The 53,272-nt window shown below is 38.1% G+C and overlaps 1 long non-coding RNA gene across 2 annotated transcripts; it reads right to left on the bottom strand.

Annotated features, from left to right (window-relative positions):
- Window positions 1-5,489: 5,489 nt before the first annotated feature.
- On the bottom strand, window positions 5,490-49,090 carry LOC139356543 (uncharacterized). 2 transcript variants are annotated; one of them, XR_011608545.1, is made up of 3 exons: window positions 48,970-49,090; window positions 47,276-47,419; window positions 5,490-5,586 (listed from the first exon to the last, which is right to left on the bottom strand). It is a non-coding gene; the product is annotated as an uncharacterized lncRNA (long non-coding RNA). The 2 variants fall into 2 exon arrangements; XR_011608544.1 differs by lacking the exon at window positions 5,490-5,586 and adding an exon at window positions 43,578-43,694.
- Window positions 49,091-53,272: the final 4,182 nt, after the last annotated feature.

Below are 53,272 nucleotides of genomic sequence, written 5' to 3'. Positions count from 1 at the left end.
AATATTTTGATGGAGACTCACTGTCTTCATTTCTAGTATGGGTCCTCTGGTTGAAGCTCTGCATTGTCTTTCTTGCATCAACCACAACCACAATTCATTGTCTGTGAGTTCTGGTTTTGCTTTTGTAAGTGGAGCAATAACCCAAAGACATGGGTAAAGCAGTCTGAGTGCTGATACCTTCTATGTTTTTATGATTCTTTAAAAATATTTTGTGTTTGTCTCACTCACACCTAATCTGATAGCATGTTTCTTAGTGACTTATCTTTATAAAATCTTTTTAGCATTCCAGGTGGTTTTCAAAGAAGCCACATTTTTGCATTCATATATCATTGACTTATATAACATCTCATGAAACTATGTCATTATGTAATTATAACGTTGAATTTAAGAGGCACTAACAGTGTTGGAAACAAACATAACTGACTCTTGGCAAGCATCCAACTCAACTGGTGGGAGTAGAACTGAGTGAGCAGACCAGAGAGCAGTCTCTGCCAGGGGCTTTCTCTCATCTTTGGGCTTCAACAGAAACGCTTTGCAGAGAAAGGGAAGCATGTGGATAGGTAATCTGGCAAGTTGGCTGAGTGGAAATGGGTTACGAGAGTTCTACTGTACTTTTAAGATCCTTATTAAATGCTTTATAGAACAATTTGAGTGCTACTTGCTATGATTTCAGTTAAGGTATGAAATATTTTGCAGAAATGCAAAATCTTTTACTTTGAGTTTCTGGAAAATTTTACGTTTTACATCATTGGCACTCTAACAGTACTCCTGCCCTAATCTTGGCAATTTCAATATCTGGATTGGATATTGGAAGGTGAACTTTCCACTACATTGACTTCTCACTTTCTTCATCTCCCCTCCTCCACCTCTCTTGTCCTCCACCCTTCAGATAGTTCTTCAGTCTCAAAGTCTATACCCCATCTTTGTGGTTGTTGATACCTGCAATCTCTCCATAAGCTCTGTTTCAAACAACTGCTTCCTGCCATCGCCACCCTGACTGTGAAGCTTCCTTCAGTAATCACAACTCTAAAAGTGCTTCCATCCAGTCTTTCACTTCCCCTCACTCCCCTCCTGTACACATTTCCCTTCCTCTCCAGCTTCAATTCCATGGTCATTCATTATTATTCCCTTGCGTGTGCTCTCAGCTTCCCTCATGTACCCTTTTTATAAGTTTTGTTTGGGAGAATCCTAACCTGTGTAAATCTAATTATCCCTCTACTCTATGGCTACACCCATGAGACAATGTGATTGTGGATAAACACAGAACTATGTGATTGGTCTCGCTTTAAATTTGTGATCACTCACCTGACTTTAGGTAGTGCATTTACTGTTCTATTCTCCTATCTGATTATTTCACACTTTCTCCTTTCTTATGGAATGCTCAGATCTCCTCCCTCATTCTCTCTTAGCTGACCTTGCTTCCTGTTCCACTTGGAAAGTATAAGCAACCAAAAGATACTTTCTTTATGCTCTTACTCAACACTGCTTGCCTCCCAGCATGAGTTTCAATATACTCTGCCTTCTCTCCGGTTTATCAATTAGTCCCCTCTCTTCTTCATCAGGTTTTCTTCTCTGCTGGATCATTCTCATCAGCAAATAAAAAAAGCCCTTCTCAATGCTATTAAAAAATCAAAAACTCCTTTTTAAACCTAATTTTTCTCTCTAGCTACTTTCCCATTTCTCCATTTCTCTATATAGCAAAACTTAATAAAGTCACCAGAACTTCACACTGCAGGATCCAATGGTGCTATTTCAGTCTTCATCCTACTTGACCTACCAGTATGTAATTTGGTCCGGTGGACCACTAATACGGTTTGGCTCTGTGTCTCCACACAAGTCTCACCTTGGATTATAATAATCCCCATGTGTTGTGGGAAGGACCCAGTGGGAGGTAATTGAATCATGGGGACAGGTTTTCCTATGCTGTTCTTGTGATAGTGAATAATTCCTACAAGATCTGATGGTTTTATAAAGGGAGTTCCCCTGCCCATGCCCTCTTGCCTGCCACCATGTAAGATGTCCCTTTGCTCTTCCTTCACCTTCTGCCATGATTGTGAAGCCTCCGCAGTCATGTGGAACTGTGAGTCCAGTAAACCTCTTTTCTTTATAAATTACCCAGTCTTGGGAATGCCTTTATTAGCAGCATGAGAGGGACTAATACAGTCACCTGTTCTGCACATGATACTATTCACTAAACTTCCAGGTGCCATTCCTTTTTGGACCTTCTCCAGTACCTTTGTCTGCTCCTGCTCAGTCTCTTTTGCTAGTTCTTTCTCATTTTCCTAACATCTTGACACTGAAGTGTCTCAAGATTTAGATTTCATCTATTCTTTATCTACATTCACTTCCTAGAAGATCTTAACTAGTCTCATGGCTTTAAATACCATCTAAACTCTTATGATACTTACATTTATTCATCCTATACCTCTTTCTTGGTATACGCAATTCCTATTCAATCTCCCCTTTAACATCTCAAGTTTAATATTTCCAAGACTAAAATCCTGTTTTCTCCCCCAAAACTTGGTCTTCCTGCAGAATTCCTTATTTTAGTAAATATAACTTTATCCTCTAAGTTGCTCAGTGTATCAGCTAGCTATTGAATCATAACAAACCACTCCAACCCTCAAAAACTTAAAACAACAATCATTAATTATTACTCACGTGTCTGAGGTTGATTTAAATTTGGCTGATCTGGGTTTGGCCAGGTACCTCTGCTTCAAGCTTCAGAGGCCAAGGCAGTTCTACTTCCCACTGCAGGTCTGTCGGTCACTTGAGCAGCTCTCTTTTACCTGTTTCTTATCTTCCTAGAACATGAAAGCTGGTTAGGGTATATTCTTTTCATGCTGATAGAACAACTGTAAGAGGGCCAGAAATAATGTGCAAGACCTTTTAAGTCCTAGGCTCAGAATGAGCAGGCAGTCACTTTTATACACATGTCATTCGCCAAAGTTAAATTTGTGTTTGAATCCATAGTTAAGAAATGGAAAACCAGATGCTGCTCACAATGAGGCCACAGGGAGGGCATGGATGCTGGGAAACATGAAGAATCATATGGCTGATTACACTCAGCCAGAATCCTTGGTGTCGTAGTAAATTCCTCTTTCTCACATTCCTCTCCACTCCCCCTACATCCATTCAGTAAATCATATGGACTTTACCTTCAAAATATATCCAACTCCTGATCACTTGTCACTACCTTCACTGCTTCCACTCAGGTCCCAGTCACCATCAGGTCTTATTTGGATAACCATAATAGTCTTCTATCCAGTTTCCCTGCTGCTATCTCTTTTTCTTGATCATATTTCTTAACAAGGTAACCAAAGTGGTCCTGTTAAAATGTCAGATCATGTCATTCTTTTTGAACTCTTCCAGAAGCTTTCTAACCTAGGAAAAAAGCCAAAATTCTTACTATGGCCTAAAAGAATGTACCCTGATCTTAATCCTATTCCCTTACCTCTATGATATCATTGTTACTTTCTTCTGTCTCGTGTTGCTGCAGGCTTATTGCACCTCTTGATGTTTTTTGAAAATGTCAACCATACCCTTGGGTCAGGCAGGATCTTTGAACTTGCTGTTCCTTCTACCTGAAATGCTTTTGCTGCAGGCAGCAACATGTCTTATTCTCTTACTTTCTTAGGTTTTTGCAAAAATTCTATCTTTTCAGTGAGGCCTTAATTATTCAATTTGCTTCTTTTCACTCATCCCAAATCTTGCCATCCCCAGCACTCCCCATTATCCTTTCCTACATTGTTTCTCTATAGTATTTATCACCATCTAACATACATATGTTTTACTTTTTTGTTCATTTTTATTTTTGTTTACTTGAGTATAAACTCTCTTCTTACACCTTTTTTCTGAGTTTTCCCCCCCATCTTGTTCACTACTGTATCTCCATTGTTTCAAAGAATGCTTGGCATGTGGTAGTCCCCTAATAAATATTTTTTGAATAAAAGAATGATTGAATGAATTTTACTGTTTTATCAGTATTTAGTTTATAATGGACAGAAAGATTATTCATTTGCTTATTTGTGAATAATTACCAGTAAATATCTTAGGGATGTTTAACTTTTGACATATTATTATTTATAGTTTTCTGCAGTCAGCTATGGATTTAGGAATTATTTTGCTAGAATATTTTTATCATTTACATGTTGATACATTATTGTTACAATGGTAGACAATATATTCATTGGAATTATTTCTTTTTACCTGAACTTCATTTTTATTTTTTCTTCTTCTTGTTTAATCCGTATTACTTACTCTGAACAGCACAGAATCTATGTCATTTATCCCTTTTGTAAAATGACTGTTTTTGGAATTTCAGCAAAAATTACCTCAGTTGTAGAAATAGATAAGTTTAATTCTCCTTTAGATTTTGAGATGAATAAGATTGAGAATAGGTCAGATTTTTTATCTGTTATTTTTTCAGCTTTAAACATTTATTTTCAAGCTAGTTTATTTTTCTAAGCCCCCCCAACTTTTTTCCTCCACTGAGGGCAAAGTAAATTTCTTTACCTTGCAGAAATGTGCCAGGAGCATCCTGCAAAATCATTGAGGAAGCTTATCCATTGTCATTAATTTTGAAAGATTCATGGAGCTCTGAAAATACATAAAAACTCTATGTTAGGAAGCTGGTTATTATTATTCACTTTTCTTTCCTTTCATATGCAAGGGGTAGGTGGGCATATTGCCTCAGTTTTAATAATAGTGAGACATGATCAGAGATCATGATATTGTCAAGCTCAAATGGGAGGGAGTGACTGCTCATCCAAGAAAATGGAGGCTGGTCTGCAGTCAGAATTATGTGTGCGTGGATGAAATGAATTGGCTTAGGTCTCCTAGTATATATCAATAAGTTTACTTTCCTTTGCATATTTTACAAAGTTCCTTTCATTTCTTTTACTTTATGAAAGGTGATTGAAGTAGAGGTTTAAAAGAACTAAATATATTGCTGCAATTCTCTACAACTATTATGCTTCCTTCCGTATGTCAGGCTGAAGACAATTATCAATAAAATGTACAGAATTATTATTTAGCACCGACACACCACTTCTCATGCACATTTGTAAACGCACAGGAGATGTGTTGGGTTAGGTTTTTCAAGTCTTTATAAATAGCTCTTTTGATTTTTGATTGTTTTCATTCAAATTTAAATGTTTTAAAATTCGTTTTTAATCTTCAATTTGTATAGGAAACAAAATCCTCATTATCCTGCTTCTTCATGTTCCACATCCTAAAGGAGGATTTTTCTCTTTTTTTGGGAGGGGGGAGCACTGCGCAATCTTGTGTTTCTTTTTTTCCTCCAAAATCATCAAATGAAAATTTATCTTTATATAAAAAATGGAACTTAATTGATGTCATTTTTAATGGCTGGCATATATTAAGAAAAATACTTTACATCTGGTATTTAATCTCATTCCTAAAATAAAAGCAATAGAGCAGTGGGTCTGTGAGAATGAATAGTGACTTTAGTATTTTCTTACTGAAACCTTTTCAGTTTGTCAATATGATCTTCTCACGTTTTCTTTGGGGCCCAGTGATCCTTTGTCCCCACGTCTCTTCCAGAAAATAAATAGGAGACTCCACCTTAAAGAAACAAATAGGAAGGAAAATGAATGGACATATCACCATGTACATACTTTGCAGATACTTCCAAAGTTAATTTCTCCCCAAGGAAGGGCAGTAAGCAGTCATTCACTTTGGAAGGTCAAAGTCTTATTTTTAGTCATTTAAAATGGGAATGTTAATAAGAACACAATTAGAGTAAACAGTCTACAGCCCATGTGAGAATCATCAAAGTTATGAACAAGAGGAGGCATTTAAGTGATAAACATAATTGCTGAAATCGGGTTGTAGAGATAAAAGGAGATTAGACTGAGAATATGCTGTGGGGGATTTTAATCAGATCTTTTCTTTTTTACAACATTCTACCTCCCACTCCCTTCCAGCCAAGTATTGGGCAAACTATGGTCATCCTCTTAGGCTAGAGGACAGGGCGTGTAAATCTTCATAGACAAGATAGTGAACATCCACTTTCCCTTTCCACTTCCTACCTATGACAACCTATTGACCCAGCCACTCCTGGTGGGTTACAATCCTTGCTGTAGCCACAACCACATGACTAGGAGGGAGAACCATTTTCCTCCACAGGAGGGTATATAGGGCGTGAAGTGCTGTTAAGACTTTCTCTACCTTAGGGGAAAGCTGAAAAAGGGGGTTGGTTGGACCTCAGCACACCTTTTTAAAATGTAAAAGCATTACGATAGGCACTATTGTAGAAAGAGGTTTTAAGTTTCTGCTTTTAGAGATTGTCACTGAAAACATTCAGTTAATCAACAGCTATTCACTGAGGCTTATTTTGTTTTCATGTTCAGAGTTTTCACATCTGCTGTCATATGACTATACCAGGACATTGAGGGCACAAGGAAGTTCTTTTTCTGCATCATTTAGACTTCACTTGTTTGAAGGCGAGAGGCCCCACCCAGTCTGTAGAGCCAGGAGACAGCTGGCTGGTAAAGAATGTGGCCTCTGTAGTCACATTGCCTGGCTTTGAGTCCCGGTTCTTTTACTTGCAAGCTGTGGGACTTTAGTAATTTGAATCTCTCTGTGCCTCAGTTTCCTCATCTGTAATATGGGGGAAATAATAATGCCTCCCTCATCGGGTTGAGGTAAAGTTCTTAGAACAGTGTCTGACACATTGTAGCTCATGAGCTGCGAGTGGAGGAGGCTGAGACTAAGAATGATTCTACTTTTTATTTAATGTGAGATGTGACTGAACCATGTAAAATTAAAGTGACTCATTAAAAAGTGCTACAGCAGCCGTGAATTTTATTCCACCCCAACACTTAGGTGTAAGATATTTCTTTTACTGGCATACCTCAATTTTTGCACTTCACTTTTTTACACTTCTCAGATATCGTGTTTTGCTTTTTTTTTTTTTTTTTTTTTTTAACAAATTGAAGCTTTGTGGCATCCTTGTGTTGAATAAGTCTATAGGCACTATTTTTCCAACAACGTGAGTTTGCTTTTTGTCTCTATGTCACATTTTAGTAATTCTTGCAGCATTTCAAGTGTTTGTATTGTTATTGTATCTGTTATAATGATTTGTGACCCACACTCTTTCATGTTACTATTGTATTTGTTTTAGGATGCCATGAACTGCACCCATATAAGTTGGTGAACTTAATCCATCAATGTTGTATATGTTCTGAGTGCTTTATCGACTGACCATATCCACATCTTCTTCTCTTCAGACCTCTGTGTTTCCTGAGATACAACAATATTGAAATCGGGCCAGTTAATGACTCTATAATGGCCTATATGTGTTCAAGTGAAAGGAAGAGCCACATATCTCTCACTTTAGATTAAAAGCTAGATATGATTAAACTTACTGAGGAAGGCGTGTCAAAAGCTGAGACAGGCTGAAAGCTAGTCTTCTTATGCCATCAGTTAAACAAGTTATGAATGTAAAGGAATAGTTCTTAAAGGAAATTGATAGTGCTACTGCAGTGAACATACAAATGAGAAGAGAGCGAAACAGTCTTATTGCTGGTATGGAGAAAGTTTTAGTGGTCTGAATGGAAGATCAAATCAGCCACAGCATACCCGCAGGTCTAAACTTAACCCAGAGCAAGGTCCTAACTTTGTTCAATCTTTTGAAGGGAGAGTGGGGTGAGGATGCTACACAAAAGTTGAAAACTAGGAGAGGTTGGTATATGATGTTTGAGAAGAGAAGTTGTAACATGAAAGTGGAAGATGAAGATTCAAGTGCTGATACAGAAGCTACAGCAAATTATCCAGAATATCTAATTAAGATCATTGATGACAGTGGCTATACTAAATAACAGATTTTCCATGTAGACAAAATGGCCTTCTATCAGAGGATGAAGCCATACAGGATTATTATAACAAGAGAGGGGAAGAAGGCAATGCCTAGCTTCAAAACTTCAAAGGACAGGCTGAATCTTTTTAGGGGATAATGCAGTCGGTGACTTTAAGTTGAAGCAAATGCTTATTGATTATTTAAAAAATTCTAGTACCTTTAAAAATTATGCTATATCTACTCTGCCTATGCTCTAGAAATAGAACTACAAAACCTGGATAAAAGTCCATCTGTTTATAGTACGATTTACTGAATATTTTAAGGCTATTATTGAGATCTACTGCTCAGAAAAAGAGACTCCTTTCAAAATACTACTGCTCATTGACAATGTACCTGGTTGCCCATGAGCTCTGAGGGAGGTGTACAAGGGAGTAATGTTTTCGGGCCTGCTAATGCAACATACATTCTGCAACCCACGGATCAAGAAGTAATTTTGACTTTTAGGTCTTATTATTTAAGACATACATTTCATAAGGCTATAATTGCCATATATTGTGATTTATCTGATAGATCTGGGCAAAGTAAACGGAAAAACTTCTGGAAAGGATTTAATATTCTAGATGTCATTAAGAACATTTGTGATTTATGGGAAGAGGTCAAAATATCAACATTAAGAGAAGTATGGAAGAAGTTGATTGCAGCCCTCATGGATGACTTTTTAGGGGTTCAAGACTCTGGTGGAGGAAATAACTGCAAATGTGGTGGAAACAGCAAGAGAATTAGAATTAGAAGTGGAGCCTGAAGATTGGATTGAATTGGTGCCATCTCATGATAAAACGTTAATAAATGAGGAGCTGCTTCTTATGGATGAGAAAGAAAATGGTTTCTTAAGACAGAATCTATTTCTGGTCACAGTGCTGTGAACATTGTTGGAAATAACAACAAAGGATTTAGAATATTTTATAAACTTAGTTGGCAAAGCAGCAGCAGGATTTGAAAGGATTGGCTTAAATTTTGAAAGAAGTTTTACTATGAATAAAATGCTATCAAACTGTAATGTATGCTACAGAGAAATCTTTCCTGAAAGAAAAAGTCAATCAGTGTGGCAAGTTTCATTGTTGTCTGAATCTAAGAAATTGCCACAGCCACCTGAATCTTCAGCAACCACCACAATGATCAGTCATCAGCTATCAATAGGTAGGCAAGACAATCCACCAGCGAAAAGATTACAGTGCGCTGAAGGCTCATGATTTTTTTAGCAACAAAGTATTTTTAATTAATGTGTGTACTTACTAGACTACAGTATAGTGTGAATATAACTTAAGTATGTACTGGAAAACCAAAAAACATTCATGCGACTTGTTTTATTGCAATATTTACTTTATTAGGTGATCTGGAAAAGAACCCACAGTATCTTCAAGGTATGTGTATACTTCTCTAAATTAATCTGACCCAAGCCTTCATCTCATTGTATTGACTAAAAGTTCAATTTCAATAATTATTGGAGTTTTTTTCCATTTCTGGATTGGGCAAAAGTGCTATTTAGGGTAGATGGGTGGAAGGCAGATCTTGATGTTTTTGGTTCAAATGGATTTCTGCCCAAACTCACATCAGCCCTTGAGGGGAAGAGGATCTTCTACTTTTGTTTCAAGCTTCAGCCTGTGTCTTCATGAGGCTGGGTGCCCAGGCACTTAGTGTCCAGTCTCCCTGCATACACAATGCAGTTGTTCCTTTCAGATGTCTGCCATCTCCTCCTTTTGTAGAACCTCCTTGTAGAACCCACAGATCTCAGTCCCCATTGTAGTCTTGGGAGAAGCTTTCCCTTGACATATTCACCTTCTTTTCTTTTCTTCTTACCCCAAAGACCTAGCATAACTCCCCAGATGAGTTTAGGATTTTAGGAAGAAAGAATACAGAAAAATGCATAATCTTTAGGTAAATTCTTTGGCCATACAACATGAACTCCTCTAAGAAGAAAACCTGAAGACCTGGTTACCATCTTGGAGCCAGGAAACAAAATGATAGGAAAAATAAGACACATATGAATCTATGACTATCTTCATTCAACATTGGTTTCAGAATGTAGAACACGGGAGTTTTCTCTGAAGTTTGTGTTGATACGTCTTTCACACTTTTAAGAGTCATCTTAAATCCAGTCATGTTAAATGGCAGTCTACACAGTTTTAGCAATTTCTGGCCTATCTTAGAATCCATATATGTTCTTTCATTGGCACATGCAGTATGGTTCTTCCCACAACAGACATCTCAAATGATGGAGATGCAATGCACATCAGCACAGATCCTGAGGGGCCCAAACACACAGAGATAATACTATGTTAATTATATTTGGTCTGGATTTTAGAATAGATTTTTTGATTCATAGACTTGAAATAAGCCAATAACCTTTACTTCTGTAAAAACACTATGGATTTTTAAAAGTACAGTGAAGTAGGCTTTGGTCGTTCATGACTTTGAAATCTCTGCCTGACCTTGAAGGAATTACTGAGAGTCTGCCAATTTTCTATTGCAGGCTTATTGGTCTCTTTCTCTTCTCTTTTATTTTCTATTTATTATTATTTATTTCTCTTTTTCTCCTATGCTCTTCCTTATTACTTATTCTTTCTGTTTCTCCTGCCTCTTTTCCCTAATTTTTTTTTTTTTAAATCATAGAATAGTCATTTTATAGCCCCATCAAGAACATTCAGGACTAAAATGACAATTTCTATGTTAAGGTATTTTCTTTTTTTTTAAACTGAAGAGCTTCTTCATTTTCCCTTTAAGAGAATATAGATATGTTAATACTTTTATCTATCTCTATATATATATAAATGGTGGTTTATGCAAATGGTGTTTGTTATTCTTTTTTTTTCCTACCTCAAGGAACTAAACTATAATTTAGGGAAGCAACATAATCTCAGCAGTAAATATCATTCCTAGAGTTCACATCAGAAAAAAATCAGGTCAATTTTCTCTACACTAGTTCTTATGTTTCTAAACTGATATTCCCTTGGATCTTTTTAAGACCAACTGGTAGTATTGAGGTCAGGACTTTAATTGTGAAAATCCAGAGATTTTTGTTTTCATTAAGAAGCTGTATAAAAAAGATGTCCCATCCTGTTTCCATTTCTGCAGCAGCATTTTCCTAAAAGTGGTTAGTGTCAGTTATCATTGCTCCATATCTTGCTCTCTCTCCTGCCCTCTCTCCTTCTCTTTCTCTCTCTTTGTGGGTATATGTGCAAAGATCAGACTCCAAAATCAAAAGAATAAAGTTCTCCAAGTAGTTCAAGTCAATTCAAAAACTGCAAAGAGGATAAAAATAGTTCCTAGCCTCTAGAACAATGTTCAGCAAACTATGTTTGGGCCAAATATGGCTCGCTGCATGTAAATATAGTTTTATTGGAACATAGCCATGTTTGTTTCCATATTGTCTATGGCTGCTTTTGTACTTCAATGACAGGGGTCAATAGTTGCTACAGAAATGGTATTGCCTGAGAAACCTAAAATATTTCCTCTCTGGCTCATTATAGAAACCATTTACTTACTCTTGCTATGGAAGCTTACATTTAGTGTGGGAGTGCCGTGGAGAGTAATGGGCAAGGAGACATAGATGCCTGTTTGCTCAACTTTACTATATGTTGTGCTGGGTGAGGAGGCAAAGTCATTTGTGTTTCCACTGTATCCTGTATATACTTCTTTTAAAGCACTTGCCATTAGGCAATTGCTGTTATTATTTCTAAATAACTGTCTCCCCTAGTACTTAACTGTGTTTCTTTTAAAAACGCTTATTGAGGGCCTCCTTTGTGCCAGGTATGGAAGATATGGTAATAAACAATAACAGCAAAATATTGACTCTCTTTCTTGGGATTTCCAGTCAAGCCCAAGTGTTGCAAGTCCAAATGTTTTCAGGGAACAGGTTGGTAACGTAAATGAGTGAAGCAGCCCAGGTATAGGTCACTTTCTTTGACTATTAAGTGTGTAGAAACAACTTTCACTTCCACAGAGTTTGTGCTATTTCTTGGTTTTATTGAAAAATGAGTTTCTCTTAGATTATCCTTCACTTTTCCAATTATGATAGAGACACCTTTGAGATATATTTCTCTTCTACGAGAAAATAACAATGTGTGATGGCTAAGGGGGGCTGACACTTGGCTTTCATGTCAGGAAAACGATAAGGAATGTTGGGGACTATTACACACTGGAGACCACTCATTTCTTCCAAGGGAACACCAGCTACTCAAGTCCAGAGTATTATTGTCATATAGGAATGGTAAATCCTTCTTCTTCCTCCCCTTCCTCCTCTTCCTCCAGCTTTTCATTTTCTGCTTGTCCTTTTTCTTCTCCATCTCCTTCTTCTTTTGAGGGGAGAGAGAGAAGCTGAAGAGCTAATCTGAATTTTAAGTGAACTTCTGATTTTTAAATGTTGACTGAATTTATAAAATACTGTGCAGGCCAAACTCAGTATATGTGCTGGTCAGATTTTGTTCACCGTCCATCACTTTGTGTTCCCTGTGTGAGAATGATGTAAGGTCCTTGGGAACAAATACCTTGGTGTAAAAATGACAATATTCTCAGTAATTCTTTAATTGTGTGTTATTAGTTATATTAGTCCGTTCTCATGCTGCTAATAAAGACATATCCGAGACTGGGTAATTTATAAAGGAAAGATGTTTAATGGACTCACAGTTCCACATGGCTGGGGAGGCCTCACAGTCACAGTGGAAGGTGAAGGAAGAGCGAAGTGATATCTTATGTGGCATCAGACAAGAGGGTATGTGCAGGGGAATTCCCTTTATAAAACCATCAGATCTCATGAGACTTATTCACCATCACAAGAACAGCACTGGTAAAACCCATACCCATGATTCAATTACCTCACACCGGTCTCTCCCACCACACGTGGGGATTACTATAACTCAAGGTGATACTTAGGTGGGGACACAGATCCAAACCATATCTTTTCACCCCTGGCCCCTCCCAAATCTCATGTCCTCACATTTTGAAGCCAATCATGCTTTCCCAATTATATTAGTAAATTTGCACACTGCTGATAAAGACATACCTGAGAGCAGGTAATTTATAAAGAAAAAGATTTAATGGACTCACACTTCCACATGGCTAGGGAGGCCTCACAATCATGGGAGAAGGCAAAAGACATGTCTTACATGGCAACAGACAAGAGGAAAAATGAGAGCTTGTGTAGGAAACTCCCCTTTGTAAAACCATCAGATTTCATGAGACTTATTCACTATCATGAGAACATCAGTGGAAAGACCCCCTGCTCCCATGATTCAATTACCTCCCACTGGGTCCCCCCCATGACACATGGGAAATGTGGGATCTACAATTCAAGATGAGATTTGGGTGGGGACACAGTCAAACCATATTATTCTGCCCCTTGTCCCTCCCAAATCTCATGTTCTTACATTTCAAAACTAATAATGCCTTCCCAATAGTCTCTCAAAGTCTTAACTCATTTCAGTATTAACTCAAAAGTCCACAGTCCAAAAAGTCTCATCTGAGACAAGGCAAGTCCCTTCCACCTTCGAGCCTGCAAAATCAAAAGCAGGTTAGTTACTATCTAGATACAGTGGGGGTCCAGGAATTGGGTAAATACACCTTTTCCAAGTGGGAGAAATTGACCAAAATGAAGGGACTACAGGCCCCATGCAAGTCTGAAATCTGGCAGGGCAGCCAAATCTTAAAGCTCCAAGATGAACTCCTTTGATTGCGTGACTCATGTCCAGGTCACACTGATGCAACAGGTGGGCTCTCATGGCCTTGGGCAGCTCTGCCGTTGTGGCTTTTCAGGGTACAGCTCCCCTCCTGGCTGCTTTCATAGGCTGGTATTGAGTGTTTGTGGCTTTTCCAGGTGCACTGTCTAAGCTGTTGGTGGATCTACCTTTCTGAGGTCTGGAGAATTGTGGCCCTCTTCTCACAGCTCCACCAGGCAATGCCCCAGTGAGTACTCTGTGTGTGGGCTCCAACCGCACTTTTCCCTTCTGCACTGGCCTAGCAGAGGTTCTCCCTGAAAGCCCCATCACTGCAGCAGACGTCTGCTTGGTCATCCAGGTGTTTCCATACAGTCTCTGAAATCTAGACAGAGGTTCCCAAACCTCAATTATTGACTTCTGTGCACCTGCAAGTTCAACATGCTGCCATGACTGCCAAGGCTTAGGCTTACACTTTCTGAAGCCATGGCCTGAGCTGTACCTTGGCCCCTTTTAGCCATGGCTGGAGCAGCTGGGATGCAGGGCACCAAGTCCCTGTGCTGCACAGAGCAGGGAGTCCCTGGGCCCGGCCCATGAAACCATTTTTTCCTCCTAGACCTCCAGGCCTGTGATGGGGGGAGCTGCAACAAAGGCCTCTGACATGCCCTGGAGACATTTTCTCCATTGTCTTGATGATTAACATTTGGCTCCTCATGACTTGTGCAAATTTCTGCAGCTCACTTGAATTTCTGTTCAGAAAATGGATTTTTCTTTTCTATAGCATTGTCAGGCTGCAAATTTTCCAGACTTTTATGCTCTGCTTTTCTTTTAAACATAAGCTCCAATTCCAAACCCATATCTTTGTGAATACGTAAAACTGAATGATTTTAACAGCACCCAAGTCACCTCTTGAACACTTTACTACTTAGAAATTTCTTTCACCAGATGCCCTAAATCATCTCTCTCAAGTTCAAAGTTCCACAAATCTCTAGGGCAGGAACAAAACGCCTCCAATCTCTTTGCTAAAACATAACACTAGTCACATTTGCTCCAGTTCCCAACAAATTCCTCATCTCCATCTGAGACCACCTCAACCTGGATCTCATTGTCCATATCACTATCAGCATTTTGGTCAAAACCATTCAATAAGTCTCTAGCAAGTTCCAAACTTCCCCACATTTTCCTGTCTTCTGAGCCTGCCAAACTGTTTCAACCTCTGCCTCTTACCCAGTTCCAAAGTCGCTTCCACATTTTCAGGTATCTTTACAGCAACACCTCACCCTACTGGTACCAATTCACTGTATTAGTCCATTCTCATGCTGCTAATAAAGACACACCTGAGACTGGGTAATTTATAAAGGAAAGAGGTTTAATGGACTCACAGTTCCACATGGCTGGGGAGGCCTCACAATCATGGTGGAAGGTGAAGGAAGAGCAAAGTGACATCTTACTTGGCAGCAGGCAAGAGAGCATGTGCAGGGGAACTCCCTTTATAAAACCATCAGATTTCATGAGACTTATTCACTGTCATGAGAACAGCATGGGAAAAATATGCCCCCATGATTCAATTACCTCCCACTGGGTCCCTCCCACCACACTTGGGGATTATTATAATTCAAGGTGACATTTGGGTGGGAACACAGAGCCAAACCATATCATTAGTATTTCTATTTTACAAATAAAACTGATGTTCAGATAGAAGTAACTGGTCTGAAGTCCTGAAAAATGTCTCCCTCTTTCTCCAAGAAAACACTGCCAAAAACAAAGGACATTTGTAATCATTTAAAGAGGCGATCTATGTGAAAATTATTTTGTAAACTATAAAGCATTGTGTTTCATGTGAAATATATGTGAAAGTTATTTTGTTAACTGTAAAGCCTTGTGCTTATATTGGTACATATTGATGCTTATATTGGCATATAAAGTGGTAAAAGAGAGATTCCACATGATTTATAAGAGTGAGGGAGAGAGGGATTTATTTGCTGTCAGAGACTTTGATGTGGACTTTCACAGAAGGCTGGGACTTTGAACATGTGGAAAAAGAGCATGTCCCAGGCAGAAGGAACTGCCTGAACAAAGGCCAGAGCACTTTCCTAAAAGATTTCTGGGAAGTCCATTGAAGCAAAGGCGTTTGAGAAATGCTGGTTTAGAAATAAGTAGCTCTAACTTCCCTTAGGGAACTGAGCATAATTGTGTGATGGAAACACAGTTGTGCCTACTGAACACATGTTTGGAGAGTTGGAAAATTGCTACATTGCAGAGGGCCTGAAGGGTGAGTCTGGAGAATCTGAACTTTATTCTGTAGGAAACAGGCATTAGTAGGGGTTTTAGGTAAGCAAGAGATATCTTTATACTTGAGTTTAAGGGGAAAATACACTCCTTTAACAGGCATAGGCATGATGGATAGCTTTGGGGAATTGACCAGAGGCTGGGAAACAGGTTTGTTCAACTAGGAAGACAGCCAACAAGTGCAAATGAAGGGTAGGATTGGGAAACGTTTTCCATAGTCATTCTCTTATCTTTGGTAAAGGTGGATTTTAATAAGGAGATATTTAGATCTGGCCTATAGATTCATCCCAGAGAACTTAAAGAACTTTTATATCACTAAATTTGATCCTTCTGTCACCAGCAGTTTAGAGACATGAAAGCACTGGAGAAAATGACATACATTCATTTTTTATTTAGAAAAATTTAAGTATGTGATGAAAAATCCATTTGGTGGTACCTGATGTTCTGATGTTCATGAAATATGGTGCACTGGGTTTACACGCTGGATCTGCAATAAGGATATGTTCTTCTAGGCTGTTGGTAGGAAGCTTCTAATACCTCCCCTCTCTTTTTTCAGTGGTAGTGTTTAGACTTTGCTCCGTTTACTTGCTTCAGAATATTATCTAGTTTAGCAACTCCTACCAACTTGTTCTGTTGTCATTATTTCTAGAGTTCTTGGGCAGATTTTTTTTTTCTTTTCCCTTGTAGAGTTCTTTATCTAACATAATAACTCAAATGCTTCTGTCAAAGGCTAGTTTTCCAGGCCTATTGGAGACAGACTACTTGGACAAGAAACAGTCAAGAGACTTTATCATCTGTTTCTCCTATGTCTAAGTCAGTATTCTGTATCCACAGATGTTTTAATAGTATAGGTGTCTGATATCTCTTTGTAAGTCTCTAATTTCTACTTTGGCTTGTAAATCGACATCTCAAGAGAAAACTAGAGAAAAAAATCTGAGTAGATGGAGTTTATGCAGATTGATTCAGATTAGCATTATTCATTAACCTCGGCAGTTTGTGCTGGTTAGTAATCGCCAACACACTACACTTTAGAAGATTACTTAGGTGGTGTAAATGTCCCTTTAAAGACGTTCTTGCTATTTCATTTAAAAGGCAATGAATTAGCACTGGACATCTGCCATCTATAATTTCTATCTAGTAGAAGTGCTCTCTTCTATAAAACATATTAGATTTTAGTGCTCAGAAAATTTCACCATCAAATAATATTTTGTTTCTCTAATGGGAAAAATAATTGAAGACCAGAATAATGTCAGGAGTGATAATAAAATTTACATAGGATTTTTTAACACAAATTGTTTACAGTTTATTTTTAAAGTACCAAGTAAATACATATTTAGATCAGGAAATATATATTGCTGATGTGACATTATTTTAAAACAGACTCAATTTTTATGGTCTAGAGGGTGATAGCTCAAATTCTGGAGACAGACAGACCTGGGTTCCATCTTAGTTCAGTCTCCTGTTAGGCATGACATAGATAAATTACTTAACCTCTATGAGCTTCAATTTCCTCAGTGCAAAATGAGGATAATAACAGCTACTTTATAGAGTGGTTTTGAGGATTAAGTAGACAGTGCTTAGAAAGCACTTAGCAGAGTACATAATACAGGGTAGGCCCTTCTTAAATGGTAGCTATAATTATTATTGAATCAGATTCTTCCAAAAATTAATCTATTCCTTGATTTTAATTTTGACATATAATTTTGAAATACATTCTTTCAGACATTTCTTTGTAGAGTTTGAAATAAGAATGAATGGTTTTAGAATGTATGATCTGCCATTTACTTAACTGTGTGACCATGGACAAATCATTCATTCATTCATCTACTCATGCATTTATTCAACGTAATTTGGTGCCATTATATGTTAAGTTTTAGGCATTGGAACTAAAGAGGTGAAGAAGAAAGACAAGTTCTTTATCCTTATAACTCTGACGTTCTAATATCACATGTTGACAACCAAAACTGGAATGAAATGATAATAAAAAATAAAATAATTTAAAATAGTATTATAAGGGGTGTAAAAGTAGACTATTATTTTGGAAGGTAATTGGGAGGGGCAGATAGATAGGGTGGCCAGGTCTGAGAAGATGTATTTCATTTAGGACTTAAATCACAAAACAATTGAACATGCAAGGACCTGTGAGAAGAACATTCCAGATAGAGAGAACTGTACGTGCCAAAGCCTTGAGAGGGTAATAGCCTTGGTGGGGAGGGACAGGAAGAGGCCTCGTGCAGCTGGAATGCAGTGTGTGAAGGGGAAATGGTGGGTGATGAGAACAAAAAGGCAGATAGGGCCAGATGAGGAAGGCATTGTATATTATGGTAAAGAGTTTGGATCTAATTTTAAGATGAATAGGAAGCCATTGGAGAATTTTAAATCAGGAGGAAGGCATGTTCTGATTTCCATTGTTTAACCTTTTCCTGGATTCTGTTTCTTATGTATAAAATGTAGACAATAATGGTAGTTACCTGATAGGATGTTGGAGCATTAAATGAGATATTGTGGGTAAAGCACTGTCATATATAACCACAAAATAAATGTTAGTTATTTTTTTAAAAATGTATTATGACAGCTGCTATGGAATGAATTGGGTGCCTCCAAAATTCCCAAGTTGAAGTCCTGACTTGCAGAGTGAATGTATTTGGAAATAGGACCTGCAGGAAGTAATTAAGGCTAAGTGAGGTCATAGGGGTAGGGCCCTAATCCGATAAGTCTGGTGCCTTATGAGAAGAGGAAGAGCCACCAGAGCTGTCTTTCTACCATGTGAGGACACAGTGAGGCTTGTTGGTGTTGATTACATGGGTATGTTTGATTTGTGATAATCCATTAAGCTATGCAGTTATGTTTTGTGCACTTTTTTGTATATATGTTTTACCACAACAAAAATGCAAATTCAGGAAATGAAAAAATTAGATTAAAAATAGACTACAACGTAGATTAAATACAAAGCTTTAAGATAGTTTATCTCAAATGTATAAGGAGCATGAATTCCTTGCAGAACTAAGAAGCAGTATTATATCCTTGTGTTCATGTCAGTGACCATGCCCATGGCAGGCCTAGGTTTGGGCTGATCATCCAGGATCTATAAGTAGGATTGGCCTCAGCTGGGCAGGAGAGAACGGGGCCGGGCTTTCACATAGTGAGCACTGTGAGGTAAGCCGGCAGGGGGCTAGCTGGTATCTGGGAGGCCTGGCAGTGGTCTGTAGGCAGATGTCCTGGCTAGTGGGTTAGGGCTCTCAAACTGGCAGCAGGCAGGCAGTGAGTGTCCAAGCCGGCAGGTGGTCAGTGCGGGGAGTCCTTATAGCACGTAGTTCTGATCATGCCATGATAATAGGGTTCAGGGACCGGCCTTCATATCATGAGAGAGTTAGAGGAAAAAGATTGAATTAAAATCTCAGAGGAAGAGAGTACAAGGGAGAAAATAAGGCAGCGACTTAGTTCTTGAAAGTGGGGTACAATGTGGAGGTTTGGTCATAAGAGTCTCAAAGCCTGAAGCTATTTTGAGCCTACAGGTGGGAGTTAAGTGTTTGCAGCTGTACAGCTTGTGGGCTAGGAGAAGGAACCAGGCTGCTATACAATTTATAGTACCTAGGAAAAAATAATAGAAACATAAAATGTTAGTACCAGAAGGGACCTTAAAGCTCATCTAACTCAATTCCTAATATTATTGAATATATACCACCTGTATGAAATGCCATTGATTGCTTTTAATAAGCTAATCTGTCTGATCCTGCTAACCACCCAGTGAATGAAATAGTTACTAATTTTCTTACAGATGGATCAGAGAAGTTAAGTAACTTCCTCTGTGTCACACAGCACAGTCAATATGTTTGCTGAAATCTGTACTGTTTTAAAGCCCTGTGCTGATTGTACTTCACTGCATACCAAGTTAAGGCACAGTGGGGTCTATAATTAAGCCTTTTTGACTTCTAGGTTTATTCCATATACAACACAACAGAAAGGGCTAATTGTACTTACGTGTATTGACTGAAAAGGAGAGGATCTAAGATTTCAATCTCTTCTATCTCACTTGAGTTAAAAACATGGATTAACTGATTATTTACACTGCAAGCACTGGGTTCCTGTGTCTGAAGGTTGTTGAAAATCTGATTTGTGCCTGAAATGGCCTCAAACACAGAGAAATGGTTGAATGGATCAAATTGTATTATAGGGTTCCAGTTGAATTTTTCTATGTACAGCCTTAGTTTAGGGAAACCAGAGCGTGCTAAAGTAAAAAAAAAAAAAAAAAAGAAAGAAAGAAAAATAGGAGAAAAAAAAAAACAACCCCAAATACGAAACTTCTAGCCAACTATTCTGAAACTCTTTCTGGTGAGAGGTGAGCTGATGGAGTGGAGAGAGGCTAATGACACCCTTGCAGGCTACTCTCAGAGACCTATTAGCCCTGCGGCAGAAGTGGGGAAGACAACGGAGGCACTCCACAGGGATAGAAGAGGAGAAATTTCCAAAGCCACCTGAAAAGCTAAATAATTATAGAGAGTCACCTGAAATTTAGCCAGAAACACAGCATGGACAAGTCACTTAACACCTTTATTCATCCTGCCGGAACTGCAGATAAAAGCTTTTTATCTATTTACCTTATAGAGACATAAGAATACATGTAATTTTTGTTGTAAGATTCTTCCAATTATTTCACAAAGAATACTATCTAAAGACAATGTGTTGTTATTACCATTTCTTTTTGCTTTGTGTCTAGGGAGATTTTGAAAGATGCTATAAATGAGTCAGATGGGTGTCATGGATAACATTTCCATCCCCCAGGAGTTGAAATCTGTGGATGGCAAGCTATTTTTATCCTCAGCATCTAAATGTAGAAATGCAAATAAACACATATCAATATGTACATAATATATAGAGAAGATGCCATTGTCATAGTTATATTGTGTTAATCATCTACATGTTAGTCAAGTGAGTCTTCTTGTTCTCTCTATATATCTTGCTATATGCGTTGCTCCTTTTTTCCTTCCTGCTGGTGCTCATTCTGCATTCCTTGTCAGAAATGTCTACATTTATTGAGATGTTATTTCACTTTCAAGTCCCTTTTCTAATCTTAACTTTTCATTGATCTTGTCAGCTTTCCCTGATCTTTTATTCTTGAGTTATTGTTGTAGTTATCTGAATATAACTATTCATTATTTTCTAGTTGTTCCATATATCCTATTTGGCACAATTTTCAGCCTCTATAGGAACTTTTATTTTATTTTTTATTTTATTTATTTATTTTTATTTTAAAAAACCACATGATAACAAAACTCAGTAATATGTCCTACTATTTTTTTTTTCCCTAATAGGTCATTTTTTGTTCCATAGGTTTTTGGGGAACAGTTGGTATTTGGTTACATGAGTAAATTCTTTTATTATTATTATTATTATACCTTAAGTTCTAGGGTACATGTGATCAATGTGCAGGTTTGTTACATATGTATACATGTGCCATGTTGGTGTGCTGCACCCATTAACTCGTCATTTACTTTACATTAGGTATTCCTCCTAACGCTATCCCTCCCTGCTACCCCCACCCCATGACAGGCCCCAGTGTGTCTGTTCCCCACCCTGTGTCCAAGTGTTTTCATTGTTCAGTTACCACCTATGGGTGAGAACATGTGGTGTTTGGTTTTCTGTCCCTGTGATAGTTTGCTCAGAATGATGGTTTCCAGCTTCATCCATGTCCTACAAAGGACATGAACTTATCCTTTTTTATGGCTCCATAGTATTCCATGGTGTGTATGTGCCACATTTTCTTAATCCAGTCTATCATTAATGGACGTTTGGGTTGGTTCCAAGTCTTTGCTATTGTGAATAGTGCCGCAATGAACATACGTGTGCATGTGACTTTATAGTAGCATGATTTATAATCCTTTGGGTATATGCCCAGTAATGGGATTGCTGGGTCAAATGGTATTTCTAGTTCTAGATCCTTGAGGAATCGCCACACTGTCTTCCACAATGGTTGAACTAGTTTACAGTCCCACCAACAGTGTAAGAGTGTTCTATTTCTCCACATCCTCTCCAGCACCTGTTGTTTCCTGACTTTTTAATGATCACAATTCTAACTGGTGTGAGATGGTATCTCATTGTGGTTTTGATTTGCATTTCTCTGATGGCCAGTGATGATGAGCATTTTTTCATGTGTCTGTTGGCTGCATAAATGTCTTCTTTTGAGAAGTGTGTTCATATCCTTCACCCACTTTTTGACGGGGTTGTTTGATTTTTTTCTTGTAAATTTGTTTAAGTACTTTGTAGATTCTGGATATTAGCCCTTTGTCAGATGGGTAGATTGCAAAAATTTTCTCTCATTCTGTAGGTTGCCCGAGGAACTTTATTTTATACATTTTATACACTGATTTTGGTATACCATTTTGCCATGCACAGTTCCAGGCACATAAAAGTGCTTCACAAATGGTCATTTGTTTCTCCCCCCTCACTGAAGGTCTACTCCTTTTCCTTCCTTCCTTCCTTCCTTCCTTCCTTCCTTCCTTCCTTCCTTCCTTCCTTCCTTCCTTCCTTCCTTCCTTCCTTCCTTCCTTCTTTCCTTCCTTGCATTAATTTTCCAAGATGAAACATGAAAATTTTTTTCATTCAGAATTTTTCTATGTGTTGACAAATATTCAAATGCTCTTAAACATCTGGAAATTTGAAAGTGTCTGTTTGGTATAATATTGAAAAATATGCAGACACTCCATTTCAATCCAGTGTTGGGACTAGTATGATAACCTAACAAAATGCCCCAGAGGTAAGAAACATGTGGTTCTCTCAGTCTAGATTTCATTTTATAAAGTAAAGTAGGCCAGGGGCTGTGGCTCACACCTGTAATCCCAATACTTTGGGAGGCCAAGGCAGGAGGATTGCTTGAGTTCAGGAGTTCAAGACCAGCTTTGGAAACGTAGTAAGACTTTAAAAAAATATTTAAAAGTAGAAAAGAAATTAGCCAGGTGTGATGGTGTGCACCTGTAGTCCCAGCTACTTGGGAGGCTGAGGCAGGAGGATAGCTTGAGCCTAGAGATCAAGATGGCAGTGAGCTATGATTGTGCCATTGCACTCCAGTCTGGGTGACAGAGTGAGACATTGTCTCAAAAATAAATAAATAAATAAATAAATAAATTAATTAATTTAAAGATAAGCAAATAAAGTAAATATACTTATATATGGAAAAGTATTAATGACTATGGCATGAAAAATAGATTGTGCACACTTGATAAAGAATTGTCGGCCAGGTGCGGTGGCTCATGCCTGTAATCCCAGCACTTTGGGAGGCCAAGGCAGGTGGATCATTTGAGGTCAGGAGTTTGAGACCAGGCTGGCCAACATGGTGAAACCCCATCTCTACTAAAAATACAAAAATTAGCTGGGCATGGTGGTACATGCCTGTAAGGCCAGCTACTCGGGAGGTGCACCACTGCACTCCAGCATGGGTGACAGAGTGAGACTCTGTCTCAAAAAAAAAAAAAAATTATTGATGGGGAGGCAATGAGGAGATGTTGAGATGTTGGTTAAAGGTTATAAAGTTTTGCTTTAGATAAGATAAATAAGTTCTGAAAATGTATTGTACAGCATGGTGACTATAGTTAATGTACTGTCTACTTGAAAATTCCTAAGAGAGTAGATCTGAAATGTTCTCACTATAAAAAAGATAAATATATGAAATGATAGATATGTTAATTTGATTTAATTATTTCACAATGTACACATATCAAAACATTCATTGTATACCACAAATATATAGAGTTTTATATTTTTTCAATTATACCTTGGGAAAGCGGGGAGTAAAAAGAACTATTGAAAAATAGACTAGGGTCTGGAGCCAATATGGGGTGGTAGGAACTGTAGTTATTTATCACCACATGATAACATAGGGACGGTGTAGGCAGATTTTTCAAAATTTTAAGAAAATTCAGAAATTTCCATTTTTAATGTTCAATTTTTCAAATATTGGTAATCAATTAACAATCTTTTAAGTTGCATTGGTAGGGCAAATGAAACATGTCTGTGGGCCAAATTCTGTTTATAGGCCCCAGTCTTTCAGGTAAGATATTGGTGAAAAATTTAGATTTTCATATACATGCAGTGGGAAATAATTGAATAGTCTTAGCAGAAGTGATGTGATCTAATTTATATGTCCCAAAGAACCTCCTTGCCACAGGGTGGAAAGTGGTTTCTTAGGAGAGCAAGAGTGGAAGCAAGGAAAACAATGAGAAGGTAATTGCCATGGGCGTATTGAGATGATGGGCTTTGGAATATGGAGGTGACAATGAAAGTAGAAGAAGTGGAGTTACATTTTAGAGTTAAAAGGAAAGGACAGAATCAAGGACGTCACACAAATTTCAGGCCAAAGCAATTGCATAGGTGGTGGTGCCATCTACTGAGATGGTGATAAGAGAAAAGTAGTAAGTTTCAGATAGGATTTTGGGCAAGTTCTTTCTTGAATCTCTTACTTTGAATGTTTAATTCACTAATATTTTCTTTTAAAATTGGTGGTATTTCTGTTTTGACCCCATAAAGATTGTGATTGTGATTTTTATTTTTTGGTGACTTGTCCCCCAAGAGTCTGTTATATTTTTTATTTCCTTTTCAACCCGACTTTGTTTAGTAGAATATTTTTAGACATATAGGAGGTCCTGGCTTTGTTATTGACTTCTTTTAATTGCACTGTGATTAGAAAATGGAGTTTATTAAAATTCTGCCTTTATAAACTTGTTGAGATATTCTTGGTTTCCAGTATTACATTTGTTCTTTTGGGAAAAATATCGATTTATTCACTTTACCAAGGCTTCAATATTTTAGAAGGCCTATCAGAATTTCATACTCAGATCAACTTCAAGAAACAAGAATTATCATTCTGTTTAGAATAATTTGCCAGTTATTGGAAATATCTAATACAAAATCAATCTTACGAGCAGGTAATGCCATACCATTTTTTCACATATATTTTCAGGTTAACACGGTGAAAATTTGCTGTAGAGTATTTACTTTAGATCAGACTTGGCCAAAAGGCAATTTCATTTTGGACTTTGTCCAAGGGAATTTGACTGCTTCCAAGGCATTGAAACAACTGAAGGCTACAGTGTTACAGAGTCTCCAGGACACTTTCTCCTACATGTTCCCAGCCCTTGCACAACCTGCTGTTCCAGGGGCTGGTGCTCTCTCCATCGCAGATGCTCCCGTCTCAAGTGTATACTTCCTTTGATTCCCTCAGATGCTCTCATCGCCTCTTTCTTTCACAAACCCTCATTTCTGTGAGTTCTTTGAGAACATCGATGAAGAGCTGAATCTTATGCACATACATTTCTTGGTACTTCCCTCTCTAGTTCAATATTGTGCAGCTGCTCAGCAATGGAGTGATCATCTGATTACTGCCACTTTTTCCTGGCTTTTTCAGCCTCCTTTCTCTTCTTTTTAGTAATCGGTCAAGCAGAGCAAACTCTTGCCAAACTCCTATTTTTCGTTATATTCCATTGATTTATTTGTCAGTTTATTTTTTCAGTTTTATTTTCTCCTTTTGTTCCTATAAGGTGTTTATTTCACAAGCATAGGTAATTTTTAAAATGCCTTGTAATACAATATTCAACTGTAAATCTGTTTATTTTGTACTATTTTGGACTTCAAAGTACACATTTTTATATTCTCTTTGTGAATAGCTGAACTTCATTTTTAGTAGAAAGAAAATAATGAAAAGAGTCTAATGAAGTACCTTTATAGCCAAAAGCTCATGTAGGAAGAGATTCTCTCTGATGCAGGTTCTGAAATACCACTGAGGGAAAGGTTATACCAAGGGTGAGGTAAGGTAAAGAATTCAATTCAAATTCTTTCCCGATTGTTAGCTAGTATTTTTAGTGTACATTGAAAATAAAGTAGTCTACCAGTTACTAAGTAGGCTTGAATATGTTATTTTAGGAAAAAAATTATACGGGATTTAAGTGCAAGCTCAGGAAGAGAGAGGCCTAGGCTAGCTTTCTCATCTTCTCTGGTCCTCATTTAGTTGCAGTTGCTTCTGAAAGAAGCAATCAGCAGTGGTTTATGATGCTCAGACATTTCTATGATGTGCACTCACTGAAAATCATTGATATTTCTGCTTTAACTAGATTTAGCTACTTTGGGTTGAAAGCTCTATGCTGCCTGAAATCCCATTTTACTAAACCCGCCAGTGAGTAAAACCACTGATTCCTTCAGGAAAATTCCATTGCACAGTTAGAGGAAGCTGTTAATTACAGCTACAATCAGTACAAAAACTCTACCTTAAAGGTGCAGAAATTCTGCCTGCTCCAACTGGTCTTTGTATCCAGCCCATGTGGCGCCATTCAAGTGGCATCATGTGGCTTAGACTCTTTTGATGTGTTTCCTGGGAACCTATGATTATTGTGTCCCTGCAAAAGGCTTTGAGAGCAAGGCCACAGATCTTTCAGGCATCTCTTCTCTTTTCCATTTCTGGGATTCCAGACCTCCCCATTCTGCATCCATCCTCCCTATCCCTAGCTTTAGCAAACAGCTAATCCTTAAAAAATAAGTCTAAACCAGCCCCACACTTGATTATTTGTAGAACTGGCCCCTTTGCATGGAAAATGTTACCTTGGGAACTAGGGCAAACTGTAGGCTTATGGATTATAAAGATTTTTTTTTTTGCCTTAATGAAAATTTAATTTGTTGTGAATGGTTCATCATAACATATGCCAAGAAGAGTGTGCCAGAAATAACAATCTGAAGGAACACACGGGATCTAATGCTTCCATACTTCTCCAAGAGTAAAAGAGATCATTGAAACAACACATGTCAGATGCTATTACTGTCATATTGTTGAGGCCATCTGTTAAAAACCAAGATCAGGACCTGCTGCGTTCATTGAATTTGGAGTTCTAGAAAGGACAATGTCACATAAAATTAAGTTGATTTTGTTAAGAGGAGTATATCTGAGGGATTAATTTTTTTCCTGAATGATTCGTCCTTGTTATTTGTGTAAACGTCCATATAAACACAGCAGCTTTTAAAAAAGAGCACTCAAATTTGCATCACTATGCTAATTATTCAGTTTTTGAAACACTAAATAGCAATAATAGTTTGTATATCTAGATAGCTATTTGGATGCATGCATGTAAAGATGCAGAATGTGGATATACACCTGATAAAGCTGGCACTTAGAATGCTTAAGGGCTTTCAGAACAAATCAAGAATGACTGTAAAAGAATATGTGATAATTTATAGGAAAAAATGTGCTATCTCCTTTGATATTCTTATGAAGCCAGAAAGGAGAATTTAAGAGTGGTTTTTAATGAGGGGTTTGCTCACTTTTCAGCCATTCTTGCTTTTATATTGAAATATCAAGCTGCTTTTATTAAACAATAACTACATGGGCTTCTCAGTCTCCTAGAATGTTTCTTTGGGCAGTATTTCAAGTGTCCCTGCTAACATCCCATTTGTCTCTATTCTGTGCTTTTTCACATTCTCTCCCAATACACTCTCTCTTCACACAAATAACAAAAGAGTATAGCTTCTCTTTCTAATTCTGTTTCTTAACTCTGATCAGTCTCTGTGGCTGGCATTCTTTAGTAAAATCATATTTACTGGGTGCATTGGTTCTTAACCAGTGGCTGAATGCATTAGGCAAGTCATGGGCAATCTTTTGATTTTAGTTTCCTCATCTATAAAATGTTTGGAGTAAATATAAAGGTCACTAATATTATTTCTTCCTCTATAAGTCTAGGATTCTAGGGAAAGCAAAGTTGTGCCTATGTCTATAAAGCAATATGAGATGCTATATTTGATATTTATCCTACCAGATAATATAAAGTTAATGATATGTATAACAAAATTGGCAAGAAAATCTAAGACTTAGAAGAATCATATTTGATATAAATCTTTACCCACTGAAGACAAAGACATACTTTCCAAATATTTCTCTAATTTTTCTATAGATGTCTATATTTCCACTGAGAGTTTCTTCATCTTATTCCTTGTTTCACCACAAATTCATCTCTATCTGTCCTTCCTTCCTTCCTTCCTTCCTTCCTTCCTTCCTTCCTTCCTTCCTTCCTTCCTTCCTTCCTTCCTTCCTTCCATCCATGCTTGCATTTATGAAGTTTCTTTTAAGGTCATTAATGACTTTGATGGATGCAGCTGATTTTTCACTTATTTTCTGTGTGTAAAGGTCAAGGCTGTTTTCATGTTATCATAAGTCTAGGGAATTGTTTCCAGTTTTCCCATGCATAACAATTGGATGGGCAGGGAAAGGAGGTGGAGTGGGGACCAAACCGAAATGGATACAGACCCAGATGGTTAGAACTATAGGGCAACACTAAAGCAGTAGTGGTGGTTGTGGGTGGAGACAGGAGGCTCACTTTAAGGGTTTGAGGTGGGATTTTATTGCTGAAATCCTGTTATTTATCACTCTCTTTCCTGGAACTTCCAAAATAGGGAGAACAGATACTGAGAACTAATTTTAAGTAGAAAATAACATCTGAGTAGTTGCCTGATGGGCCTGTCTAATAAATGCTGGCGCATAAGACTTATTCCTGGAAGCCCAAGAGCCAGTTCCCATTCATTCCTTCTCACCTAATTGTTGACCTTCATGGCAGACCCAGTCTGACTCACTCAGCCATAAGTTATGAATTAGGATTTCTAATTTAACTGCAGTGATGCTGTTCACTTGTGAAATGAATCCAGCATTTGCCTTGGTCTCTGACTAGTGTCCTGTAGCATCCATTCCCTAGTTGAGTTCTGGGGAATTATGTATATGTGTGTGTGTGCGTGCGTGTGTGTGTGTGTGTGTGTGTGTGTGGCAGGGTGGGGGTGGGGGGGGCGCTGGGTAGGGGGAGTGAAGAATGGAAATGAGCTAGTAAGGGAGTGGACAGTGGTGGAAGCATAGACAGGAGACATCCCTGTAGCAGAGCAGAAATACAAAGAGAGGGACAGAAATGCTCCCTGACGCCAGCACAGCTTATATAAAGAGTAAACATACCAAATATGGTCAGTTGTTCACCTTCTTTGCTCTACTACTATTCTTGGGGAACTTCCTGCTTACCATTCCAGATTGTTTTAAGAATTTTGCTTAATGAGATTGTACTTATTTACATTTGGGGATCAAAATACTTTCATCTTCCAATAAGGAGGGATTTGCTTATCAGGTTGATTGGAATTTCCTCTGAATTTATTTAAGTAAGCTACTGATTCATTATGACTCTTCGTAGATTGAGAGAGGGTCTCTAACCCCTGGGAAACTTTTAACTGGATTTTAATCTACATTTGATTAAATTAAACAAACCTTATTGTCTACCATATGAAAATCTCTGTAGGGTATGCAGAATTGTTTCTTGTTCTTGAGAATCTTGCAGTTTGGTTAAAAATGTTAATACTGTACATATGGATTCTAAGAACACATGTCAACATTTCTAAAATTGGGATTCTTACAAGTGGTGGCATGACATAGTTTAATTGACAGCTTTAAAATTTTCTTAATAGTATATAAAATCATGTGTCTTAAAGCTAATGTCTTCAGATTCAAAGAGATATGGTTGCACCAGTAATTTGGGCAACTCTCCCTGCCTGCCATTTTCCTTGCTAAGCATATGCTGTCAGTGATTGAGGGTTAGGAAGTACAGATCTGTAGTTCTATAGCTCAGTGCCGGTTTACACATGTCTCTCATTGTGTATCTCACCAGCTGAAAGTGATTTCTAGGATGTAAAGATATATAATTGTCTTAGAACATGCTCTCTAAATGCAAACCAATTACCTCACTTGGCATTTAGTAAATGAAACAGAAATCTCTTCCAATACTGGAACACTGGGTATTCTAGAATTACTAAAATATAATAGACTTTAACTTGGTACTTTTCTAAGAGATTTTGAAAACTAAATCTGATTGTACATATTTTCCATCCATAAATCATAACTAAAAGACAGTGTAAGATATGTTTTCACTTTATATTTGTTTTCACTTTACAGAACTAGTCAGGATATGGCATTTTTGATGTTGGTGGGAAGACTGTATGATGTCCAAGTCATTTCCATGCATTTGTACACTTGGAAAACATATCAAATGCCTATTATGTTAATGCCTACCCAGTCTGGAAGAGTATAACTGAAGGGACCAAGAGATATCATTATGATTTTTGCCTTCAAGGACTTTGTAATATAATACAGCAAAGTATATACAAATACTTAAATGAGCAAATAATTGTTGATATTATTAAATGAGTTAATATTTTAAAATGCATTTAGAACAACGTCTGAAACACTGTAAGTGCTACATGGAAGCGTTTGTTAACAAAAAGAAAGATACAAACAAAGGAAGGACAAACTGTAGTATAGTACAGTATGTGGTAAGCAACCTAAGAATGGTGCCAAAAATGCTATGGAAATTCAAATAGAGTGACATACTCCAGCTAAGGGAATTTTTGAGCCAAGTCTGTTAAGAACAGTAGGATTCCAGTGGAGAGATACAAGATAAGGCACTTCTGATCCAAAGAGCATCAGAAGAAAAGTCCATATAAATTAGCTTACTATATCACATTGGAGCTTGTTTGCTACAGGAGAAAGCAAAGGGCAAGATAAAGCCTGAAAACACAGAAGAAAAATGGGATCAATAATAGAACATGACTTGGAGAAGAGGTAAGAGGTGATAGAATCCAGAATATGGGCCTAGGGATTAATCTTAGACAAGAGAAGTACAGAAGTCCTTTGGGACAGAAAGAAAGGAAGGAGGAATAGTACAGATGCAAATGAATTAACTTTGGGGGTCAGGAACTTGGAACTAGAGGGAATTTGTATCTGATGGCTCTATTTTCTCTTTGAAATAAAGGGGAGATAAGGTTTTCTGGTGATATGGAATGGGATAGTGTGTGTAGTGGCGGTAGTGGGTGGGTGAGAATTGATTAGAGTGATGAAGGCTTGAAACAACTGCTCAGGGAACAGGAGAGAAAACCAAGCAAAGACAATATGAAAAAAAATATTGCTCAGCAATACTGGAGGCACATTTGATTGTAGAAACCATAGCTGGTAGCAATCTGGGCAGTTGTGTGATTCCCCAAGCACCGTTTACCAGCTGAGGTGTAGGAGAACAGTAGCAGTAGGACTGCAGGATCTCTACAAGGTTGAGTTGTCTAGGAAGCTGCAGCTCAATGGAGAAAAAAGTGAAGTCAAGAAGGTATCCAAAGGAAAGGAAATTGAGGGTTCAGGATATGGAGGACTTGAAAAAGTTTATCCAAAATGTTTATACCAAATTTGTTTAAAAATTTGGTGGAAATTATGGAGAAGGTTATATGAGGGACAAGGAAATCCAAGAGGTTGTGTTTACAGAATAAAGTACTAGCATCTTGGGTGCTTAGGCTGAGTAAGTTCCCAGCAGTGGAAAAGTGGCTGTTGGATAGTCATCCACATAGATATCAAATTAACTCATCTTCTAAGTCCTCAATGTATCTTGAGAAGTGATATGAAGGTCAAAAGATGATAATAACAAGGAAGACTGGAAAGAGTTATATAGGAGAATCAAATGTACCTTGAAGAAGTGAGGGCACATTTTTAAAAATTGCGAGTGGAAAGAGAAAAAAATCTGCAAGAAACAATGGGAGAATGGCGAGTGATATCCAAATATTTTAGCATTAAAGTATATAGGCTGTTTGACAATGGACATTTGAGAGGTATATTAAAAACCTAATATTTTTAGAGGAAAGATGTGCCTTGAAGATTAGGTAGGTAGCAGTTTAGCATTCTAGATTAGAGTATGGACTCCAGCATTACACAAATCTAAATGAAATCCAGGCTATAGAGCTATGTGATCCTCAGCAGCACAACTTTGCCGTGCCTCGGTTATCTCATCTGTAAAATGGAAATGATGAAGTATCTGGCTACTTATGGGATTAAATGCTTCACAGACCTCCTATCCTGAGTTCTGTTTTCTCAGATCTCTCATCCTTTACTGGTTCTTTCTCTTCTCTGGGCTTTTACTATTGAAGCATTGTAGTGCTCAGACCTTGCTCTGCTTCATTTTCTAAACATTTCTTTTTCTCTGCTTCTCTTCTCCTTTTCTCTCCTCCCCTCCCATCTCCTCCCTTCTCCTGCCTTCTCTTATCAGTCAGCTTCTTGGTTTTAAATACCATCCATATGCTAATTCCCAAATATGTATCTTTAATATAGACCTTTCTTCCAAACTTCAGACCCATATATCCACCTGCCTATTAGACCTCTCCATTTGGATGGCTATTAGATATCTCCAAATCAATACGTGCAAAAATGGAAATCTTGATCCTTCTTTTCAAACCTCCTTTACCCATGGCCTTCCCTATCTCACCGATGGCAACTCTATCCAGTTTCCAAGGTCAAAACACTCGAAGTCATCTTCATCATCCTCTTTCTTTCAGACACTACATCCACATGGCTCTAGTTGAAAAGAAAATCCCGAAAAGAACAGCCACTTCTCACCACATTCGCTGCTACCATCCTCATCTGAGTTTGTTACCTACACTGTTTGCAGCATTGCCCTCTCCAGTTTTTTTCCTCTCAGCAAGCTTGAGCTTGCCAGAGAGATCTTTAAAGACGTAGGTCAGATCATATCACTCTTTTAACACTGTACATTGGATTCCATTTCTCTCAGAAAAGTAAAGTCCTTTACAAAGGTCTACAAGACTGTATATAATCCATACTCTCCTTACTTCTCTGGCCTCATTACCTTTTGCCCTCTTCCTTTCTCATGCTGCCACAATCTGTGCAGCCTTCTTGGGGTTCCTTGAACAAGTCGTTTAGGCTCTTGCACTAACAATTTTCTCAGTCTAAAATGCTTTTCCTTCATGTATTTTCTTATTTAGTTTCCTCATCTTCAAATATTTGTTCAAATCATAGATTCTTAATGAAGCCCATGCTGACGACCCCATTTAACAATGCACCACGTACCTGCCACTACTCCCCACCTTCCCACCCCTTGTACTCCCAGTCTGTTAACCCTGCTTTACTTTTTATTATCACTTCCTTACATACTGTATAATTTACTTATTTATTCCATTTATTCTTTATCACTCCTCTCCTATGCAATGAGAAGTCTATGTGAACAGGGATCTGCATCTGCTTTCCCCTCTGATATACGCTAAGAACCTAGTATGGTGCTTGGCAAGTGGTGAATACTCAGTAAATATTTGTTGAGTAAACAAAACAATGAATAGATGATGGATGACTAAAGATACTTTTTATATGCTGAATATTATGCTAAGTACTCCATTAGTGCTACCTGTTGTTATTGGTGTTACTTTTTAGTTGGCAGAGAGAAATGAATACATCTTAGGAAGATTTGGGAAAAAGGAAGAATAAGAAGGAAAACATTTTAGGTTGACATAGACTGTGGCAAGTGGATTGTGACCCAAAAATAAACCCTAGTAGGCTATCGGTTTCTCTGTAAAAGCCCTCTGGAAGAAGGTGTCTTAGGGAGAGCATAGTTAGGTAATAATTTGCCCAGAGATAATTATTACTAACAAAGATGAGTCTTTTCACACCCTAACTCACTCAATGGAGACTACTTTTAAGTAATTATGTTGATCAAGTTTTATTAATCTTTTGGCACTGAACAAAATGGTGCACTTTATTGGAGGGCAGTATTCACCACTGAAGTTTTAAAGCTCTTGGGGGAGCATTTGAATGAGAATAGAATTTGATAGCAGGGTTGATTTAGGAGTGGTTGTTCACGTTTTACTTACTTTTCCCCTTTTTATATCTTGAATGTTTGGGCAATTAGTGTGTTTAAGAGAGAACTGCAAAATTTTAGTTCAGAGAATATGAAATTTTCTGATTACTTGGAGTGTGTTTTTATGCCTTTTGAATTTTGATGCTTCATGTTCTTGTAGTGCCCATTGCCTTAAATATGGCTTGAAATGACTTAATTGCTATATTTGGACTGGGAATTTTATGGTAGACCCAGGGATATAGGTAGATATTTTTAAGTTAAATTAACCTTTTATATTACTGACATAATTCATACTTATTACAGACAATGATAAAATGCAGAAAAGATATAAAGAAAAATTCACTCTTATCTCTAGAGATAACCACTTGGCCTAGTGGTGTATTGTGCATGTTTTATTTTTAGTTATTTCAAAGATTGGATTTATTTCCCTTGGAATTTTTTTTTTAAGGGACAGTCTCACTCTGTCCCCAGGCTGAAGTACAGTGGCACAGTCAGAGCTCACTGCAACCTCTAACTTCTGGGCTGCAGCATTCTCCTGCCCAGCCTCCTGAGTAGCTGGAACTACAGGCGTGTACCACCATGCCTGGTTAATTTTATTTTTTGTAGAGACAGGGTCTTACTATGTTGCACAGGCTGGTGTTAAACTCCTGGGCTTAAGTGATCCTCCTGGTTCAGTCTCCCAAATTGCTGAGATTACAGATGTAAGTCACAGTGCCAGGCCGAATTTATTAGACATCAAACCACCTCCGAGTCTAGGAAGTGATTCCCAACCCTTTCTTGCATTATGGACTCCTCTGAGAGTGTAATAAAAGCTGTATATTCACTTCCTTCAAATCGCTATATGGTTATGCACATAAATTTTGCATTTATTATCAGGGATTTTATAGACAACCTGAATCCTGTAATAGCCTATGGGTTCTAGTTAAAATCCTTCATATAAGGTTCAAGCCTCTTTTTAACAATTTCAAAATCTGATAAATTCTGAAAAATCAAAATGCTTTTCTATATTCCAATTTTTACACTTGTTCAAAGGTAACTATAGTGGATATCTGCTGCTTTTATCTGTCTAGTACCCATTTTATCCTTTTCTTCTGGTAACAGTGCCTAACCACCCTTTTATAAGGCTGTGCATGTGACCCAGGTTGCATCAAGAAGAATATTGTTGGAGGCTGAAAGATTGAGGGTCGTGATCAACTCAGTATACCACTGGAGGCTATATGAGTAAACAGCAAACTCTTCTCATAAACGCAGAATGTTGGCAAACTGACAAACTGCGTATGCCACCAGAAGGAATGCTGAGGGCAGTCATGACCCAGGCACAAATGTCTCTTGTGATCAGGCACATATGAAGCCTGTTAGTAATAATATGAACCTGTGATCAATTAAGCACCTGACCAATAGTTACCTCCTCTTCCTTGTTCTTTCTACCCAATAAATATGAAGGGCTGTAGAAGCTCAGGGGCTGCCTTTACTCACTAGAAGCAGGGAGCTGTCTTCTTCTTCCCCTGGACCCTTTCCTTAAAAGTTTCTTTTGTCTTTTGTTATCATTTCTATGTTTGTCCCTTCATTCAGTCTTGTAAATGATGGCCTCAGGCAGTAACAGTAGTAACTGCTGTAATGATGGTCTCAAGCAGTAACAGTAGTAACTGTTGTAATGATGGTCTCAAGTAGTAGCAGTGGCAGTTGGCCACAGAGTATCTGATCTTAGAATAGTTAAAGTATGAGTTAAAATAAAAAAAGATGAATATACTAGCAAATATGTAAGAATCTATGCATCTGAATGAGTAATTTCTTTTCCACTGTAATCACTTTGGGAAATTTCATTTTGATTATGGCTATGTCATGGTTCAAAATGTTTTTGAGTTTTTCTGGAATTGCCTTTAAAGGAAATTTGTAGCTATAAAAGAAAGTCACATTATCAAAACCTTTGGTTGAAAGACTTAAGCAAAAAAGAAATTTATTGGCTCACATAACCAGAAAGTATAGTTAGGAGCTCCATTTTCAAACACAAGTGGATGGAGAAACTCAAACAGTACAATCAGGATCTAGCTTCTTTCTTCTTGTCTCTGGGACCTGCTTCCTATTTGTTGTCTCCATTCTTAGACAGGTCTTCCTGTGTGGAAGCAAAAGCAACTATAGCATCCTTTCAGGCTGAAGTCCCTTAGAAGCAGAGAGCATCGATTCTTTAGCTCCCAGAGAAGTCCCAAGACTTAGACTGCATGCAAACAGTTCTCTGAGGCTAACAGAGTGCAATATGATGTTTGGTGTAGTTTAGGGGCATGTACTTTCCCATGGAGTCTTGGTTCCATCCAAAATGCATGTCCTAAGAATGGGGGAGGAGGTTAAGAGTCAAAACAGGGGGCTATTGCTGGAAGAAGGATACTAAAAATACTCTATAGTTAATGATTCTTTTAAAGTCACAACTTATATGTATTATCAGTTTCCAAACCTCAGAACTTCTTTAACACACTCCTCTTCTCTACCATGGAAACTCACTGCCTTCTACTCCCCAAGGCTTCCTTGAAGTTTGTGTGTGTGTATGGCTTTGAGATTTATCAACCTCTCCATTTCCCCTGTGAGAAGGAGATTAAGTTTTGATAGTAGGAGCCCTTAGCATGTACTTGTAGTAATTTCTTTTTCTGAGCTGCTTGATACTTTATTGAAAATTAGAAATTATTCTTAAATTGTGAATTGGTTGGCAAGTTTTTTTCTTATAGCACTTTGATTATCCCAACTTCCTCCTGGTCTGGAAGGTTTCTGCTGAGAAGTCTGCTGATAGCCTATGGTTTCCTTATTTGTGATAAATCTCTTTTCTCCTGCTGCATTCAACATTTTCTTTTTGTCTTTGACTTTTGACAATTTGACTATAATTTGTCTTGCAGTATTCTTCTTTGCATTAATATTGCTTTGAGTCCTTTGAGTGTCACGAATCTGGATGTTTAGATTCCTCCCAAGAGTTGTGAAGTGTTCAGTCATTATTTGTTTAAATAAGCTTTCTGTGTTTTCTTCCTTTTCCTGCTGGAACTCCCAAAATTCATATATTTGTAAGCTTGATGGTGTCATAGATCCCTAAACTTTTTTACTCCTTTTCATTCTTTTTTCTTTTTGTTCCTCTAATTGGCTAATTCCAAATTACCTGTTTTTGAGTTCTTAACTCTTTCTTCTTCAGATCAATTCTGCTGTTCAAGCTCTTTACTAAAATTTTCACTTCTGTCATTGTGTTCTTCAGCTTCAGAATTTCTGTTTGGTTTGTTTTCATGGTTTCTAGTTCTTTGTTAAACTTTTCTTTTTGTTCATTCATTGTTGGCTAATTTTGTTTAGTTGTCTATCTGTCCTCTCTTGCATCTCATTGAGCTCTTTAAGATGCTTATTTAAATTATTTTTCAGCTCATTTGTAGATCTCTATTTTTTTGGGGTCAGTTACTACAGCTTTATTAGTTTCCTTTTGTGGTGTCGTGTTTGACTGGTTCTTTATGATCCGTGTGGCCTTGCATTGGTATCTGTATTTGAAGGAGCAAATGTCTTTTCCAGTTTTACAGACTGTTTTGGCAGGTAAAGACCTTCTGTTGGGTCCCTGGGATGATGGGATTGCCTCTGGGATTGTGGTTGAGTGGGATTGGAGCTGGGTCATGTGGCTGCTGTTGGGTTTGCAGTGGAGTCTGTGGTTGGTGGGCCTGTTATCAGAGACTGAATTTGGCATAATTCCTGTCTGGTCCTTGGGTGAGCTAGACTGCCTCTGGGGCCTTGGTCAGTAAGACTGGTGCTAGGATGAAGGTCCACAGATGACACCAGGTGCACTGACAATGTAGCTTTCTTGGTTTCTGCAAGGGGTGTCACTGGGTCACTAGGTGAGTCCCTGGGCAAGCAGGATTGGCCCTGGACTATGACTGAGAGGGGCTGGGGACTGAGTTACAGGGCTGAGTAAGGGGCCATAGCCAAGGCTGAGGTCTGCAGGCCTGCCTCTGGAGTTACTGATGAGCATATCTCTTGGTGGTTCCCTGGATGGGCAGGACTGCTTCCAAATGGTAGCTGAGAGGGCTTAAGCTGAATTATAGGCTCTTTTGGATCTGCTATGGGACTGTAGCCAGCAGGCCTGCCTGCAGGGACACAGATGGTTGCATATCTTTTCTAGTCCCTATATAGGGAGGATTGGTCTCAGACTGTAGCTGAGATGGGCTGGAGCTTAAGTACAGGACCACTTCAGGGTCCTAGCCGGGATTGAGGTTGGCAGGTATGACATGCAAAACATTAGTAGGCATGACTGCGTCTGGGTTCCTGGCGGATGGTTCTGGTGGCCAGACCAAGGCCAAATAAGGTTGCAGCTGAGTCCACAAGAGAATGAGGCTTTTTTCTAGGTCTGGAGCCAGGAACTCACACAGTTGGTGAGTCTGCCACCTGGGCATGGGTCTGCCCTTTCAAAGTGGTCCTCCTCAGTCTCAGGTTCCACCAGAGTTTCACAGCTTCCTACATGAATCCTAACACGAAGGTACTTTTGTTCATGGATGGCTGTGAAACTGTTATTGCTGTGGGGGAATATAAGGGGATACTTCCTATTCCACCATCTTGTTGACATTATTGCTGTAAAATCTTTCTTGATTATCATGAAATATCTTTTCTCTCAGAGGAGAAATTTCTTAAGAACATACCAGCTCTGAAGGACAGACTAGGAGATGTTTTTGTCACAAGTTCTGTCTTTCAGATATAAATTATTTTCCATTGGAAAAGCAAAATGTTCACCTGATATAGCTGAGAAAATCCTTTAGTGTGGGCTGTCTCTAGCAGTGCAGTGTCACCTTGGCTAGGCTGCTGCCAACACCCACGGACCCCTGTTATTGCCATTCTCAGCAGCACATGTCCTACTTTTATTTAAATAGCATAAAGGTTGGAACTGGAAAAGAGAACAATATCCAATTTGGCATTTGAAGCAAGTGTTACAAATATAGACTGTAGAGATCCTAGGAAGGAGTGAGATTGGTGGTCCTAGATGAGAAAGGAGATTAAAACCACCTCATAATTGAATGTTTGAGTTAGAAGGTACCATAGAGGTCACTAGTGCTACCCTCCCCCTCCTCACCTTAGAGATGAGGAAGCTGAAATCCAGCTTGATGACATGACTTGGTTAAGTTAGCACCAAACCTGCAACTAGAACTCAGGTCCCCTCACTTTTGGGACAATGCTATTTCTATTATATTCAACTCTGCTTTCTGTGTCTTTCAGATTTGGAAGTCAATGATGGCATGCTGGTAGGATATTTTCCTGTAGATCTGGATTTTGTAAGACAGAAAAAATTCAGTTGCTGACATGAAGAAATTTGCTAAGACTTGTTTCTATACTCAGTGTGATGGTTAATTTTATATGTCAACGTGGCTGGACTGCAGGTCCCAGATATGTGGTCAAACATTATTCTGGATGTTTCTGTGAGGGTGTTTTTGTATGAGATTAACATTTAAATCAGTGGAATTTGAGTAAAGCAGATTGCCCTCTGTAATGTGGTTGGGCCTCATCCCATCAGTTGAAGGGCTGAACAGAACAAAAGATTGACTTCCCCTGAGCAAGAAGGCATTCTGCCAGCAGATGGCTTTTGGACTTGAACTGCTGCTTTGGCATCTCACTGGGTCTCCACTGGGTCTCCAGGTGATGGCTCACCCTGCAGATTTTGGTCTTGTCAGCCTCCATAATCATGTGAGTTGATTCCTTAAAATAAATCTTTTCATATATATATATATATATATATATATATATATATATATATATCATATATATATATATATATCATATATATATATATATATGATGGTTCTATTGGTTCTATTTCTCTGGAGAACTCTGTCTGACTAATATGCTCAGTGGAATATTTGTTTCTCTAATCCAGCATTTGGACCTTAAATATTTGTGCCCAGAACATCATCTTGTCTGATATTTTGGGTAATCATGTGCTATTATTTATTTCCTTTATCCATTGTAAACACAAAGAGGCTTCTCTTTTATTTTGGTATTACTAAAAGAAAATCTTTAACAATTATGTCAAGTTTGGGCAATTAGATTGTTTCTTCCTCAGTTATGGAGATCATTTCATCCTGAGTATCTTTATCAAATTCTGAAACCAGTGCTACTGCCTCTACCTATGAAGGCTAAGATAGCTTTTTAGCTCAGATGCCAAAGATGGCAAAAAAGTAAGCACACAACAATTCAGTTTTCATTCCTTTTCTCAAAAATTGGTCGTTGTTGTTCTGTCCAGTCCTCCATCTTGCTTCCCCAAGGTACTCCCAGGTCCTTTGCATCCTCCTTTTTTTGTACTAGTTAGAGCACTTTCACTCATGAATAAAGAAGAGCCCAGCTCAATCTAGCTTAAGCCAAAATAGAATTTTATTTGCTTATGTAACACAAAAGCCTGAGGAAAGATCTGGGATATTGGTGACTACAGAGTCTCAAACGTTGTCACCAAGACCTAGTCTCTCCTCACCTCCCTGCCTGATTTTCCTTTGTGCTCCTGTCGCTTTCAGGCTAAGTTGCCATTACCATTGGCAAAATACAGTCAATAACTTCTAGCTCACATCTTGTTCACTTAAGAGCACAGCAGAAAAGAGTGCTAACAAAACTCCTGGGCCTAACCCTATTGACCAATTAGATTATCTGTCTATTACCAAATATACTGATTAGCTTACTACTGGATCACATGCCCATCTTCATACCTGAGTTAGGATTGTTCTCTATCAACCCACAGGTACAAAGAGTAAGGAAGAGGTGGTTTTCTCAAAAGAAAAAGATAAATGGACACCAGGTAAATACAATTAATAGTATGTACTACATCATCCTTGTCCAATTTGAACAGATAGTGTCTGGCAGGTGGGTAAGGGGCAGTGGAGAGGAGAACTAAGAAGCTCAGTCTTCAATAGTTCCACCTATGCTTCTGATAATAGCAGTCAGGAGATAGAGAAAGAGCACTAGTCTAGAGAGTCACCTCATAATTTTAGAAGCAGATGATGTTTCCTGGAAGGCTTTAAAGTTCTAGAATGGAGGTTATGGATATGTTTAGTCCCTCCTTACCTCGTAGTAGCATTTTCTCACTGACTTTTTTTTTTTTTTTTTAAGACGGGGTTTTGCTCTGTCTTCCAGGGTTGAAGTTCTGTGCTTTGATCTTGGCTCACTGCAGCCTCGACCTCCTGGGATCAAGAGATTCTCCTACCTCAGTCTCCTGAGTAGCTGGGACTACAGGTGTGTACTGGCTATGTTTTGATTTTTTTTGTAGAGACAGGGTCTCGATATGTTGCCCAGGGTAGTCTTGAACTCTTGGCTTCAAGCAATCCTCCTGCCTCAGCCCCACAAAATGCTGGGATTAGAGGTGTGAGCCACTGCACCTAACCTAATTGACCATTTTATTGTCAGCTCCAGGACCTTCACTTTCATTCCTTTTTGTGGTTTGTTACAGATTTCAGTTAAATACTAGAAGGTAAGGCTCCATGATGAAGGGGTTTTACCAAATGCCTAAAAGAGCATTGGGCTGTTTGTAGACAGTCAAAAAACACTCATGGAATAAATGGTTGGGACGTACTGCATATGTTATTTTACATATGGCCTCACCATGAATTGATAAAATGTCATGATAATGAATTCTGTTTTTATTCACAATACTTTATCTTTTATTTTATTTTATTTTTATTTTTACAGAGATGAAGTCTCACTGTGTTGCCCAGGCTTGTCTCATACTCCTGCGCTCAAGCTATCCTCCTGCCTCAGCCTTCCAAAGTGCTAGAATTATAGACGTGAGCCACTGTGCTCAGCCTACATTACTTTTTATAATGAGATTCTTTCTGGTTGACTGTTTAAAAATTAAACTTTTAATTTTGAAATAATTGCAGACTTACATGAAGTTATAAGATATAATGCAGAGAGAGCTCGTGTAGTTTTTACCCTGTTTCCCCCAATGGTCAAATCTTGCAAAACTGTAGTGTAATATCACAACTAGGACTTTGAAATGTTGACATTGATGCAGTCAATCTGGATGACTTTTTAAATATTTTTTTGTGGTTGTGGTAATTGTTTATGGCCACAATTTCTTCTCATCCAAAATACATGCTCTTTGGCAATGTAACTTTGCTGTTTCTGTAATTTAGAGGTGGAATCTTTTGTTTTATTTCTTTAAATTTGGGCCAGATTTGTTTTGCTTTGACCAGTAGAATTTGGTAAAAGTTATGTTGTGTCCCATAGTCTAGGCTTCAAAAGGCCAGATACCTTTTACCGCCTCTCTCGGTATGTTTTCCTGAGATCCTCTTGTACAGAAGACTGTCTAGTCACTGGAAGATCAGAGACCATGCAGAGGCCCCAGCCAACAGCTAGAATCAACTGCCAGACATGTGAGTGAGGCCATCTTGCACCTCCCAGCCAGCTGACTGCCTTGCTGATGCATAAATAAGCCCAGGCAAAATCAGCAGAGGAACTGCTGAGTCAAAACCCACAGAATTGTAAGAAAGAAGAAATCACTGGCTGAGCTTGGTGGCTCACGTCTGTAATTCTAGCACTTTGGGAGGTAGCACTTTGGATCACCTGAGGCCAGGAGTTCAAGACCAACCTGGCCAACATGGTGAAACCCTGTCTCTACTAAAACTACAAAAATTAGCTGGGCATGGTGGTGGGCCCCTGTAATCCCAGCTGCTCAGGAGGCTGAGGCAGGAGAATCGCTTGAACCCGGGAGGTGGAGGTTGCAGTGAGCCAGATCACGCCACTGCACTCCAGCCTGGGTGACAGAGCATGACTCCGTCAAAAAAAAAAAAAAAAATCATTGTTGCTTTAAACCATTAAATTTTTTTTGCCAATCGCCCTAAAAATTCCATTTGTATATATCCAAATTCAGTAGCAGATGGAGGGTAAAGTGGTGTGCTACTGTGACTGAAGTCTGACTAATTTGAATCTATTTGCCCTCTATCATTTCTATGTCAGCATAGCCATACCATTAATTTTTAGAATACTTGTTATATTGCAGAGGGTAACTGTGACAGCAGCATCTCACACTGAGAATCTTTAGGTATAAAGACTCAGGTTTTATTCTTGGAATTTGATATGGTGACTAGCAGGTAAGGATTGACTATGTATAGTTTGAATTTTTTTTCCTTAAATACATAACCTGTCAGTTGATTTCATCTTGTTATGCTTTGACTCAGCTATATATCAAGAAAATCTGATGAATACCAGCTTTCATATCTCTCTTATTAGCATGTGGAATTTTTAGTGATAATTGGCAAAGAAATTTAATGGCTTCATGTAGATACAGACTCAGACTCTGTTTTTTAGGTTAATATTTTTGTCGACTTAAATCTAGTGAAACAAATGTTTCAGTGGAAAAATCCACATTATCATATTTTAAGATAAGAATGGAAATCTAGAGTTCAGGCTCAAGATGACAATTCAAAGGCTCTTTACATTTTTTGAAAACCATTCAGTAGCTCTCATTTTGATTTTTATGTTGATTCTAATATTAACACCAGTGATAAGTCTTTAACAAGATATGTTCTGAAAGGGTACAATGTTTCAGAAATCCCAGGAAAATATCTGGACACGCAGAGATTTCTATAGGTAGTAAAGATATGAATGAGCTTATATTTACTGACCCTTTACAATGTTTTTTTTTCTCAGAGATATTAAAGATTCATCAGATGTACCAATGGGTAGATCTTACTTTAAATAATGGTTAGGAAATCTATCTTTAAAGTTAGATTCTCAGGGTTAAAGTCTAATTATATCATTTAGACTCTATGACCCTTGGCAGACTGCTGAAGCTCCTTGTGCCTCAGTCCCTACATTTATAAAATAGGGGCAAAAATAATACTGTGTAAAGCTTGTTGTGAGGATTGAATGAGAAAATGCACAATTTATACCACATAATAATTATTCAAACGTTACTTAATACTATGCCCCCTCATTACCTCTCAGATTGCAGTTATTATTTCACTTTATATTCCTGTTTTGGCCACTAATATGAACTGTCTTATTCCTAGATTCTTGTTATAACTTTAGTACTCTGAACACTTAACGAAAAGCCAACAGCTTGTCTAGTTTAAGCTTTTGTTACCATTAATAAATGTTTACTAGAAGGTCAGCAAAGTGTAGCATGAGAGAAGCTCCCGCTGGGTCCAACCTGATCACTGTGGTGTGTTTGCTGTTGTCATAGTTATTTATCTTCTGTGGACATCCCTTCTACTTCCTCTGAGGGAGAAGATAAAGGAATAAAGATTTCTGAAAATTGCTGCTTGCTAGTCCCTTTGGGATCAGGTGAAGAATGGTACCCTTGAAATGAAAATGACCTCTCTTTCTCCTGGCTGTACTTACCTCTCCAAGACATATTTGTGATCAGGACCCAGTCATTCTACCAGAGTGAAAGCCTTGTTTCCATTTATTAAATCATTAGCTGGGTCATTGACCCCCTCGCAGATATGGCAGGGTTATATCAATCTGAAAATTGATGAAAGCTAAGTCCTTAACAAGATCCCTCATACTTTCCTCTGAATAGCCGTGATTCATTTCGGCTGCTAAATTCATTAGAAGGCATATTCTGGGTCTTCTGGATGCAAATAAAGCTGCATGGGATGTATCCAAATGCAGAAGTAAATGAAGGGTAAAGTGATGTGTTAGTGTGACTGCAGTCTGATTAATTTGAATCTATTTGCCCTCCATCATTTCTGTGTCAGCATAGCCATACCAGAGTGGATTCTGTGAAGCTGATTGAATCACAGCATCTAGAAGCCTAATAAATTAGCTGCTGAAATGTAAATACTGACCTGGGGAATTTTGCATGGCTAATGAAGGCAGAGTTCGAAGTGCATGATTACATTATACCGCTTTACCAAAACAGCCAATAAATGTTTACAAATCCATTTGATCTACTCAGGTCATCTGCTCGAAATATAGGTGGGATGATTATATTTCAATAATAACTTAGCTCTTCCAGGGAGAACAGCATGAAAGGAATGAAGCAGTAGACACAGAGTGAGTGGCTGCTTTGAGTCTTGGTTTCAAGGATGGCTGATGTACAATCCTCAAAGTATTCTGTTTGGTGATTACAGGATCAGCTCTAAGAACAAGAAGCTTTCTGCCAATAAGTAGTGCAAATAGTTTTGGTTCTGGAAGGAGATTGAGGGGTGAGTGGAGAAAAGAGAATACGAATGCTTTGTGCTATGAATGCTGGATCTTTCCATCTGAAATCTGTAAATACAATATAGATTTTCCTGGCATTGGATTCGATTTGGCAGATCCTTCATTCCATTGATCTTGAAGGTAATAATATTTATCATAGTGTAATCCTTTAGTAGAAGCAAAAATGCTTCTGACTGAAGAGACATTCCAATTATTCATGTCCCTTTGTTATTGTGCTGTTATCTTTATGTTTGTTTTGTTTGACTGTTTTGGTAAAGACAGAACAGACTGAAAAAAAAACATGAATTTGAAATGGTACAGGGTGGGTACCCTGCAAAATAATAAATGCATATGTTATTTTTCATTTTGAATTAGAGGCAAAGTTCCTTTCTAAACCAAAAACATAATTAGTTTTAACGATAGCCTATTTTGTTTAGATCATTTAAAATTTCAAAGTGTGTTGTTAAATACATAGATTCTTTCTTTTTGCTTCTTTCTGTCTGAATCTTTGCTTAAAGCAAGGGCCTCTCAATGGAACACAGGGAATCTTTAGAAAGCAGTAATTCAACCAAAATGAACACAACTGGGAGTGCAGAGACTTGGTGCAAATTATGCTTTTCATAGCCCCCAGATATATTTAGGTATCTGGACAAGCTAAATTCACATCCCAGGGCTACGCAGTGTGGGTGCCCTCCTACCCTGCTGCCCTTCAGATAATAGCAGCACTTAGAGTAGGGCATTAGGAGGGCGACAGAGGGACATGCTTAAACCTATGGTCACCTCAAAGGAGCTTTCTTTCAAGCCATACTGGTTCAGTCATACAGAGACTCTCCACATGTGGTAGAGGGATTTGGCTCCAGGACACAGATAAATGCCAGGAATTCGATAGGTTCATTGAATACTCAAATAACCTGATGGTCTTAGATGACCTAAACCTGATAGGCCTGAGTCTTCTGGGCCACCTGATTCCATATCCCAGCTTGACGCTAACCTTAACCCTAAATTTGGTTATTTATGGCATTAAGTTCTAATCTTATACTTTAGTTCAGCTGATAATAGCCAGCTTATGGGCTACCAAAAAATGTATGTGGAGCTAGGACATCTGGCAAAAGCCTTGGGAGTTTAAGGGGAGGAGAAGGGGAGCAACTCTGGGGAGTCACTGACAGTATACAACTTTCTAACCTATAACTGTTAAGCCCCCGGGAAGATGAACATGAGGCTGAGAAATTAGGCAGATCCCAGTGTATCATGAATAGTCATGGATGCACCAGCTAGGTTCCATTTCAAGGAAGGGCTTGTTGCTCCAGTTGGTTTGGTGGGAGTGGTCTCAGAAGACACCTTGGAGGCATTGTCGCAGCAGCAGAGAACCACCTGCTCACCGAAGCCCACATTCCTGGGCAGCCCATATCCAATGACTTATCTAGGCTTGGCCATTTTGGCCAAACACAAGCCAACTGACAATCCTTGCCTCACATCTTCCTCTGGCATTGACTTTCTTTGCAGTGTGACTGCTTCTTCTACTCAATCCTACTTCCTTCTTCCCAAAAGCACACCCTGTGCGTGAAATTCCATCTCAGAGGCAGCGTCCCAGAGAGCCCAGTCTGAGACACAATGTGAAAAACTAGGTCCCATTTGAAAATGCAGCTAGAATTTAGTGAGTTAGGATAAAAGTGTCTTGGTTTGAAAAGTAAAGAAGGAGATTAAAGTCCTTTGCTAAACTAGCTATGTTAGATCCGATATTTAGGACATTGTATCCTAAGGAAGTATCATATTAGAATATCACTAAATAATTATTATTTCAGTGATTTCATTGGAAAGTCTGCCACTTAAAAGATTATTAGGAGACAGAGTTAATAAGGCCCTAACCAGGTCACAGGGAAAGGAGACCAGTATGGCATAAGGGAGCTAGGTATCAATAGCAGTGGTCATGAAAGATACGACCTACAGCATGCCTTGCTGAAGACCCTGTTATACAATTTTCATTTACTGTGAATCCTGTGGTAGGACTCTCTGTGGTTGCTCTTAGAGTCATGAGAAATAGAGGCATCTATTTTTCTGTGTTTCCACAGTCCTCATTTCTTTATTAAAAGAATGTTATTTGCAAGCTGGCCTTCCCCATTGCAGTATAAGTTCTTTAAGGGCAAATGGTCTTAGTTTGGGTTGCCCTGAAAGCAGATAGTGAAGCAAAAATTGGAATGCAAGTAATTTCTTTTCCTTTTTCAAGGGGAGAAATTACAGAAAATACTGACAGGGATGTAGAAATAGTTCGAGGGAGAGGAGGCCAGTAAATTGTCCATTACTAAGTTGGTAATACTGAGCCACTCCTGTGTCTCAGCATTCTGCCTCTCCAGTGTCAAGGAAATTAGAGTGTTTCCATACCCACTCCGATTAATCATTGCTTGAGGGCTGTAGAACGCAAGGTATATGAGGCTGAAGAGGCACAGGGAGGTGTTAATTCCCTGTGACTTCTGGCCTGCCATTGTCTGGAGGAGTGGTTTTCTGGAAGAATTATTCAAGCTCAGAGATACAGATACTAGCAGATGGAAGTTGAAACACCAAATCGGTGAAGTCTGAAATATATGGATGTGGGGAGATAAGCTTACAATGGGAATTCAGGCATAAATTTTATTATTTACTCTTATATTTCCTTTTACCTGCACTGGGCCTGGTCCATAGCATTTGCTCAGTGGCCTTAAAAATGAGACCAAGCTCAACTATGTGGTCCTTCCATGCGAGGATCCAAAGCTCTCAGCAGGGCAGAGAAGATGCATGTGTGTGTCTTGGATCATCTCTTGTTTCTGAAAGAGAGAATAGAGAGGGTCAAGCACACTTAGACTCAGTTCTTAAAGATTAATGTAATACTTGGTTTCCTTGATAAGCTCTAAATTAAAGTTGGAAACTGCCTAGTGCAATTCACAAAGGTGCATACATAAGAAGGGAGAAAAATTCTGATTACAGTTTTATTTGCTGACACTCCTTAACAATTTATGTTCAAGTGCTATTTTGCTAATTAATGGCTGCTCAAGAAATGCCATGTGTCAGCAATGAATCACTTACTTTTGTTGCTCTTCAATGGTATATGGATAATGAACAAGGACAAGTCATATAATTAAAGCTGAAAATAGCCTGGCTGTGGGACAGAGGCCTGTCAATAAGAAAAAGATACATTTTCCAGTATCCATGCCACCCTATTAACAGTTAAACAAGTGAAAAGCACAAGAGGGGACTTTATTGACATATATAACTCAATAGCCAAGGACTTAGAACAAGGGGTAGAACTAGCTTCAGGGACATTTTGAACCAGGAAGTAGAGCATCCACATTTCCACTTCACATCTCTCATCTTTGCCTCTCTCTGTGCTTCCTTTATTTTCTCATACTAGCTTTTCCATAAAGTTGGGGCCATGGATGTTAGAAGCTCCGGGCTCACACTAATACAGCTCAATGCCAGAGAGGAGAGGGCTTTTCTTCTGCATCAAGTGTGAAATACTTCAAGGAGGGACTAACCAGCTGTGAGAGTCAGATGGCCAAGGAAGTGGGCCTCAGACTTTAGAGCTACCATGTTTGAGGGAACATTTCTTAGGAGAAGGGGAAGATGCTGTTGAACAGTATCAGCAGCAGTACCAGGAAGTATATGATTAAAATTCTGGGTGAGCAGTCTGCATTAAAGCTGCCATTGTAATTCAGAGACGGTGCAAGGCATGGCTCAAGCGGTTGGGGAGGTGGACTGGAACATGAATTTGATTAATGGAAAGATCACAGAGAAAAGAGCATTTCAGATAAATGATGCTAAGTGAGTAAGTACGGATTCAGGATTAAATGCAGGGCACTGGGAAGACTGGTCTAGCCAGAGCAGAGCTAGTCTGTGTTTCGGAGTAGAAAGAAAGTGGAGGAAAAGGAAGATTATGGACAGCCGTGAATGCCAAGCAGGGAAATCGCAATAGAATTTTCAGCCAGAGAATAATATAATAATGGTAATAATAACAAATACGACACTCTGGGTCATGAATTATTTGAAGTGCTTTATATAATATTTATCTCACTTAGTCCTTATGATAAGTCCATCATTACAATTATCTTACAGAAGAGAAACTGAGGCACAAGTGTTATGTGGTCAAGATCATACAGCTAATAGGTAGCAGTCTGACTCCATGTCTGTGCTTTTCACTGCTGTGCTACGCCACTTAAAGGTAATACATCTTAAAGTTGAATAACACCTGATATGTGTATAATGTTTTACACACAACAAAATACTTTAATTCATTTGAGCTTTGTAACAATCCCCTGAATTTAGTAGAGCAGTTATTTATTTCTATCTTTATTTTATTTTTAAAACAATTCAAATATACTTCTCTCTTCCTAGGCAATTTTCCTAAATTCATATGGCTGGAAAGTGGTTGAGATCAGACTAGACTTAAGAGCTCTTGAGTCGTGTTAGTGTTTTTGCCTTGCTGCCTGAACATTAATGTGTTGCTGGTGGATGACATCAGAATGTGGCCTGGGGAGTAACCAATGGGGGAGAGATGATTCAGGAGGCTGCCTGCAACATCAGAGGGTTCTGAGAATCTGAGCTACAGTAGTACTGTTTACCTTCCAAATCAGGAGGACATTTTTCAATTTTTAAAATTAAATTCAATGTCTCTGATTTCCTGAAAAAGTGAAACTAACCATATTCAGATTTTTCCTGAGGAAAAAATCACTTAAAATATTGCAACTGTCTACTTTAAAAATTTAACATTGTAAACTTAAAATTTTATTCAATAAATGTGAAAAATACTAAAAAATTATTGTTAATTGATTTTAGTTAAAGAAAAGATAAATAAAAGTGAAGGAAAAGGGGTGAGTTAAAAGGAAATACATACTGAGAATAACAGATGTGAGAGAGAAAGACAATGAATGAGATTATATATGTGTAAGAAACTAGCACAGACTCTGGCACATTTTATATGTATAAATACAGTTAAAGAAGCTCAATACATTCTTAGATGTATTTTAGCTCGCAAAGTTGAAAGTGAATAACTTTTGTAATATTGATCCCTCAGAGATATTTTACTTGTTTGAAACCTTGACTGTTTATAAATTCTACTCTTAATGTGATAGGCCAAAGAATCCGATATAGTAGATATTGCCACATTGTAAAAGCATTGATAATTTATTTATTCCCTCTATTCATTCACTGATTCATTCACTCATTCAACAGATATTCATTGAATATCTTCCATTTGCCATATACTATTCTGGGTGGTCCTGGTTTTTAAACAATTCTCAGTCTGGTAGAGAGAAAACTTCAGGTGTGCAACCAAATCCAAAATACTTTTTGATCTGTGATCTCATCAGCAACTCATGGGGTACTATCTGCAAATAACAGATAATGAATCTGAGATTTAGGCCTACAAGTTGCAACTTGAACTTCTCCACACCTGATCAGAGAAATATCACTCCAAGACTGTGTAGACTCAAGCCAAGTGCTGGAATTGGTCTTCTATTTGCATATCTCCTACTCATATTCTAAGTTTTAGCTAAATGAATAGTAATGATATGTCTATTTTAATTAATTCCGTTACTACTCTCATGTATCCATAAACTTTGTTGCTTTTTAGCCAGAAAAAAATTATAAAAGTTAGGCCAGGAGTAACAGTTAATTTTGGTGTAGTCCCTCAAAAATATGAATGTCTAACTATGTGCTATCCCACAAATTCATTGGCAGCTTTGTTTTTTATTTGTTGGCAGGTCATTTCCAATTATCCTTAGACTGCTTCTCACTGATGGAAATCTGGTATCATAAAGTCTTTGGTACCAATGGGGTTCATTTTCTACCCAATGCTGAGGAGCAAAATGCAATAATAACCTAAATACATGCTTAGATATTTAGGAGCACACGAAGTGAGAGATGCCTCTGGGGTTTAGCAGTAACTTGTGACTTCATCTGCTGGATCTGTCTGTTGATTGGACGTAGGTAATTAGGTGAACTCTCTTTCTGAACTCTTTAGAATCTTCCGACAAATTAGATTATTCTCTGTTTTCTGTCTTCCACAAAGAGTTCTGCATTGCTACAGAACTAATTCTGTAACTAACTCCCAGCTAATTCTGGGAAGTGGTCTTGTTTCACACCAGTAAGTGAGAAAAGCAAGCATGACTTGCTCAGAAAAACAAGGATCATTAGACGTGATATTGTTGATTGCAGGGCAACAAAACTGCTTTTTATGCAAATAGATGGATTTGTAAGAACTAGGTTAGTTAAGGAGTAGATAGGCTGAATTATGTTGTGGTGAATACTGAAGCAATCAGAGGAACAGTTCTTACCCCTTATCCAGAATAGAAGAAAGAGGAAGATATATGAATGGTTTTCGGTTTTTACATATGTTGACAGAATAGTTATAATATAATATGATAGGTATTATAAACTCAGAACACTGATACATATATTTTTTCAGGCTAACATCATCCTGTTTGCAAAATGGACAGATGCTGTTTATTTTTGCAAGTAGTCAACTAAACTAATGTGAGTGCCAGCTTCTTCTTTGATGTTTCAGCTTTAAGAAAGTTGCATTAATGGAGGGCAATTATGGTAATTTGAATTAGAAATGGAATTATGGTAATTGAAAACTTCTGCAGTGACAGGTATTTGCAAGAACCTGGTATTCTGGTGCAGTTCAGAACTGCTATTAAGCCCATGGTAATTAGCATTTTCGCCCCTGAAATGGTTGAAAGAATAAGGGAACATAAAACAAAATTTGACAGTATGAGAAGGGAACTGGCAACAACATCAAAACCTACAGTCAACACAAAGAAACACAAACACACGAATGGTCTTAGACTTTTTAAAAATAGAGAATCAGAAGAAAATCACAGCTTTGTATATACCACTGGGGAGGGAAGGATTTATGTGATAGGTCTGCATTATAGAGCCATTTGCAACAGAAAGATGAAGCATAGAAAGCCATTCTTGTTTTCTGGCTTCATTTCCAAATCAATTGTTGCAGAGAGGTCCATAGGTCCCCACAACACAAAACTTTAGAAAGCTACAACAAAATTAGATGAGTCACTCCACAATTATCATGTAGTCATTCAACAAATGTTTGTCGATTGCCTACTATGTGCTAGTGATGTGAAGACTAGGTTCCTGCCCTCAGAGAGATGCTGCAGTAAAGTAAGAATTGAGATCAATTTGGCCCACCTTAAAGATAGGAATGTATCCTGTTACATCTAGAGCTTATACTCCTAGCCTCTTTCATTCTATGAAAGATACTATTTTTGCTCTTAATCTCATAAGGTATCTTTTTGCCTTTGTGATTTCTCCTGAGGCTTAAGGATAGTCAAAGGAGATAGTGTCTATAAATTAGTAAATGCTTGGCTACAAATAACAGGATACCTGACTAAAAATATATTCATGACTTAACTAATATCACATAATATGTAAGAAATTCTAGAGTCAGTATAGCAGGTCAGTGGTATCACTAACAACTAGGCTCCTACTGTTTCTGACTGCTATTGTCTCTATGGTGGCAGTATTTCTCTAATGGTGACAAAATGGCTGTCAAAGCTTTAAGCTAATGTCTTTACACAACAATGTTTTAAACAAAAAACAAAACAAAAGGTGAAAGGAACAAAATACCTTCTCCCTCATTTCTAGGGGAGATATTTTTCCCCCAAATCACTAGGAGACTTCTCCTTACATTTTATTTGTCGAAACTGCATCATATGTCTACTCTTAGAACTTTAATTGGTGAATGGGAATAGGATCGGCCTAACTGGTTTAGATAAATGGTTACTCATTGCCTGTGACTGAGCCCATTCCCTTTCTATGCAAATTAGGCTTTACTTAGCAGGAAAAAGGGGAAATGGCTTGGTTACACAGGCATCTCTGTGCAGTCAGAGATGATGGAAAAGTCTGTAGATACTTTCCTTTGAATTATACATGCGTAATTTTTCCTCTTGGGTCAAATAATTTTTCAAACATCTCTCTGTAAAAATGCAAATGCTTCTGGGAAAGGCATCATATCACGTTCCTAATGCCTCAGTCTGTTGGATACACTTTAATAAGAGAAAATGGGACACTATCACTGGGAATCTGCAAGTTTAAGATGAGGTTAACAAAATAGGAAAACCATGTAGAAATGTGGGCTTGGGAGTGCTGAGGACACGTTTTCCCTATATAATAATTTTACTAAACTTTTATGTAAAATTCGATTACTCCAAGCGAGGCCATGTATATTGACACCTATTATCTGTAGAGCGCTTTATCCTGTGGGCATTTAATTCCTACAACAGTCAGGTGAGCTAAGGCCTCCCTTTACAAGTGAGGAAGACAAGGTATAGAGAGTTTAAATAACATGCAGATTGAACCCACTCAGGTCTGATGCCAAAATTCACCTTTTTGTTTTTTTTTTTAATTGTCCCACATTTCTTCTCAAAGACCAGCATAGAAGGGAAGTCATTTGAATCTGAGGAGGTGGTTTATTAGAGTTTTCTGTGTGTTGTGAATTTCTTTGTTATTCAATGCTAATTTCTACATAACATACCTCTATCCCAGCCAGAGTTCAAACACACTGGGGAAAAATTTTAAACTTTATCAAATATCTTAGGTTAAATAACACTAGGTTCTTTTGATAAGATATTAGGTAATTAATGTTCTGACTCTAGGTGATGCCA

This window comes from Macaca nemestrina, chromosome 10 (genome assembly GCF_043159975.1).
Source record: "Macaca nemestrina isolate mMacNem1 chromosome 10, mMacNem.hap1, whole genome shotgun sequence".
Classification (NCBI taxonomy): Eukaryota; Metazoa; Chordata; class Mammalia; order Primates; family Cercopithecidae; genus Macaca; species Macaca nemestrina.
The sequence above is the reverse complement of the archived record's forward strand: the minus strand, read 5'-3'. Positions and strand labels throughout refer to the sequence as shown.